At 42.6% G+C, this 72,089-nt stretch overlaps 1 protein-coding gene across 2 annotated transcripts; it reads right to left on the bottom strand.

Moving 5' to 3' along the window:
• Positions 1-866: 866 nt before the first annotated feature.
• Positions 867-31,271, bottom strand: CASP8AP2 (caspase 8 associated protein 2). 2 transcript variants are annotated; one of them, XM_075268183.1, is made up of 10 exons: positions 31,156-31,271; positions 28,280-28,340; positions 21,521-21,589; positions 21,275-21,375; positions 20,606-20,680; positions 14,758-14,873; positions 12,573-14,527; positions 5,669-8,234; positions 3,441-3,540; positions 867-1,188 (listed from the first exon to the last, which is right to left on the bottom strand). In XM_075268183.1, exons 2-10 carry the CDS (start codon positions 28,338-28,340, stop codon positions 1,126-1,128), a joined length of 5,106 nt encoding a protein of 1,701 aa, XP_075124284.1. In that variant the 5' UTR covers positions 31,156-31,271; the 3' UTR covers positions 867-1,125. The 2 variants fall into 2 exon arrangements, with proteins under 2 accessions (XP_075124284.1, XP_075124285.1); XM_075268184.1 differs by having other exon boundaries at positions 868-1,188; positions 12,786-14,527.
• Positions 31,272-72,089: the final 40,818 nt, after the last annotated feature.

The following is a 72,089-nucleotide window of genomic DNA, read 5'->3' on the forward strand; positions in this document are numbered from 1 at the left end:
TTTTTTGTTTGTTTGTTTTTTTCACCTTCCTTCCCTAGATTCGTCATAGAAAACTGTATATCCTGGACAACCCCTTTAAGATCCAGTAAATTTAGTTTGTAATCTTAGGGTCAGTTCACAGAGTTTTTTGGCGAGCATTTTGACGCTGAATCCGCCTCAAAAAAAAGTCTGCCAATAGAATTCTATTGAGAGTTTTTTTGTTTTGGAGGCTGATTCAGCGTCAAAATACTCGCCAAAAAACTGTGTGAACTGACCCTTAGGGTATATTCACACATCAGTATGCCATCAGTCCGTTTGAATTCAGTTTGAGACTTTAAAACGGACTGATGCACATAATGATGACATACTGACACCTTTTTATGCTGATAGCAAACACTGTCCTTCCAGTAGAGGACAAATAAGGGGATTAAAAGTAAAAATTGTAAACAAAGTAGAGATAAGGAGGACATAGGGACATGTATTATATCTCCTTATCTCTACTCTGTTTACAATTTCTACTTTTAATCCCCTTATCTGTCCTCTAGGGGAGGGACATCGTTTGCTATCAGTATAAAAATCAGTATGTGCATCAGTCCGTTTTTAGTCTCAAACTGAATTCAAACGGACTGATGGCATACTTATGTGTGAACATACCCTTAGTCTTGTGTGTTACCTTTACTGCAGTTGAATATTGGCTAGCCTCATGGTGGTACCAGTTTACCATAAAATGAAAAAACATATGTAATCAAAGATCGATTAGTAAAAGGTATCAAGTATCTAGAGTTTCTAAAGATGATCCAAATACAGAAACCTTTACAATTCAACATTGATTCCAAAAGTATGAAGAATACTGAATGCATGTAGGGCATTATAATAGTATCAGAGTATGATGAAGTAAAAATTAAGTTAACCAATTTTTAGTTCGATATACTGTCACTTAAATAAAGCCAGTGACTAACAGGTACTCATCTACATATAAATGCAAGTGGAACAATGTAAATGCTGGAAGTTAAGGAAAATAGATTCAAGTACAAATAATGGCACATGCATTGATTATATGTGATATTTGTACAGATTGTCGTCATCCAGCATTTATTTTCTCTTTGCAAGACACAAGAAATGTATGTTACATAAAAAAAGCATTTTTCAGCAGCTGGAATTTCTGCTTTTCTTGAATAACTTCATTAACTGCCGGAACCGCTCTTCCACCTGAAGACATTAAAGATAGCAGTTTTAGTTTAGCTTTTTCGTTTTGTTTAGTGCATATTGGTTAATGAAATAGTCTGGAACTATGTGACGCTAGGTTCACACCTGCGTTCATCTGTCCGTTCTGAGCTTTCCGTCTTCTGCATGCCAGAAGTCGGAAAGCTCAGACCGGGTCCGGCCGTGAGCGTTTTAGGCTCTCTGCCGCGAAACCGGATTTTTTTTAATCCGGACACAGAGTAGTGCATGTCTGACTCTGTGTCCGGATTATAAAACCCAGTTTCGCGGCGGAGAGCCTAAAACGTTCACCGCCGCTCACGGCTGGACAGCTTTCTCACCCATTCATTTGAATGGGTGAGAAAGCCTCCTGCAGGTTTCCGTCTCCTGCCTCTGTTTTAGGCAGGAAACGGAAACCTGAACTATGGAGTGCCGGCGCAGATGTGAACGAGCCCTGAGTGCCATATATATTATGTGAAGCACTGTGTAGTTCAGTAGTATAAGCCAAGTAAAGCATTGAAATTCACAAGGGCTTTAATATTACAATGCAAGTAAGTGACTTTAACCCCTAGATCGCACTAATCTGGCTATTTACATCGCTTTATCTGATGCCCCATGCCAATTAAAGTCAAATAGCTGTGATTTACAACTAACTCCTGTAGGAGTGGTAAGTGCCCACATCTCCATGCTGAAGTTACTGTCCTGCAGTTACACTGATCGGGGATTTATCATCACTTAACAAAATGTAACCCTTTACAGTGATCATAGTAAAGTCAAACTGCCTTCCCATTCACATTGTGCTAGCCAAACTTGTTCCCCTGCCCCCACTATCACCTACTTCCTGGATGTTTGCTCTGTCTCAGAAGGGAGCCTAGCTAGAGAGAACACAAGCAGTTTACCACCCTCTACTATACTAAACTACTGGGCAATTTACAAATGGACCAGGGGGACCTGAAAATAACCCATGCTGGATATAAAACCTAATGTTTTTGTTGAAAACTATATAAATATCTTTATATGCAATAGTATATATAAAAACTATAAAACTATAAAAACTATTTCTTTTTTTTGCACTCATTTTATAAAATTCTTATACTTCTAGCATAAAAAAAAATAAATAAAAAATTAGACTTCGTTAACAAATATTACTACTTATTTTACGCCTTATTTGTCCTAAACAAAACCATGGTAAATATAGTTGAGATATGCAAAGCCCTTAAAAAAGATAGTGGTGTACAGCAACGTATACCAAAGTGCTAAGATTGGCCTGAGCATTGGGCCCTCAAAGACACTTGGTCCTGAAAGGGTTAAAGAATCATTTGTGCCTGGACACATTTTAGTTTTATTTTAAACTGCCTGTGTGCCACAGGTACAACTGTCTCCAATGGACCTCAAAATAGGAGTGATCATAAACAGGACCCAATTCTTGACATCATTCAGTGCTTGCAGAAATAAATGTGCTTTGCACAAACAGATTAAACAGTTGTAGAAATTTCTGAATTAGTTGTATTTTGCATGACTACACCATTACTGTACACTGTTCCTGCACACTACACAGAATACACTATGATGCTCAAGGAAATAATAGGTCGCACAATATACTGTATGTAGAATAAAGTTTGTTTTAGAGCTTTTCATTTAAATTTGCTCAAACAGTGAGTAATCACTCAGGGCTCGTTCACATCTGCAACCCAGTCTCCGTTTTACAGATTTTTGTTTCCTGCCCGAAACTGGAAAGGAGACGGAAACCAGCAGTCATTTTTCAAACCTATTCATTTGATTGGGTTTGGAAACTGTCCAGCCGTGAGCGCCGATGAGCGTTTTATGCTCTCCGCAGCGAGACTTTTTTTTTTTTTTTTAACCAGACACAAAGTCAGATATGCAGTACTCTGTGTCCGGTTAAAAAAACCCGGTTTTGCCGCGGAGAGCACAAAACGCTCACCAGCGCTCACGGCCGGATGCGGTCTGCCAGGTTTCAGTCTTCTGTCGGCAGAAGAGTGAAACCTGAAAACGGAGATCGAACGCTGGTGTGAACCCAGTGTCAGTAGTGAAAATCAGTGTGATAAACAATTATAATACAGTACATAGGATTATACCCAAGATAAATATTGGTAAGGAATCTCAATTAATCAATTCAGAAAGAAAAGCCCAACAGCCCAATGACCACACTAAGACACATACAATAGTTACATGCAGTGTAATGTCTTTAAAATACCAAAAAGTATGCTTTAACAAGAGGTCAGTTTCAAGTTAATACATACCTGATGTGGATATTTATTCATAGTTGAAGATAAAAAGACAAATGTCTTTTTAGTTGGACCATGCTTTTGACATTTTAGAAGAATTGCACGGTCTTCATCCCTGTAATAAATAAATACATACATGAAGTACAGCTACATATTTAAAGTACATGCACAAACAAGGCTAGAACCAAACAACAACCTCTGTTGCTCCAGTCCAGTCTCTTAGTTTTCATGCAATTTTGAATTCACTTTGAAGAGGATCAAAATGAAGACTGGAATCACATACAGTGACTTGCGACAGTGTTCATATCCCTTGAACTTTTTCATATTTTGTCACCTCACAACCACAAACTTGCCTAAATGTATTTCATTGAGATTTTAAGTGATAGACCAACACAAACTAACAAATAATTATGAAGTGGAACAAAAATGGTTTTCAAAATTTTAATCAAACAAAATTCGCAAGTGTGTGATGTGCAAAAGTATTCAGCTCCCCTATATAAATACTTTCTAGAGCCACCATTTGCTGTAATTACAGTAGAAAGTCTTTTGGGGTAAGTCTCTACCAGCTTGGCACATCTAGAGATTGAGATTTTGCATCTTTGGAAAATAGCTCAAGCCCAGCCAGATTGGATGGAGAGCGACTGTGAACTGCAATTTTCATTTCTTGCCCCAGATAATCAATAGAATTTAGGTCTGCACTGGATCATTCTAACACATGAATATTCTTTGATATAAACTATACCACTGAAGCTCTGGTTTTATGCTTAAAGAGAACCTTTCACCTACTGGGGCACATGTGGTTTTCTATACCGCTAGAAAGCCGACAGTCCACTGAATTCAGCGCACTGACTGCTTTCCCGTTCTGTGTCCCCGGTGAAGAGTTATCGGTGCCAGTACCGTCAGAAGGGCATTTCTGATGGTCATTCAGGAACACTGTTCTTCATAGTAGCATCTATTGCACTGTACAGTACTGTGAGAGGGGGCGTTCCTTACCACCCAGCGACAAGTACTATCAGGAGGGGAGGCGTTCCTCACCACTCTCACAGTACAGCGCAATAGATGCTACTGTGAGGAAAAAAAGGTCTGTTAGTGTTATTAATGGGTTAAAAGTGCACCCATATACTGTTAGCAGTGTCTTGAGTGATTTCTAGGCATATGTGGTATGTTCTGTATTTGTTTACATGTGTAGCTTTCCAATGTACCCGTTACGCTACCTCCCTGTCATTGATCCCTTCCTCCTCTCTCACTCTGTTAAACCCCCTCCTCGTCTCCCTAGCTAAAGTACACTAAGTTATCCTGCCCACTATTAGCCACCCCCCCACTCGCTATGCTGAGCTAGGCTATCCTGCCCACTGATAGCCAGCCTATATTGTTGTGCCTGACTTGTATCAGAGACCCACACTCCAAAAGCTGTTGTGCCCAAGATCCCCACTTAACAGTTTTTGGAGTGTGCGTCTCTGCTGACACAAGTTGGGTACAACATATTGGGCACTGAGATAGCATATCTATGGAATCATTGCAATTTTCACTTTTTATTATCAGATGTGCATTAATTTCTGGAAATCAAATTAATGCAACACTCAATAGTTAAAAATGTGCACTACCCCACTTGATATTTCCCTCCATCTTCTTCAGGAACGGACTCTTCAAGTGTCTTCTTCCGGCACTGGCGGTCAAACTTCTAGGCCTTGGGCAGAGCCGACTGCACATGCCAACAGACCACAAGAAAATGGTCGCTTATTTACTGTGTAAGCAGGCATTTTTCTTGTGACCATGAGCATGCGCAGTCAGTTGCCCGAGGCCTAGAAGTTTGAACGCCTGCGCTGGAAGAAGACGCGTGAAGAGGCCGTTCCTAAAGATGGACGTGTCCCTGGAGAGTTCTCTCGCAGCATTGGGGATGCCCCAAGTGCTGTTTGAGCGCTGGGGTACGCCCTCAGTTCTGTGAGAGAACTCATTTGCATACCGACGAAAACCGGGATTATACTGAATGGCGGCACAGAGAAGACATCTAAAGGTAGGAAAAGAATAGCTTTCCTTAAGGCTATTCCTACGTGTCAATGAGAAAAAATTAGATTTTAATGGTAGAATCCCTTTAAGGCCCAAACTTTCCCGTGTCATTAAGGGGTTAATTAGGAGTTTCTTTGAATTGAAATGTACTCAAAAAATGTTCATGGTTATTCAAAAAAATAAACACAAAATGCCACAAATAAAATCCATGTACAAATAAAGTAAGGAAAATTTACCTTGTCCAAGAAATGACGACTTCTCCTTTCTTTTTTATAACATTTTTTGCAGACAAACTAGTTGGAGAGATTTGGAAGGAACGGAAGTTTGTAGTCTCATCACTAACAGCACTTTTGTGTTTCTTTTTATTGGATGTCTCCTGTTGTAAATCCTCTGATTCATTAGGCTTGATACCTTTATCCTTATCAGGAAATAACATTTTTTGACGCTTAGTTGATGGCTCCTCCGCTAATGATTCTTTTCTCTTTTTATTTAAGTTTAAGTCCACAGTGTTGGTATCAGAAATTTTCATGGGTAATATGTCAGCAGTCACATTACTGCAAGTTTCTTCAATGCAGTTTGTAACTTTCTTTTCACAATCTATTTCAAAATGTTCTACAATATCATTAGGAGTTAGTTTAGTTTCAGCTTGGATTTCTAAAGGTTGGTTTCTGCTAGGAGGCAATTTAAAGTCAGATTCGTTTTCTTTACTTAAGAGTGGGATTTCCACTGCGCTCTCTGCATCAATTGTATTATTCTCTGTGACATTTGCCAAATCAAAGTTAACTGCATGGGGCAGTATGCCGCCCATGTGTGCTTCTGACGGCATGTCCAGCCTAGTTTCCATTTCAACTTTACTACTATCCACAGTTTGTAAAGATTCAGGGGCAGCAATGTCAGCCCCTTCTGATGGGCACTCACAAACTGGAGAACTAGAAGACACAGCACGCCTTATTTTAACAATGAAGTGGTCATTCGATTTTTCCATTATAACTGCCTGCATGGGTTCACTTGGATGGTACTGGAAGCTGCCTAATTCACCTGGGTCCTCTAAAGAACCATTACTTGAGTTATCAGAATCTAAAGTTAAATGTAAGTCTTGTACAATTGCATCTTCTTCATCCAAAACTGACCTTTCACTGCATTTTATATCAACTTCTGATACAGGCTCTGTATCACATAAAGGTCTAAGAAAACTTAGATCTGAATCCGATTTCAAAGGTGAAGGAAACGTTAAAGACACTGCAAGATCTTCCATAAGAACTGAAGAAGAATAGCATTTAGGGCGATCCTCTGAGCCATTTAAGGTCTTGCTGGAAGAGACACTAGTAGGAATCTCTAGCAAGCAACTTTCATCAAAGACATCAGGGTTTAATACAGTCTCAAGCATAGGGAAAGCTGGTACGTGTTGAGGAGAGAGAGCGCACCAGGAAAATCCTGCTTTTGTTGGACTTTTATTTTCAGATCGTGAATTCACATTGTCAAGTTTCTGACTAGATGAGACTGTTTTATCTGGAGTGTCTAATATCCACATGCTTTCTGGTAACAGGTCAGGTGGCAAACTATCAGCATTGTGAAGCAAGCTCTTAAAAACTTCCCCCATATGATCATCACTCACCAAATTAAAGGATAAACCTGAAGAATTTAGTTGACTTTCAGGACATAATTTGTCAGACGTAGATGTCTTGGCAGGTGACAGATGGGGAAGTTTTGATGCTAAATTGCCATTACTAGAAGAAATATCAACATTCTTAGATTTCAAATCAATTCTTGCTAACGCCTTTACTTCATCTTTTCGCATAGCACTGCCATTATCGTTTTGAGTCTTAGGATTTGATAGTCTCGCTTGACTGTGCAACTCAAGCTGCTTTACACAGGGCACAGATCCTGATGAAGATAGACATACTTTGTCTGCAAGTTTGATTCTCTTATTTGATGGACTTTTTACAGGATCAAATTTCTGGATATTTTCACAACGTTCTAGGTTATTTTTCATTTCAGCCTTGTCACAAAGTTTTAAAATCACTGATTTAAGGATATCAAATAAAGAATCAAATTCTTCCTCTACAAATTTCCACAGTCTTTTCTTCATATCAGTGAGATGTTGTTCAAAAATTCCGTCTACAATCTCATTCTTTTTCAACTTTTTCAGTGTGCTGTCAATGTGTTTACAAAGTTTTCTTTGCAGTCTTTCAGATGAGGAACATAAGTTAGACCAGTCTAGACTTTTAACCAGAGTAAGAAAATATAATGTTCCCACTTCAATTACCCTTTGGAATTGTGTAAGCGAAAACTGAACCTTAAATTTCATATATTTTTTTCTTATGTGTTTCCTTATAGTTCGTAACATCTGAAGAACGTCTTGTATACTTGATGGGGTGACAATTTTTAAAATTCCATCCAAGCAAGATTCTGCATTTAGCTTCTTTCGTTTTTTAGTTGGAAATTCTGACAATTTTGGTTGTATGTCAATTTTACCTTTATGTTTAATAGCTGATTTCTCTGGGATAATTAATGTGTCCGTCTTGGACAAAGGAACTATGTCATTACCATGACCAGAATGGCTTTTAGTCACACTCATCACTTGTTCAGGAGCCACCTGGCTAGGACTATTTACAGTCCAGACTTTTTGTTGACAGGTTTGTTCATCTTCACTTAAAATCTCCCCTTCTTCCAAATCATCAGAAGTCAGAGCAAGATTTTTACTGCTCAAGTCTGACTTGTTATCTGGCTGACAATTTTCCTTGTTTAATTCTCCCGATACTGACAAATTGGTAGATTTGGAGTTTGTCTCTGGTAGTAACTCTAAAATAAAAAAGGTAAAACTATTAATATATTGTAATCAACACCAAACAAAAAAAAATCATTTACAATAGGCACATAAGTCTCCACAACTACACTCCTATAAAAGATAGACTGAATAAAAAAACAAAAAAAACAAAACCCACCACTGAATTGCCCCCCTCCCCCTATATGTTTTGATGATGGAAAATCTTTTTCTCACATTCCTGAAAAACATGAATATTAAGGAGGTTGTCCAGGAAATGGACAAACACCTGTGGATGCTGGGGAGGTGTAAAATAAAAATTTATAAAATCAATAGACAGTTTGATCGTCTACTCCAGTGGTGTAACTACTGGGGTAGCGGCTGCCACTGGGCCTGGGACATTAGGGGCCCGGTGACTGCCGCTACCCCTGCGTTTTCTTTCTTTTCTTAATGGGTCGTTAACAGACCCCATTTACTTACCGATCCTGGCAGGGGCCCAGGATCGGTAATTGACGCCGCAGGCTCCACAAACACTATTATTATACTTGAGTATAATGATCGGAGGTCCCGGAAAGGTAAAGGAACATAATAAATGTGTTACTTACCTTTCCACACTCCTAGCAGGCTTCAGGCCTAGTTGTGCGAGGTCCCTGACGTCACATGACTCAGGCCTGCATCCCAGGTCATGTGACGTCAGTACATCATTAAAGAAGTGTGTTTTTATGTTTGTATCCCCCCAGGTCTCCGATTATTATACTCTGGGGTCTGAAAAGACCCCAAAGTAAAATAAATGTTCATAGTTGTCCACAGTGAGCAAAATACTGTGTGCAGGGGCCACAATGGGGCATAACAGTATGTGCAGGGGCCATTATGGGACATAATACTGTGTGCAGGGGCCTCTATGGGGCATAACAGAGCGCGCAGGAATGGGGGGGGGGGTTTGTTCAGTCGAGGTCTTTGGTGTCGGTCAGGAAGGGGGGGGGGGAGGCTTGTCAAAAGTTTGCCAAGGGGCCCCACCATTCCTAGTTACCCCTTCTCCCCCCTTCCCTGCATGGTTACCTTCTTTAAGATCATATCCTGTTACCTATATATTTTACCTATATATCCCCACACCTATATATTTTCTTAAAGTAGACACCTGCAGCATTGTCTCAATGCCACTTAGTACTGTATACGAACAGGCACCTTCATGCAGTTTTGATTTAAAGTGAATGTTTTATGAAAAAATGCAAAAATGTATATTAGTTGTTAAAAGTGGAAACCACACAAATAATATTCACAAAACCTCCTAAAAATAAGAATTCAACATGTGCAGAGCTCATTCATATCACTATGGCCTACACCCGCATGCACGTGTCTTCAGAAAATCACCAGAACTGGAAGGAACAAAAATCTACTTTGAAGCTGGAAATGTTAAAAAAGTATCACTTTAAAATGTAGTGATTACACACCGTGAAAAGTAAGTGAACCCCCTAAACCCTATATATTTTTTGAAAGTAGACAACCTGAAGATTACATAGGTCTCAATGGGTCATCAATAGCCACATCCACCTTCATGCAACTTAGTGACAAACACAAAACATTAATAAAAAAAATGCACTAAGACACATATTTGTACCTAAAACTCATGTTCAATCTCAGATTCATATACAAAATACATTTAAAATAGCAGTTTATGGTGTACACAATGTGTATATACACTATATGTACCGCAAACATGAACTACAACAAGAGCTCGGACTCCCAAAAACACTAATACAGAAGACAGACAGGATTTTGCTGTTACTCACTAATATGTTAAAAATCTATACTGCACCTACCAAACTGTGACATCAAAATCTAACTTTTTTGAGATTGCACAGCATACCGTATATAAAAACACAATTTAATAATTCATATATACAACCACCTTCATGCAACATTGTGGCAAACAGAGATTGCTAGCAAAAATTGCACAAAAATTCAAATTTGCCACGAAAGTGCGACTCAAGCAATCCCTTTATGCCAGGGGTGCTCACACTTTGTCAGCATGTGAGCTACTTCTTAACATGACCAAGCCCTAAGATCTACTACCCACTTCTTGTGGGTGGTACTGACCCGTGGGTGGGCGGGGAGTGTCTGTGGGCGGGGCTGTGCATGTGAGCATGGCCGGGCGGATCGTGAGAGGTGGCCGCCCAGGCATCCTCGCTGTCTGCTTCTTCACAGCGCAGGCAGAGTTAACTCTGAACACTGGCAGGCTGGCTGCATCCCGCGATCGTTCCCATACGTCCATCGCAATCGACCGGTAGATCGCGATCGGCGTATTGGGCACCCCTGCTTTATGCAAACAAAATGTACTTTCTAAAAAACTGCAACATGTGAGGAGTTCATACATACCACATATGTATATATTTACAGGGGCGGGTGTTAAAGGAACGCCAAAATCGCAAAAATGTGCCAACCCATTTTGAGCATGCAAATTAAATAGGACCTTACATAAAAATATTATTTTCCATCCCCTATAAAAATTTTAGCAATACATATGTTCATCTCTAGTGATAATCGTTACTACTATTTATTTTAGCGTGTAACGGATATCGCTAGAGGCGTAGTTTAATCTAGAAAGCTCAGGTATAGACAGGACAGGAATTGGGTGAAATGTAAACTTTATTCATGACTTTGTGTATGTGTTGTGTAAGTGTTTGGTGCTGCGACCTGGACAATGGTAAATGTCTGAGTCACAGCGCCAATAAACTTCCTGGTTATGTTCAGGGGGTTTAACAAAAGAATACCCCACTAGTAAAGCTCAGGGGGAAATTACATTATACCTGTATGTGACAGAGAACAAAAGTACAGTGTGCTCTCTAATTGACAGGAGGGGTGAAAATAGGGACTGAATCCCTTCTCCCCTCCTCCTGGGGTCACATACAGGTTGTGCACAGAGAAAATGCTTCTCTGTCTCTGTGCACGCTCCTTCTCCTCCCCTTTCCTGTTTCACTAATGCTTCCAGAGACAGGCGGTGGGGGGGGGGGGATTTTAAAGTCCTGTATCTCAGGACTCGTTTGTCCTATGAAGATAATTTTAGATTCATTTTGAAGATGATAATCTCATCTTTAAAATACCAAGATTTATAATAGCACTTGCAGATTTTTATCGAATTGCTGTTAAAAACGCTGTCAGGAATTGAGATCTTGAATCAGATCTCAATCCCCAATAGCGTTTTCAACAGTGAATCGCTTTGGCACAGTACGGGTTAACATGAAGAACTTGGTATCACTTTAAAGATGAGATTCTCATCTTTAAAATGAATCTAAAATTATCTCCATAGCCCAAACGAGACCAGAGATATGGCCATTAGAAGTAAGGACGTAGCAGCTACATCCTCTGCTAGGCAAGTGACACCCTGGGAGGACATACAGCTATGTCCTTCACAGTGAAAGGGTTAAAGGGTGTTTTGCAAGTGTTTTTTGCTTGATAAAAGAATGAAAGTAACACTACGTTCACACCTGAGTTTGGGTTTCCGTTCTTCAGGTCCGCTTGGGGACCCCCCGAACAGATACCTAATCTGCTTAAAACAGTGGTTACCCGTGGACCTCATAGACTATTAATGGAGTCCGACGAGTTTCCACCCGACAAGGGCGAAAATTGCGGAAAGAAAAGTGCTGCCTGCAGGACTGGAATGGAGAAAGGAATCCCCGAGGGGAGACTGGGCACAGGTGTGAACCCAGGCTAAGTTGCAAATTACGAGTTTCCCATTTACAAAGATGGTTATTAAAATGTTGCATGCCTTAACAGCAGAACATTCTGTGAGGCTACATAGTAGTGCGTTTCCTTACCATATAACCATTACCAAGGCTTCCTTACCAGGAAACAAGACCTTAGTAAACAAATCAAAGTATATACTTTAGAGCAACGTTAAAGGAACACTAAACCCCATTGAATGCAAAACAACAATAAAATACATCAATACTTTCAATCTTCATCTCTTACTTTCCTTTGATCCTATTTTGTATCATAATTAAAACTGAGACACATAAATTATCTTTGTGTATCAAACGTGAACCACAATGTTTCCCCTTCCTTTTTACACTGTCCTGTGTCTGGTTATAGGACAACTGGTTGGAGAATCAGTCTCCCCTCTGCCAATTTCTTAAACCCTCCCCTCTCTAATCAACCACCGGCAGAAGATGGAGCAAATTAACCTCTATGCTTTCTTGCAAAATTTCAATAAGACTGTCAGAAAATGCTGCAAATATTAAGGGCAATTACATTTCTTGTTTGTTTATGCCACTCATAGATTTAGTGTTCCTTTGACATAAAAGGCATGCATACGTGCAAAACTACAGCCATTTCTACAAAAAAAAAAAAAAAAAAAAAACTACTACAAATGTGAATACCTTTATATGAATTGCTCGCTACTGCAGACTTAGCTTTGCGGTCAAGTGTATGTAGAGTTTTAGAACGAACTGGGCTTTTCAGTGGGCTGAGGACTTCTGGAATATGTCTTAGTAAGCTTAAGTCAATAGACACTTCATCATGGAAACAATGCTTATTCTCAATTTCTTTTGTGCATATATTTACAAAGTCAGTATCTGGTAATTCATATATACCTTTTGGGGTTTCAGCAGCATTTGAAGTCAGTTCAATTATTTTGTTGCCTTTCTCTTCACATTTCTCCAAGATAGAGCCATTATCTTGAATTTGTTCAGCAGGCTCAGACACATCTGGTGCCTCAGAATTAGGACTACCACTGCATCTGTCAAGTTCTATAAATGAATCAAGATCAATAAGATGTGAACAATCGCCAACAGTGTGCGTGTCCATCTCTCTCGAGCTTACTTCACTCAAAACTGTAAGTTCAACCGGTTTATCTTCTATAGTTAATTTTGCCAATAACATACGGTTTTCATCAACTGCTGAATTTGGTGGCTGTTCATTTAAACACATAGGTCCAGAATAAGACTCTAGTTTAGATTCTTCTACATTAAAAACCTTGTTTGTGTGGTTATCCATCAAAAGTTCACTGGGTCTCAAGTCAGTCTCTTGAGAATGAAGAGATTCAGCATGGTTTTCACTTCCACATCGAGGGGAAGAGTCTTTAGCCAATTTTCCCTCCACCTCACATTCTTCACATTCTGTACTGGGGGCACTGGACAACACTTGTGTATCGGGCAATGTTTTTTTAGCTGGAGAAAGTGTTAAATTAAGAGTCTCCATAAATGACAGTTTAAAGTCTTTTTGGCTGCTGTTCACTTCATTGGCTTTTTCACTAGGTTCATTTTTCTCACTTACTGAAGAATGTAGAGTTTTATCTTTGCTTGATGACAGATGCACACCTTTCTCTTTCTTTTGGTGTACTTTATCCTTTTGGTCATGTCTAACCCTATCTTGTTCATCTCTAGATCTTTTCTTTTCAGTTTTCCTATCATGATCTGATCGCTCAGATTTATTTTCCCGATTAGGTTTACTCATTGTTGAATGTTCAGACTTGTTTGGCTTTAAGTCTTTATTTCCAATTTTAGACTCCCTGTACTCTGAAGAGTGCCTATCCTTTCTTTCTACATCACTGCTTCTTCTTTTGCTATCGCTTAATTCCGATATCTTGTGGGAACCATCATCTTTCGGGGAGGAAAAATGTGTTCTTTTTGACCTTCGTGGTTCCTCATTTTTCTCAGCAGCTCTATGCTTAGATTCTGTGTTTTTTTCTTTATCATATGCCCTGGACTCCCTTCTGTGTGGAGAGCTTTCATATCTTTTAACTTTTTCTTTACAGTAATCTGGATCTTTTAGCTGTTTTTTTCCTTTAGTGGAACTTGAATGGTATTTAGGATTTTCCTTCTCACAGCCGACCTCAGATTTTGAATTTTTGTTCTCTTGAAAGGATTCATTTTTCCCAGATTTTGCAGGCAATTGATGTGTCTTTTCTTTTACATCAACACCTTCTTTTACTGAAATGGCAATGCTAGATTTGGGTCTTTTTCTCAGAGTTCTCTCAGTTTCCTTATCGCGGCTACCCAAGCACATTTCATTTCTATTCTTATCTTTAACTTCTAAGCGTAGTGGCTCCAAAGTTTGTTCTTGTGACTGGTCTACAGGCCTATCCTTGCAATGCTTGTCAACATGGTTTATTGTTGAACATAGCTGTTTATTTTCCGTACAAGTCTTCCTCTTATCACAAAGATTTTTAGAATAGCGACTTGCTATATCTATAGTTTGGCTAAACGTTAAGGCTTTTTTTGGCAAGTTTTCTGTGTTTAAGTTCTTTGAGAGGTTATCATCACTAGGCTTCGATTTATTTATATTCAGCAATGGTGGTGGATGAAAACTGTGGTTCTTCCCTGAAGCACCCAGCCTGTTAAACGATAAACATATTAAAATGCTTTTGCAACTTCCTTCTTTGCTTTTTAATTTGTCATTTCAGTTTCCCACCCCCACCTTTGAAGGGCTGGAGATTGCGTTTTAAATGTACAACAACTTACTTTTTGCAGGCCAAGTAGTTATTATGATGGCATCATTCAATCATACAATACAGTAACAAAATATTTGGGGGGGGGGATGAAATGGAAACGCATTAGAAATTACCTCCGATTAAGTGCGTTTATCTCTTCCTCTTTACGTGTAATTTCTACCCTTGCCGTTTTAATAAGGGCAGAAATATTCTTTTTTAAGCACTGATTTTCATTTTGCAAACTGGAATTCTACAAAAAAGCATAGAGAGAACAAAGATATAAATGACAAAGTTATACTAAATCTTTACCCACAAAACTAAATACTATGAACTTAGTTCCTCCTGCTCTAGAATAGGTTAAAGGAGTTCTTCGGTCAAATTTTAAAGGTCTTTAGTGCTATTATTGGGTTAATAAATGCGCCCATATAATTTAAACAGTGTTTTGAGTGATTTCTGGGTGTGTCTGGTAACTGGGTAGCTCCTGCGTTTACTAGGTTCAGCTTCCTGCTATGCAACTTCCACACTAGCTACCTCTCACCTCACTCCCCCCCCCCCCCCATCTCCCATACACCCCTCCCTGTCTCTCTAGCTATTCCACCCACTACTAGCCCTTCCCACCTAATCAGCTCAACCACTGACCCAATTATAGTTATGTCTTGTCCTTCCAGGCTTCCTCCTTCGGGATGGCCCATCCTTGTTTTCTGATTCTTCTGGTGCGCACACTAGACCCAGAGCTGCTCCTGCAGCAGACAATCCACCTCCACTGCACAGGCATGGGAGCTGCTCGCAAGCCTGCGCAGTAGAGGTGGATCGTTGAATTCAGAGCACAGAGCAGCACTGAGACTATAGCCCGCACCAGCAATCAATTTAAATTATAATATATATAAATTATAATTATGATAAATTATGGTATTTAGAAAGTAGGCTGGGGAGGTGTTTAGATTAGTGTAGGAATCAGTTTTTATCCCGGACAACACCTTTAACTGCAGATTGCGCTACTTTTCTATATGATGTGTTACCTTCAAATGGATAGTAATACATAGTGCCAAAATCATTCAAACCACTGCCAAGCAAGATTTTAAAATGCTCCTGCCCACGGTGTATAAAAAGTGCCGACTGCTCAGGAGCAGTGTCAGATGACTGGAAGCTTCCACAGCCACACCCATGAAAACTATCTGATGACAGGGGTAGGGGGCAGCTTTACTCAGATAATATTTGCCTTTAACCCTATAGAGACACAGCTCAAAAGTGACTTGAGGACCAGGCCTCTTTTTTCAAAACTGACATGTGTCACTTTAAATGGCAATAACTTTGAGACGCTTTAACTTACACAAGTGATTCTGAGATTGTTTTTTCGTAACACATTGTACTTCATGTCAGTAGTAAATTTTTGTCAATATGTTTTGTCTTTCATTATGAAAAAATAGGAAATTTGGTGAAAATTTTGAAAAAAATGCAGTTTTCAAACTTTGAAATTGCAAGCCTTTCAAATAGAAATCCATACTACCCAAATTTTTTCTTAAATATAATTAACCATGTCTCTGATTTATGTAGCAATCAAATTTTAATCACCCTTTCATTTTTTTCAGATATTATAAGGCTTACAAGTCAAGCAGTAATTTTCCAAATTTTCAAGAAAATTTCCAAAACACATTTTTCAAGGGACCAGTTCAGTTCTGAAGGGTACTTGAAAGGCCTCTCTAATAAAACCCCCCGAAAATCACTCCATTCTAAAAACTGCACTCTTGAAAGAATCCACAACAGCAGTTAGAAAGTTTCTTAACCCTTTCAGCATTTCACAACAATTACAACAAAATGGAGGTCAAATTTACATTTTTCAATTTCTGTCACTAATATATTCATTTAGCCCTAGAATTTACACATTTACTAAGGGTTAAAGGAGAAACTGCACCCCACATTTTGTTACACAATTTCTCCCGAACACGATAATACCCCATATGTGCTGGTACCCTAATGTACGGGCACACGATCGCTCTCAGAACGGATGGAGCGCTAATTGGATTTTGTAGGCCAGATTTTGCTACAATACTTTTCAGGCGCCATGTCCCGTTTGCAAAGCCCCCAAGGTGCCAAAACAGTGGAAACCCCCAAAATGTCACCCCATTTTGGAAACTAGACCCCTCAAGGAATTTATCAAGGGGTATAGTGAGCCCTTGGACCCTACAGGTGTTTCACAGATTTTTTTACCATTGAGATGTGAAAATGAAAAATTACTTTTTTTTATAATAAAATGTCACTGTAGCCCCAAATTTTTCATCTTCACAAGGGGTTAAAGGAAAAATTGCACCCCACATTTTGTTACAAAATTTCTCCCGAACACGACAATACCCAATATGTGCTGGTACCCTAATGTACGGGCACACGGTCGCTCTCAGAGCGGATGGAGCGCTAATTGGATTTCGTAGGCCAGATTTTGGAACAATACTTTTCAGGCACCATGTCCCGTTTGCAGAGCTCCCAAGGTGCCAAAACAGTGGAAACCCCCAAATGTGACCCCATTTTGGAAACTATACCCCTCAAAGAATTTACTAAGGGGTATAGTGAGCACTTTGACCCTACAGGAGTGTAACAGAATTGGCCCAACAAAAGGAAAAGTGACATTTTTTGCTATAAAATGTTGCTTTAACCCCAAATTTTGCATTTCCACAAGGGGTTAAAAGAGAAAATGCACCCCAAAAATTGTCAAGCATTTTCTCCCAACTACAGAAATGCCCCTTATGTGGATGTAAAGTGATGTATGGGCACACTGTAAGGTCCAGAGCTGAAGGATCGCTATTGGGATTTTAGAGGGCAAATTTAGCTGAAATCTGTTTCAGGCACCATGTTGCATTTGGAGAGCCCCTGAAGTGCTAGAACAGTGGAAACCCCCTCCCCAAATGACCCCATTTTGAAAACTAGACCCCTCAAGGAATTTATCAAGGGGTTTAGTGAGCACTTGGACCCTACAGGTGTTTCACAGATTTTTTTTTACCATTGAGATGTGAAAATGAAAAATTACTTTTTTCCAATAAATCGTCCATTTAGCGCCATATTTTTAATTTTTACAAGTAGTTAGAGAATTAAAAGCCCCCCAGTTTGTCACACAATGTCTCCTGAACACGGCAATACCCCATATGTGGCCATAATCTGCTGTATGGGAACATGGCGGGGCTCAGAATGGAAAGAGGGCTATTTGGCTTTTGAGGGCAGTTTTCTGGTGCCATGTCGCATTTGCAGAGCCCCTAAAGTACCAATACAATGGAAACCCCTGAAAAGTGACCCCATTTTAGAAACTACACCTGTCAAGGAATGAATAAAGGGGTATTATCATTTTGAGCCTAAAAATGCTTCCCAAAAATTAATGTACAAAATGAAAATTTAAATTTTTAAAGAAATCTGCCATTTCGGTGCCCAATACGTTGCACCCACTTCGTGTTGTCAGAGACCTGCACTCCTAAAACTATTAAGTGGGCCATCCTGAGGGGCAAAAAATTATATATGTAGGTATAAACTGCTGCTTGGGCACACAGCAGGGCTCAGAAGGGAAGGAGCACTGCGCTTTTTAGCTTTTGGGGTACAGATTTAGAGGGACTTTCTGGGTGCCATGATGTTTTTGCAGAGCCCTGGAGGTGCCAGTGAACTGGAATTCCCCAAGAAGTGACCCCATTCTGTAAGGGCAATTTTAGGGTCTCTGCAAAAGTGTCATGGCATCCAAAAAAAAACAAACCGTCTAAGTCTGTGCTACAAAAACCCAATAACCCTTCTTCCCTTCTGTGTCTGGCTGTGCCCTAATATCAATTTATACCCACATATGACATTACGTGCATTATCCGGGGTACACCAGTATCATACATGTGTCATATATGTGGCATAAAATGCAGTTTGGGCACACAGCAGGGCGCAGAAGGGAAGGAGCGCGATGCGGCTTTTGGAGCGCAGATTCAGATGTTTGGTATCTGGACGCCATGTCATGTTTGTAGAGCCTGTAGGGTACCAGAAAAGTGGATTCCCCAAAGGTGTGACCCCAGTTTGAAAACTGCACCCCTCAAAGAATTTATCAGGGGGTGTAGTGAGTATTAGTATCCCAGACGTGACTGCACAGCGGATGGCGAAGAGTGAATATATAAGCTGTGCGGAGGACATTGCAAACACCGAATTTCCTACTAGGTCCCAGTAGCTCCTATAATTGGGGGAGTCACTCTGGGGGTCACTTCTGGTATATTTTCCCTCGTAAGCTCTAAATCTGGGGTGTCCCCTGATATTCGCTCGCACAGCTTATATATTCCCTTCCTGACGCCGCCAGTTGTATTCTAATGATTTGGCGATTTTTGCGGGTTTTTATTCTTGCATTACTAGATGCTATATTTTCTTTACTTTTCTGGTAACGCAGCCATATAAGGGCTTGTTGTTTGCGGGATGAGATGTATTTTGTAATGACACCATTTTTGGGTGCCTACAACTTACTGAATACATTTTATTAACTCTTTTTTTGCTGGATTTAAATAAAAAAAATCAATTCCGGTATTGCGTTTTACCTTGTAAATTTTTCGCCATGCAGCGTACAGTATAAGTAACATATTATCTTTATTCTGTGGGTCGGTACGGTTACGGCGATACCTCATTTATATTATTTTTTTATGCGTAACTAATTCTGCAGAACAAAAACACATTTGGAGACATAAATCAATGTTTTTTGCATCGCCATCTTCTGAGAGGCGTAACATTTTTATTTTTTGGTTGACAGTGTTGGTTGGGGGCTTATTTTTTGCGGGACAATGTGTGCTTTTTATTGGTACTGTTGTGAGGTGCATTTGACTTTTTGATCACTTTTTATAGCACATTCTGTAAGGTGAGATGGCGAAAAATCACTACTTCCGGCGGGTTTTTTCTGGTTTTTTTCCCCGTCATTCACCGTGTACATTAAATATTGTTTCAGTTTTATTGTACAGATTGTTACGGACACGGCGATACCAAATATGTATTGTTTTTATTAATTTTTAGTTTTTTTTTTTTTTATAATTCATTTTCTATAGAAAAAAAGGGTTTTTGGGGCTTGATAACTGTATTAATTGTTTCAAAACACTTTTTTTTTCCACTTTTTTTTTTTTTTTTTTAACTTTTTCATGTGTCCCTATGGGACACTTGCATGAGTGAAGCTTGCATCACTGATCCTGTTTACAGAGTGAGTCACAGGCTTCAGTAAGAGCCTGCACGTTATCACTCTGTAAACAGGAAGTGAGGCTCGGCTCGTGCAGACGGATGGGACAGCTTATCTTCAGGAGATCCCGCACAGGATAAGAAAGGTAAGTGGGACTCAGGACTGCCAGGGGTGACTAATCAGACCCCTGGCTACATGGTAGGGATACCAGCACCCCCCGATCTCGCAGCGGGGGGTGCCGGGGATCCCTACAAGATCGGGCAACCCGTTGTTTGCCGTGATCATGTTTGATCTGCAGACGGATGGGACAGCTTATCTTCAGGAGATCCCGCACAGGATAAGAAAGGTAAGTGGGACTCAGGACTGCCAGGGGTGACTAATCAGACCCCTGGCTACATGGTAGGGATACCAGCACCCCCCGATCTCGCAGCGGGGGGTGCCGGGGATCCCTACAAGATCGGGCAACCCGTTGTTTGCCGTGATCATGTTTGATCACGGCAATCAACGGGTTAAAACCCAAAATCAGCACTCATGTCTGATGGAGGGGGATGGAGCAGGATGTTAGGTGTCAGATACAACTAACACCTGCTCCAAGAACACCCGCACTGCGCTGCGGGGATTGTTTACATCCATGTGGTACTATTACCACATCGGTCGTGAAGCACTAGACATCCATGTGGTAATAGTACCACATGGGTCGGGAAGGGGTTAATACTAAGTTTATCAAGTGAATATATGAAACGTGTTATCAAGGCACAAGTTATGTTGAAACATTTATTTTAAAATGAAAAACCAGACTAAAGAGAATAATAATAAAACATTACCAAGGACTGTGTTTGCTTCAGCTTTATTACCAGCTGTTTTATCTGTCTCTGACACTTCTCATATTCATCACTTAGCTGTTGAAGAAAAAAGTTCACAAGATGTAACAATTAGGTACTGCAGTCAAGGATAATTGCAAATTTGAAGCAAAAAAAAAAAAAAAATCCTGACAGTTTTTTTTTATTTTTTACACAATTGTTTAAGCAGATCTGTTCAACAGATGCAAATTCAAATTCACACGCAAATGGATGCCCATCCTTTTACACAGAAATCAACGTAAGAAAACGGTTTGTCATTTTTTTTTGGATGGATAAAAAAAAAAGGCTCTCTTTACATTGATCTTTATATAAACTGATAGGCAAACATTTGCATTCATTCAATTTTTTACACTATATAGGTGTAAAAAAAAATAAAGATGATGTGAATTCACCCTAAATTGTTATTTAGTACAATTATTCTTTCCAGTCTCCTATTCCCCATTTCACATAATTGACACACACTTAGATCCAGAGTTCAGACAATTGTAGAGAGTGTGGTAGCTTACAATCAGAAGATACAATATCACTTAGTTTGGAAACAAAAAGAATGCATTTGTTAAATACAGTGGATACATAGAACGCTGTCAATTTTATACGCCGTCAAGGTTAAAAAAATGTTTTAGTAATTCATACTTCACTGAATGAAGCTTCTTTAGCAGTTCCTTCCTCTGTTAATATCTCCTCATAGAGATCTAAGCAGTTTTTTGAAGGATTGCTTTTCTCAGGTGCTTGCTCTGAAAGAAGAAAAAATAAAATTGGAAGAGATGAAAATCTTTATGATGTTTTTTCCATATATATTTTACACTCACAGATTTGGTTTACAACAATAATGCATAATTCTGGCATAATACATATCTAGCAGTAAAATAAAATGATTACCTGGTGAATTTGCCATGTCCAGTCCATCATATATATCAACTGAACTCCCATCGCTTTTTGCAGGAGAAGCTGTAATAATAAATTACAGTTAAATAAGTACGAGACAAGAAGCAGACTAAGGGGCTGTTTTATATAGAGTAATTTAATAACAAATATCAGGCCGAAAACTCTTGCTTCACAAATTCGAAATAGATTTTGGAACCTAATTTTGATGCCAATTCCGAAAAATCTGCTTAAAATTCCTCCGTGAACATAGCCTAACACTATTTTGTCAAACTGTTTTAAGGGTATTAACCATTTGAAGACATCTGTTAATCTCAATTGAAGCATAAATGATACTTATACATTCCCAAATTTAACCATTTCAAGACAAAGCCCCTTCATGACCAGGCCTCATTTTTCAAAACTGGCATGTGTCACTTTATATGGAAATAACTTTGAGTTGCTTCAACTTACACAAGTCATTTTGAGACAGTTTTTTCGTGACACATTGTACTTCATAAAGGAATATATACCGAGAAACCACAGATGATACACTTAAATTAATTGTGCACAAGGTACAAGAGAGATTCACAGCAGCAGTGGTTTCATCCAAAACCCCTTGGGGAACGACAGATGCACAAAGATGACCGATGGATGTGAAGAGAACTGCGCTACGGAATAAAGTGCGTGTGTTGTCAATTCCAAGAGAGTAGCACAGTTCTCTTCACATCCATCGGTCATCTTTGTACATTGTACTTCGTGTTACTGGTAAACATTGATCAATATTTTTGTATTTATTTATAAGAAAAAAAAAATTGATGGAAATTTGAAAAAAAACAAACAAACAAAAGTCGTATCACACAAATATAAATATTAAAGAGGACCTTTCATCAAATTGGGCACAGACAGTTCCATATATTGCTGAAAAGCTGACAGTGCGCTGAATTCAGCGCACTATCGGCTTTCCCGATCTGTGCCATGGGTAAAGAGCTATCGGTCCCGGTACTGTAGAGCTTTACAGTCAGAAGGGCGTTCCTGACACGCTTGTCAGGAACGTCCTTCTGCCCAGCAGCACCCATCGCGCTGTACAGTGTGAGCGGGAAGGAACGCCCCCTCCCCTCCTGATAATACTCGTCTATGGACGAGTACTGTGAGCAGAGGGAGGGGGCGTTCCTCCCAGCTCACACTGTGCAGCGTGATAGGCGCTGCTGGGCAGAAGGACGTTCCTGACAAGAGTGTCAGGAACGCCCTTCTGACTGTAAAGCGCTACGGTACCGATAGCGCTTTACCCAGGGCACAGATTGGGAAAGCCGATAGTGCGCTGAATTCAGCGCACTGTCAGCTTTCCAGCAGTATATAGAACTGCCTGTGCCCAATCTGATGAAAGGTCCTCTATAACTTCCATGTCCTTGCTTTATATTGGCATCAACTTTTAATTGTCAATTTATTTTGGACATCATAAAGCTTACAAGTTTAACAGCGATTTTACAGATTTTTTTTTTTTTTTTTTAAATGTAGATTGTGAGCCCCACATAGAGCTCACAATGTACATTTTTTCCTATCAGTATGTCTTTTTTTGGAATATGGGATGGAAATCCATGCAAACACGTGGAGAACATACAAACTCCTTGCAGATGGTTTTATGCCCTTGGCGGGATTTGAACACCAGGACTCCAGCACTGCAAGGCTGCAGTGCTAACCTCTGAGCCACCGTGTGGCCCCTGATTTTACGGATTTACAAGAAAATTTCTCAAACTAATTTTTTTTTTTTTAGGGATCACTTCCATTCTGAAAGGGATTATAAAGGCATACATATTAGAAACCCACATAAATCACCCAATTTTTTTTTTTAACTGCACCCCTCCCACAGCATTTGGGAAGTGTATTAACCCATTGAGCATTTCACAAAAATTAAAATAAGGAGGTGAAATTTAGACATTTCATTTTTTTCCATAATACCTTCATTTAGCTCTAAAATTAACACACTCACAAAAGGGTTCAAGGAGAAAATGCATCTCAGGTGGTTATTCAATTTCTTCCGAGCATAGAAATACCCTACATGTTGGTGTAAACGGATGTTTGGGCACATGGCAGTGCACGGAAGGGAAGGAGGAAGGATTTTATCAAGGGGTATAGTGAGTATTTTGACCCAACAGCCTTTTCACAGATTTTATTAACATTGGGTTGCACAAATGAAAAATTAATAAAATGGTCACTATCACCAAAGTTTTCATTTTCATAAGGGGTTAAAGGAGAAAAAAAAAACAACCCCAGAGTTTGTTAAATAATAATAATAATAAATTTTATTTATATAGCGCCAACATATTCCGCAGCGCTGTACAATTTGTAGGGTTCAAATACAGAAAGATACACAGAGAAAGTCATTTCACACAATGGGACCGAGGGCCCTGCTCGCAAGAGCTTACAATCTATGAGGTAGAGGGGGTGACAAGAGGTAGCAGGGGCGGCATTGCTTATGCAGAGGTCAGATACTTTTGTAATAGAGGCGACTGTCATTACATAAACATAAGACTTTATGAGTCGTCAACAGTCGTGTCCTTTAACATGTGGATGGAGCTTGGACCTATAAAGTTAGCATGAGATGACATAATATGTGGGGAAATGTGGGAGCGGGGACAGAGGAGGGTTAAGGGTTTACGTTAGAAATTGTGATAGGCTTGTCTGAAAAGATGCGTCTTTAGTTTGCATTTGAAGCTGTAGAAATTGGGAGTTAATCTGATTGTCCGGGGTAGAGCATTCCAGAGGACTGGTGCAGCTCGGGAGAAGTCTTGTATACGAGCGTGGGAGGTTCTGATAATAGAGGATTTAAGTGTTAGGTCATTGAGTGAACGGAGAACACGGGTTGGGCGGTAGACAGAGATGAGGGAGGAAATGTATGGAGGTGCGGCATTATGGAGAGCCTTGTGGATGAGAGTGATAACTTTATATTTTGTTCTATATTGAATAGGCAGCCAATGTAACGACTGGCACAGACCAGAGGCATCGCTGTAGTGTCTAGCCTGATAGTTGAGGCTGGCCGCTGCATTCAGAATAGATTGTAGAGGGGAGAGTTTAGTAAGGGGAAGACCTATTAGTAAGGAGTTACAGTAATCAAGGCGAGAATGAATCAGAGAGACAATAAGTGTCTTTAGTGTATCTCTGGTGAGGAAAGGGCATATTCTAGAGATATTTTTGAGGTGGAGGTGACATGAACGTGCGAGTGATTCAACATGAGGGGTGAAGGAAAGGTCTGCGTCAAACATGACCCCGAGGCAGCGGGCCTGCTGCCTAGGCGTTATAGTAAGGCCTGAGACTACAATGGATATATCAGGGACAGATCTGTTAGATGGTGGAAACAGTAGTAGTTCAGTCTTGGAGATATTTAGTTTCAGATAGAGTGAGGCCATGATATTTGAGACAGCAGAGAGACAGTTGCTGGTGTTCTGTATGAGTGCAGGGGTGATGTCATGGGAAGATGTGTATAATTGGGTGTCATCAGCATAAAGATAGTACCTGAAGCCAAATCTGGCAATGGTTTGTCCAATGGGAGCTGTGTAGAGAGAAAAGAGCAGGAGGTCTAGGACCGAGCCCTGAGGAACCCCAACAGCAAGGGAAAGAGGGGAGGAAACAGAGCATGCGAATGATACACTGAAAGTGCGGTCTGAGAGATAAGAGGAGAACCAGGAGAGCGCAGTGTCATTGAGGCCGACTGAGCGGAGCATAGTGAGGTGGAGTTGATGGTCAACAGTGTCAAAAGCTGCAGAGAGGTCCAGAAGAATAAGAAGAGAGAAGTCACCATTGGATTTAACCATTAGGAGATCATTGGAGACTTTTGTGAGAGCCATTTCAGTAGAGTGCAGAGCGCGGAAACCAGATTGTAAGGGGTCAAGCAGAGAGTTAGCAGAGAGATAGCGGATTAAACGAGAATAGACCAGGCGTTCCTAAAGACGCATCTTTAACGTAAACCCTTAACCCACCTCTGTCCCCGCTCCCACATTTCCCCACATGATATGATGTCATCTCAGGATAACTTTATAGGTCCAAGCTCCATCCAAATGTTACAGGACACGACTGGTGACGGCTCAAAGTCTTATGTCTGTGTAATGACAGTCACCTCTATTACAAAAGTGTCTGACATCTGCATAAGCAATATCGCCCCTGCTACCTCTTGTGTCACCCCCTCTACCTCATAGATTGTAAGCTCTTGCGAGCAGGGCCCTCAGTCCCATTGTGTGAAATGATTTTCTTTGTAATGTATCTTTCTGTCTGTATTTGAACCCTACAAATTGTACAGCGCTGCGGAAAATGTTGGCGCTATAGAAATAAAATTTATTATTATTATTATTACACGTGTGGCAGAAGAAGAACATTGTGAAAGACCAAAAGAAGTGGGTAATTAGAGAAACTGAGGCAGCTGGGAAGTGAGGGGTGTCAATAGGGATGTTAAAGTCACCCATGATGAGGGTAGGAATGTCACTGGATAAAAAGTGGGGAAGCCAAGAAGCAAAGTGGTCCAAAAAATGGTAGGGTGAGCCAGGTGGACGGTAGATCACAGCTACCCGTAAGGAGAGTGGGCGAAAAAGTCTGATAGCAAGGACTTCAAATGAGGAGAATGTGAGTGAGAGTACAGGTGGAATGGTCTGAAAAATGCACTGTGGTGACAGAAGTAAGCCTACCCCACCACCTTGCCTGTTGTCAGGCCTAGAGGTGTGTGAGAATTGTAGGCCACCATGAGACAGAGCAGCAGGGGATGCCTTATTTGCCTGCTGGATCCAAGTTTCAGTAAGGGCGAGCAGGCTGAGGGATTTACTAAGGAATAAGTCAAATCAAATCAAATCAAAAAAGCTTTATTGGCACGTCCGAATAGAGTTTTTTATGAAGATGAGCCTCAGTGTGGGCGAGTGCCCTTCCATTTTTTCCATACTTTTTCCATTGCTGAATAGATATTTGGCATTGCCAAAGCTAGTAAAGTGGGGGTGGGGTGGGGGGGGGGGGAGTTGGACTCGGGTGGGTGAGTGGTGGGTATGGTGGGGGTGGGGTGGGTGGTTTGGGGTATAACAGTCCGTGGAGTCTCATCTTCCTCTTCGTTGGTGACTGCTATATGGGGAGGTGGGGGTGGAGTGGGGCGGGTGTATTGGGATAAATATAATAGTCCGTGGAGTCTCATCTTCCTCTTATTTGTCATTAATATATTCTAGTTTGTTGCACACTGAGAGGGCGTTCCAAAGAGAGCAGTTAAAAGAGACAGGGGAGAGGTGAGGGGAAGGAACACGGTAAATATTGATGAGGTTTGTAGGCCTTCTATGTGTGCAGGAAGAAGAGTTAGTGAAGGAAGGAGGGCCGGGGTTAGGAGAGATGTCCCCAGCAGCTAGGAGGAGTAAAATGGACAGAGACAGAAGGTGGTTCAGTGATTTATGTGGGCGCTTATGTTTGGTTTCACTGCTAAAAGAAGTAAAGGGATGATTAAAGAGACTGAAAAGTGTGTGAGAGCTGTACATGGGAGAAGGAAGAAGAGAGGGACTGATATGGATGGAGTGTACTGGTGGTAGAGATGGAGGAGAGGTCTGCAGGAAGACAATGGCTAAGATAGTAAGAGACAGTGTAGCTATAGGATACCATGTGGTAAAACTTTTTGCTCATGAACACGGCAATACCCCATATGTGGTCATAATCTGCTGTATGGACACATGGTGGGGCTTGGAATGGAAAGAGCTCTGTTTGTTTTTTTGGAGGGCAGATTTTGCTGCATCAGACCCCAAAATGGTATCTGCTCTAGACCATAGTGTGTAGTGCCTATGATCCATCTATGGGATCCAGAAGTAACAGACTATTTTAGGGTTAGTGGTAAAAGTTGAAATTGAAAGATTATGGATTTTTTTAAACAAATGTTTAACATGAAAGCATGTTTAAACAATATGTAATATCCTGGGGACACAATCCTATGAAAGCCTTTTAAGAATGCCAGTACCAAATGTATCTAGTTAAAGGTCAATATAATCTGTCAGGGTTCACTATTATCCATTTAAAACAGAGCCAGAGCTATCACGGCTCTGTTATAAATAGAAGACGTGAGACTTGAATGAATAAAGTCTTTAAGGGGTTGTCCCATCTCAAGGACCCCATCTATACTGGTAGCTTACGTAAATTGAAGACTTTTCCTAAATATATTGCTTTAGAAATGCTGCTTTGTTTGTCTGCTATGTGAACTTATCCCTCCCATTGTTTACACAGCGTTGCTAAAACCAAGGACCTGAGAGATAAGACAAGTGATGTCACTCACTGCTCTTGCTGGCAGGACAATCTGTTCAGCTAATAGCTTTATCACCAAAATTGCAGTCGGTTATCTCTCTAAGTAAACACAAAGATCTGCATTTTATCTGATCTGTATAAGTGTTATGAAAATTCTCAGGCAATTCAGCAAGACAGAGGCGGGAGAAGAGAAATACAGGAAGTGAGAAGAAAAGACTGGAGGCAGACTGCTGAAACACTGAGATGGGAAAACCCCTTTAAACAGCTCTGAAAAATATCACTTAGTTCTGTCTGTGATTCCTTTTTTCACTGTATACTGGAATATTTCTCAAAGTCCTCTGCAGGATGACAGATATTTACCATGCAATTAGAACTAGGAATTACTGTTGGGAAAGATGATCAGTAGACCCAAATCTACTCACTTGTATCATCCCTACTAACATACAATAGTAATTGTTCTGGTTTGGGGTAAGTTTTCTTCTGTATTCTGTTAGTATGTGAACCATCCATCCTACCTGGACTACTTACCAAGTCCTTGAAAATGCATCATGTCCTCATCACCGAATCCTACTTTTATTTGTCCATCCATCTGCAGAAGGAAAGAAAAGATTAACATATAAATAAAGACACCAGTCCAGCTGCTCCAGATGGTCTGTACTATGTTTCCTATTACTATTATTTTCGATTAGTAAATATATATATTTGTGTGTGTATTAAAAGTACACATCCTGAGAACTACATGCTGCTTACCAGGTCTGCTACTTGTCATTGTAGGTTAACCCTTTCACTGCCAGGAATGTCTGGATATTTGCACATCTGGTAGCCAGAGCAATTTCCACAGTTTTGAGATTGACAAATAAAACCTAAATTGCAATGTAACAAGCATCATACTTATCCCCCCATACCCATATATTTTCGGAAAGTAGACACCAGCAGCATAGTCAAAATGTCACTTGGTACTGTATACGAAAAGGCACCCTCATGCTATTTTGATGTCAAGTGTATGTTTTATACAAAAATAAATAAATTAATAAAATGCTAATTGGATTGCTAAAAATAGAAACCAAACAAAACTATATGTATCAAATCTTCTAAAAATAACAGTTCAACATCTGCAAAGCTAGCCTACACCTGCATGCACATATCTTCATAAAATCAAACGAACTGGGAGGAATAAAAATCTGCCTTGAAGCTGGAAATGTTAAAGTATCTTCCTATAAAATCTAGGGATTATGCACCGTGAAAAGCAAGTGCACTCCTAAACTATACATATTAAAAGTAGACATCATCCTGAAGACTACATGGATCTCAATGGGTTATCAATAGCCACAACCACCTTCATTTAACTGTGACAAACCATGTATTTGAAAAAAAATATACTAAAACATGTATTTGCACTTAAGACTCCTATTCAATCGTATTTATTCACACACAAAACACATGAAATAGATCAAAGTGTACACAATTTGTATACACTGCAAACATCAACTACAATAGCTCGTACTTTGAAAAACACTGATACAGACCAGCAATATTTTGCTATTATTCAATAATATGTTAAAGGGGTTGTCCAGGCAAAAATGGACAACCGTTGTATAATTTAAATAAGCTGGGGGCAGTAAAAAAAAAAAAAAAAAAAAAAAAAAAAAAGTAAGTATACTCACCTGTCTCCGTAGCTCCGATGTCCTCCCGCGCCTCCCATGTCATCTATTACAGCTATGTCTTCCGGCGTTGTGCTGAAGCCGCTGATTGGCCTCAGTGGTCACGTGACACCTGAGGCCAAACAGTGGCTTCAGCACAACACCAGAAGAGACCAGGGAGAGCAAAAGAACCGGGAGGCGCAAGACGACAATGGAGAAACTGGGACAGGAGAGTATGTTTTTTTTTTTTTCTCCCCCCCAGCAGATTTACACTTCTAAATCTATAAAAATCTATACTGCCCCATTTATCCCTAGGTGGTTTTTGTGGGTTATAACTATTGTATATATTGTGCCATGATTAGGCTGACTACATATACACATTACCAACAGCCTATTGGCTTCTGTGACAGGTGAGCCATTATGCTCTTACTAATGGTTATATTTGCCTCATCTATCTTTATGCATTCTTGTGAGTCATAACTATTGCACGTATTGCAGCAGGATTGCTGATTACATATGTAATATATATAAGTGTAAGAGGCTATGTACTATACATGCCCTTTTTTTTTTTGCAATGTTTGGGCCCATGCACACGATGTAACGCGGCGCTGATTCTGACACGTAAACTTGTGTCAGTCAGCTCTTCGAAACAGAATCCCATTGATTTCAATAGGTTCCGTACTACGCACCCTACACATTGAAATCAATGGGAGGCTTTTTAACCCATTGATTTCAATGTGTAGCGCACGTAGTATGGAACCCATTGAAGTCAATGGGATTCTGTTTTGAAGTGCTGACTCTGACGAATTTACGTGTCAGAATCAGCACCGCGTTACATTGTGTGCATGGGCCCTTTAGGACATTTGTTAAGGGGTTAAAATGTAAATAAAACTATGTAAATGTCATATCCCCAGGATCGTACAATGACATAGAATACAGGTGACATCATTTTGGTGATGCAATTGTCATGTAAAAAATAAAAAAAAAAAACATGACAAACACAGACAGCACACACAGTTGTGTGAATAAGTCCTTACTGTTTCACAACTACACACAGGTCTCCCTAATTCAGGATCACAGGGAAACCCAAACGGTTGGCCCACTAAAACAAAAGCTACCCACAGACCATAATGGGGTTTCTGACATTTTTATACTGAAACCGGCAGAGCGTTCAGTCCTCCATACAGGACTTTTCTCCCTACTGAGTTCTGGAGCGGACTATCCAATGCAGAGGTGAACCTAGCCTTACACTGCAAACCTATGAGACTGCATTGTAAGATAGATCTTTCCATGCTGAGCTATGGTAAAAAATCCTGGATGGGAGATGCAGTCTTACCACAGATGACTAGCCAAAAACTAAAGAACATACATGTACATACACACACTGGGTGTGAGGGACAAACACTACTTTTGCACATGAAGTGACAGAAATAAAGTTGACGCTCTTCCTAGTACATGACATTACCGCAACACAACAGTCACTAATGCAAAACAATCCCCTAGCAGTTGTCCCCAGTGACCAATCACTGTGCAGTTTGTAAACGATAGTCTGAAAGCTGCACTATGATTGGCTGTTTAGCATAATTCATGATAAAGCTTACAGCTCCTAGTTCATGAAGGGAAACATGATAGTAACATTTCATTTATTAAGCGGCCTGCTAGACCGTACAGAGCCATACCGAGCGCTGGTACAGACACAGAGCTACATGCGCAGCCAGGTTTGTACACAATGCTCGTGGCCTATAAGATACCCAAATCACTTACCCTAATTCACGTCCCACCACCGGGCACAGCAGGTGGAAGTCCTATTCCGCCTCCCGTCATAGGTCAGCTGTCCACGGTGTCACCCACCCCCGTTCCGTGACTCGCTTACAGCAACTTCCCCCCCGGTACAACCGACGCCCCCCTCTCAACCACACACTCCGCCATCCAATCGGAGAGGACGTAACTACGTTTCCGAGCTACGCTCTTTAGCCACGCCCACTCTGTGCAATATCTTTGGCGGGAAGACTTGTCTACAATCACAAGGGATGAGATTATTGCGCGCTCTGTAGTACAGGCGGCTGTTTACCTCCATGTTATTCCAGGCGCCGGATGTACACAAGTATGAGAGTCCACTTCCACAGTGTATTGGATTTAGAAGACTTTAATGTGGAAGAATGCAACAAGGCAATATTTGTACCAGTTAAATAGACCCTGTTTGAACATTCCCTTACAGCTGACAGTAATGGAAGACTGTAGTACAAAAATTATTAAACTATGTGCACTGTCTGCTGCTGTAGCTTTAGTGTAGACCCTTAACGTCTTAAAGGGATTCTGTCATTAGAAACCATTTTTACAATAAAGGAATAGCCTTAAAGGGGCTCTGTCATTGGGAAAAGTCATTTTTAACTAACCACATCCTTGCATAGCCTTTAGAGAGGCTATTCCACACATACCTTTTGTATGTAAATCGCCTCAGTAGTTTTTGAATGAGCTCCCTTTTATTCATATGTTGATTAGCCTCCAGCGAGCACTGTCTGCTATTCTCTGCTATGTGTGTGAGAGCAGGGAGATGATCTATCAGCAGCAGCCTCTCATACACATAGCAGACGGTGATCACAGACACTTCTGGGGTGCACAGGGTAATTAGCATATGGATAAAAACGGGCTCATTCAAAAACTACTTAGGGGATTAACAAACAATAGGTATGTGTGGAATAGCCTTTCTAAAGGCTATACAAGTATGTGTTTAGTTAAAAATGAGTTTTCCCAATGATAGAGCACATATATATACACCCCACCCTGCACATATATATGCGCGCACATATATATGCGCGCACATATATGCGCACACATATATATGCGCGCACATATATATGCACCCCACCCTGCACATATATATGCGTGCACATGTATATGCGCGCACATATATATGCGCGCACATATATATGCTCCCCACCCTGCACATATATATGCGTGCATATATATGCGCGCACATATATATGCGCGCACATATATATGCACCCCACCCTGCACATATATATGCGTGCACATATATATGCGCGCACATATATGCGTGCACATGTATATGCGTGCACATGTATATGCGCGCACATATATATGCACCCCACCCTGCACATATATATGCGTGCACATATATATGCGTGCACATATATGGGTGCACATATATATGCGCGCACATATATATGCGCGCACATATATATGCGCGCACATATATATGCGCGCACATATATATGCGCGCACATATATATGCGCGCACATATATATGCGCGCACATATATATGCGCGCACATATATATATGCACCCCACCCTGCACATATATATGCGCGAACATATATATGCACCTGTTAAATATTATATATTTACAATATTCTCTAGCAGACATGGGGTTAACACTCTACTGACATCATAGTCTTATATCTGGGAACATGGGTGCGGTTAGAGTACACCATTTTAGAAATCTCCTTACATAGCTGTAACATGGAAGGTAACACCCCCTCTCATGAATATAAATGAGTAAGAAATACACATGTCTGGGTCTGTCTTTGGGAAGACCAGGGGAAGACCAGGAGGTCTGTCTTTGGGAACACCAGGGTGGGTGGTCCAGGCAGATGGACATCCATGGACGTCGTAACCAGCCCAAGTCCACCAACCAGATGACAAGCATGAACCAAGCTGTAACTACAAGATATCCAGATGATTTAACTTATCTGAAGATGCAAGCTATTGACATTGACTGATATTTCTGTTATTTGGACATTTTCCCTGTTCCTGTGTTTTCCTTCAAGAGATGTTTAATTAAACTCTACATTTTTATAACAAGCTGACTTCTTCCTATCGCGGATAAGGCCTACAACACGTGACACAAGTCTATCCCACAATTCAAGGATATTTAACAGTGGCGAGCCAAGCACGGTCGTTTTTTTCCTGTTTTTCTCGTTCCGTTCACTTGCAATTAAGGGGGAATAGAGGAGTATTTTGCAAGTTGTATGAATTGCAAGATTCAGGAAGACTTCGAAAAAGAACCTATATTGGTGAGATACAGACTGTTGCACGTGTGTTATATGATACGGAAGCCTGTGTGAGGAAAGCCTGTGAGGAAACACAGAAGGACCACAAGTGCCAGACGTACCGAGACGTTCTGATGACAGGGACCAACTGTTCCAAGGACAAGCTAAAAGTAAAGCTTTCTACAGTGGTGAGTAAAGATTTTACTTTTAAAGTATGGAAAAATTAGAGTCATTGTCTAAGAAATGTAACGTTGAGTTTAAAGTTTTGTCTAGTGACAGTATAGCGAGTATATGGCAAGATTTGAATGCACAATGTGAACAGGCAAATTCTAAGATTGGGAATAGAATTTGTGCTAAAAAAGAGAAGCAAATATTTAGGAATATAGCTTCTTTGGTAAAGATTTTTAATGACGTGGTAACAGAGAAGAAATTAAGTAATAGTATGCATAAATCTGTTCAAACAGATAATGAGAAATCTCAACAAATGGAGTCTGTAGCAGAGGTCATCAGTCCCAATAGTCAAGGTGACCATCAAAGCACAGACATAGATATGTCAGCAAATGAAAAGCAGTTACAGATACAAGAAACTAAATTGAAATTAAAATCTCAGGAATATTTGATCAGTCTGAGTAAAGCCATTCCCACATGTCACGGGATGGTTAGAGTCTATACTATAGGCAATGTGTAATATATATTTCATGTGGAATGTATTCTCTAACCTGTTGTAAACATCAGTGTGTAGTTGGCTGATTAGGGTCTAGTGTGTTAGCACATTGTATGCAAATACCTCTAACTAGTGAGGACCAGTGAGGACAATGGGTGGAGATGATCTGATCCGTGTCTCCAAGAAGATGTTGGACTGTGCATTGTTCAAAAGAGACAGGGAGTCTGCTCTCCTTGGCATAGGTGAGGGGGGAAGGATCTGTGACTCAGCCCTTCCCACCCCCAGGTATAGGAAGTAACAGTTTTAGTATATAGTTGTAGCTAGCAGTTAGTATGTGTTAGCCGGCCTGTGGACAGCTCTGTAGAGAGACAGGATTTAGTTACAGGACCAAGGAGCCAAAGCTATCATTGGATTGTGACTTCTGTGGACTTATTGTTATTACGGTTGATGTGACCGCCGCCGGCTACTAACTTTGTGGATTACAATAAATTGCTGTTGTCTCCCGACCTCTTGCGTCCGTGTTGATTCAAAAGACCATCCGGAGGAAGACGTATACCGTTGCTCCGTGACAACTGGTGGCAGCAGTGGGATCAACAGCGGACAGCGAGATGGACTACAGCAGCCCAGCGATTAATGGAGCCACAACCTCAGAATACAGGAACTGGACTATGGCAAGTCTAAAATTAAGGGCCCGGGAACTAAACCTGAGTTACCAGGGAAGAACGAAAGAGCAACTGATCGAGGCACTGGAGGAGATGACCCTGCAAAGCGACCATGAGGAGGGCTGCCCCCAGGAGACTGGAGAGATACAGGAGTGGCAGGTACAGACCCAAAAGAGCAGATGGGTTGTTTTGTATGAGGAGGAATTGGCAGTGCTGGGGCTAGAAGCAACTGCAGAGCAAAGGAGTAGAGCATTACAGAGGGCTCAGGAAACGGAGAAGGAGGAACAGAGAATGGCGCATGAAAAGGAAAGAATGGCGCATGAAATGCGAATGGCTGAGATAACTATGAGGAATTATAATCAAACGTCGACCCCCAGCCCAACAGTGAGAGAACCACCATATGTCTCCCATAAACACTTCAAGACCTTTGAGGAAGCGGCTGGGGATGTTGATGGATATTTTCAGGACTTCGAACACCAGTGCCGCCTGATGGAAGTCCCAGAGAAGGATTGGGTCCGGTATCTGGTGGGGCACCTACGAGATGGGGCTGCGGAAGCTCTCAGAGCCATGGACCCTAGTGATCAGCGGGACTATGAGGCCATTAAAAGAGCGGTGCAGAAGTATTATGCAGTCACTCCAGAGACCTACCGAGTTCAGTTCCGCTCTTTGTCTTACAATGGGGGAAGCTCCTTCCACATGTTCGCCCACAAGTTGAAGCAAGCATGCAAGCGCTGGCTAGAAGGAGAGGAGGCTGTCACAGTCAATAAGATCCTCCAAGTCATACTTAAGGAACAGTTCTTTTCCCAGTGCCCCGCTGAGATCCGTGAGTGGGTGCTGGAAAGGAACCCAGCCACAGTTGAGCAAGCTGCTTCTCTTGCAGATGAGGGCCTGACCATCAAGCCGCAGTGGAAGAGGTTGTTTGCAGAGGAGCGGAAAACTACCACAGTCCGCCAGACACCCTTCAGCCAGCCACCCACCTTTCGTGTCCGGCCTCAGGATTACAATTCCCCCTCTACCCCTGCCCCAGCCCATCGGCCTCCAGCTATGAACAACCCTGTCCCTAGACAACGACCCACTGGAAGAATGCTAGAGCGCAGATGTTTTGGGTGCGGGCGGCCTGGACATTTGCAAGCTAGTTGCCCTGCTAACATGGGGGCACGGGCCACCGTGGCATCCCGGCCTATTCACTACCTGGGAACCACTCCTAGGACAGAAAGTTTGGCCCCATTTCCAGATGACTCCATGAATGACACATCTGTTCCACCTCCAGGGGTCTATAGGATTCAGCCTTCCGCCACACATCCCGCAAACCTTCAGAGGAAGCACTTGCAGGAGGTCCTACTGGATGGCCGAACAGTTGTTGGATTCCGGGACTCGGGAGCTTTCCTAACGGTAGCGGACCCCCGAGTTGTGCGACCCGAGGCCCTAGAGGAGGGCCCTGGCATTTCTATCAAGTTGGCAGGGGGTACTCAAAGACGTATTCCTAAAGCTACCGTGGAACTCGACTATGGTTATGGACCAAAACGATGCACAATTGGTGTGATGAGCGGGCTGCCGGCCGATGTTCTGTTAGGCAACGATGTTGGAAATCTACAGTGCCACTTTGTGGGAGCAGTGACCCGAAGCCAAGCTCAGGGAGAAGCCAACATGGATCCACCGGATTTTCTGACAGATGCCAGCCCTTCAACCCTACAACTTTACCATTCAGTACCGCCGAGGGAACCAACACCAGAACACAGATGGGTTATCCCGGCAGGAGGAAATATGAGCTATAGAGACTGATGTGCATTCCCCAATTTACCTGTGTAGGCCAATTGTGTCATGCACATGTTTTGAGAGGGGGAGGGGTTGTCACGGGATGGTTAGAGTCTATACTATAGGCAATGTGTAATATATATTTCATGTGGAATGTATTCTCTAACCTGTTGTAAACATCAGTGTGTAGTTGGCTGATTAGGGTCTAGTGTGTTAGCACATTGTATGCAAATACCTCTAACTAGTGAGGACCAGTGAGGACAATGGGTGGAGATGATCTGATCCGTGTCTCCAAGAAGATGTTGGACTGTGCATTGTTCAAAAGAGACAGGGAGTCTGCTCTCCTTGGCATAGGTGAGGGGGGAAGGATCTATGACTCATCCCTTCCCACCCCCAGGTATAGGAAGTAACAGTTTTAGTATATAGTTGTAGCTAGCAGTTAGTATGTGTTAGCCGGCCTGTGGACAGCTCTGTAGAGAGACAGGATTTAGTTACAGGACCAAGGAGCCAAAGCTATCATTGGATTGTGACTTCTGTGGACTTATTGTTATTACGGTTGATGTGACCGCCGCCGGCTACTAACTTTGTGGATTACAATAAATTGCTGTTGTCTCCCGACCTCTTGCGTCCGTGTTGATTCAAAAGACCATCCGGAGGAAGACGTATACCTTTGCTCCGTGACACCACATATGATGTAAAGATCCATGTGTGTAGAAACTCAGAAATTTTTGAAAGCCATGCAGAGAAATTTGATCTAAATATTGAACAGAGAAATAAATTGTTCAAAATATGGCTTCCTATTGATTTTACAGAGCGTTTGTCTGCAAAAATGTCTTATGATAATGAGTCAAATGAATGGTTAAAAGACAGTGATGTGGAGAGATTAAAGAAACTAATCTGGTGCACTAGAGGTGACAGCATGCCAACATCTGACATACTGAATGAGATAAAGATTGGCAGAAAAGAATGTACATATGCATTCATGTCTAAATTTGAGAGAACATACAAAACTGTCATTCAAAAGGTGAACTCTTCATCTATGGTGAAAAGTTTTGTTAAAAAGTTCACATTTTTGGATGCAGTCACCCTTGCCAGTGCCTCAGATAAGAAGACTTTATTTGAAGCTGCTAGTTTATTGGACATGGCCAGAACACATGAGAGACAAATGGCAAAAGCAAACCAAGTATGTCCAAAGCAAAAAGCAAAGCCTATGAAAAGACATCTGTCAAATCAGGTTAGAGTGTCCCCTATTTATAGGAGGCAAAGTGACAAAATCTATGAGAAACGTAGGAAATTACATGTTGTATATAAACCATATGCCATGCAAGAAAATCCACAAATTAGAATTCCATTATCAATTGGAAATACAGAGAAATTGGTTCAGCCAGCCAAACCTATTGCTATTGAAAGGAATGTACCAGCTGTCTCCAAAATGTCAGATCTTCCCAGTAACCAAGTGGAATTTGAACTGCCTTTTATTATTAGCAAAAAAGAGAACTTGGCATTCTCTAATGACCTGGTGGCGTTATTGTGGGATGTGATTGACAGGAAGGTCAGGGGTCGAGTTTAAAAGTATCTCTGAAGGAATGACTGTCTATTGAGTATTTACTTATGTATTATTTGACTATGTAAAGAGAAATCCCATTTATATGAGGAGAAGTCCAATGATCAGGTATAACCCACATGATTATGTGATGATGTTTATAAATAATCATAATTATGCTATTGTGAATAATACTATGGATCATAAGCATAATATATATATATATTTACACACAGGAGGAGAGCCTGATGTGTGGTGATGGTTTTTGTCATAGTCCACTCTCTGGATGAGAGAGGAGGAACATGTTATATACAATATATGAATATGACCAAATAGTATTAGGAGTCCCTAAAGTTATTAACTTTTCCATTGGTTAAAATCATTATTGTATTAATTTGTTTTTTGCTAAAGTTTATCTATTTTTCTCTTCAGATAAGTCATATATGAGAAAAATGCAGCAGTTCAATCAGCGATATCCATTCATTCATCATTCATTCATCATTCTTTCCTTATAGATAAAAGAATGCATGGAGTGTCTAACTATTAATGAGTAAACAAATTAACATGGTGTGACTAATAACAATGCATGATAAAGTGATAGAAGTTATAACTTACCTTAAGCATGTTTTTCAATAGTTTCATGTAAAGTCCATGTTTTTAGGATTTTCAAGTTATAATCCATTGTGTATGAAGGCATGCAACTAGGCATGGAGCTCTTACTTATTGTGAATCAATGTCCGTTCATGTGGTCAGTTGATTGACAGTAACACATTGTGATCTGTGACCCTGATGGGCTGGTCAGTATAAGTGCCAAGTGTTAAGTGTCGACTGGTGTATACAACAGATCTGTGACATCACAAATAGGCCTAAGAAAATCAGGATGCATCCAACAAGGAAAAAAGGAAAATATATCCAACAAAGAGACGTCTATCTTTCTACTGTCTATTTTTTTTTTTTCTATTTCTTTCTATTTTCTATTTTTTATCTTATATGATCCTCTATATTGAATTGGGAAATTAGCAAATATATTTGAAATCCATTGAAAGGAACCTCATATGTTTATACCTACAGTAAAACCAAGTGTTTAAGTCACATGAGCCGAGGAAAGGTGACAGATGCACTAGGGTGAAGGTTATTTTAGTTTGTGAATATTTTGTTGCAAAAGAAGAAGCTTTTGGCTAAGATATAGATAGCTCTTCAATATATTTGTACAAACCTAACAAATAATAAAGGTTTATTGAGGTAATTGGATCATGGCATAATAAATATATTAGGTATGATGGAAAATCTAGTTAGCTATAGTTATTGTTTTATTGTATTATTATTGATTATTCATTATGTATTCTTACATGTACGCACACACTTGCATACACTTACACACATCAACATCTACAAACATTGGGAAAACAAACATTGGGAAAACATAAGTGTCTTATATGCAAATGAGATAAGCTAATCATCTTCATGAAAGGAGAAGTATAATATCATCAAAGGATATGGGATATCAAGAGAGATAGTCTCTGGTTTATTCTTCAAACTTCTGATTATAGGATGCGACATATTTTGAAATGTTTATGATTTATATACTTATTTCATATATATGGTGTTCACATACAGCCAGTAAACAAGAATATATACAGTTAAGACAGAGTCAAGTGAGTTAAGTCTTGTCTCTAGTCTTGGTATTGGAGGTATCTGAAAGGTTAGGAAACTTTAGTCACATAAGTTTTTATGAATAAAGGATAATATTGTGTCTGAGATAAAGAACACAATGATAATTAATAAAGTAATGTTCAAAATAAAATTATTTCTTATTAAATAGGATAATAAAGTGATTAAACTTTAGAAAATGTATGATAAGTATGATAAACACATTCATTAGGAACATACTGTATGTTTAGTATAATTGGTGAAAAGTTCTAACTACAGAATAAATATTGTGATTGTCTATAGAATGGTAATTAATAATGAAATCACATTGTATTTCAGTCATGTTGCAATTTGTCATAACAAGTAAAGTACACACATATAATCATACATATAGATATAAAGATATATATGTTGATGTATGATGTTTATATAGATTATTGTATCCAAAGTACTATTATCTGATAGTTTGACAAAAATATTGATACAATATAAAGAGAAGTATGATATATAAATGAATGGTATGGTACATTGTGATATTATAGATTAGTTAATTGCCTAATTTGGCTTAGTTATTAGGGAAAGAAAACTTATCTTCAATCAAGTCCAAGATTATGATAAAGTTTGATATCAAATGTTAATAAAAAGACTTTAACAGTTACAAGAAGAAGATGTACGGGAAAAGACAAAATCTGAAGGTATGATGCTATATGCTTAAGTTTATGCCAAGGACTGTGTTTAAAAATTATTACTGAAGTTTGGAACCTTTGATCAGCGGATGATTGGACAGATATAAAGACGTCCTCATCAATGTTTGGTGGAATCCTCTCTATTTCAAGACTTCAAGTTGTTTGGTGAGCAAAAGGGTTATGAGTGATAAAACCCGAACACAGATATTGTGTATCCAAGAGACTGAGATTCCAGGACTGAACCTTACTGACAAGCAGCAGGGATGATGTCAGAATTCACACTTGCCTTGCTTTTGCAGTATTGCTCCAGAAGTGTCACATTGTTGTTCTACAGTGACAGGTGGTCAAGGTAATTGCCAAAGGAAACTCCTCTACAGTCTTAGACTTTGTTGTTATATCAATATCTTCATAATATGAACTTTAATGGACAATGTTATAATATCTGCACAACATGGAGGAAATCTATAAAGGACTTTAAGTCAAGAACTACATTTGTGATAAGCCTTCTATTATGACGGAAGAAGAGATGACCAGAAGACCAGACAATGAAAGAAGAGCCTTCATCAGGTGTAGGTTAGATAGTGTATCAAATTTTTTTCATCTTTGATCACAGTTTACCATAACATATCATAACATTTATTAATGACAAAATTTATTGCAAATTGATGAAATTATTGTTATATGGACAATTAATGAAAATTAAGTTCCAGTATTCAGCAAAGAAGAAAGAAGATATAATCTAATTGTATGAATATTGTCGTATGGTATATCTTGAGAGTTCAAACAGATATTTCACTCTCAAAAGGGGGAAATGTAAAATATTATATATTTACAATATTCTCTAGCAGACATGGGGTTAACACTCTACTGACATCATAGTCTTATATCTGGGAACATGGGTGCGGTTAGAGTACACCATTTTAGAAATCTCCTTACATAGCTGTAACATGGAAGGTAACACCCCCTCTCATGAATATAAATGAGTAAGAAATACACATGTCTGGGTCTGTCTTTGGGAAGACCAGGGGAAGACCAGGAGGTCTGTCTTTGGGAACACCAGGGTGGGTGGTCCAGGCAGATGGACATCCATGGACGTCGTAACCAGCCCAAGTCCACCAACCAGATGACAAGCATGAACCAAGCTGTAACTACAAGATATCCAGATGATTTAACTTATCTGAAGATGCAAGCTATTGACATTGACTGATATTTCTGTTATTTGGACATTTTCCCTGTTCCTGTGTTTTCCTTCAAGAGATGTTTAATTAAACTCTACATTTTTATAACAAGCTGACTTCTTCCTATCACGGATAAGGCCTACAACACGTGACACAAGTCTATCCCACAATTCAAGGATATTTAACAGCACCCCACCCTGCACATATATATGGGCGCACCTATATATGCGCCCCACCCTGCACATATATATGGGCGCACATATATATGCGTCCCACCCTGCAAATATATATGCGCACACATATATATGCACCCCACCCTGCACATATATATGCGCGCACATATATATGCGTGCACATACATATGCGCGCACATATATATGCACCCCACCCTGCACATATATATGGGCGCACATGTATATGCGCCCCACCCTGACCATATATATGCGCGCACATATATATGCACCCCACCCTGCACATATATATGCGTGCACATATATATGCGCGCACATATATATGCACCCCACCCTGCACATATATCTGCGCGCACATATATATGCACCCCACCCTGCACATATATATGCGTGCACATATATATTCGCGCACATACATATGCACCCCACCCTGCACATATATCTGCGCGCACATATATATGCACCCCACCCTGCACATATATATGCGTGCACATATATATGCGTGCACATATATATGCGTGCACATATATATGCGCGCACATATATAAGCGCGCACATATATATTCGCGCACATACATATGCACCCCACCCTGCACATATATCTGCGCGCACATATATATGCACCCCACCCTGCACATATATATGCGCGCACATATATATACGCGCACATTTATATGTGCGCACATGTATATGTATGCACATGTATATGCGCGCACATGTATATGTATGCACATGTATATGCGCGCACATGTATATGCATCCCACCCTGCATATATATATGCGTGCACATATAAATGCGCGCACATATATATGCGCGCCCATATATATGGGCGCACATATATATGCGCCCCACCCTGAACATATATATGCGCGCACATATATGTGCACCCCACCCTGCACGTATATATGCACGCACATATTTATGCGTGCTCATATATATGCGCGCACATATATATATGCGCGCACATATATATATGCGCGCACATATATATATGCGCGCACATATATATATGCGCGCACATATATATGCGCGCACATATATATATGCGCGCACATATATATATGCGCGCACACATATATATGCGCGCACATATATATGCACCCCACCCTGCACATATATATGCGTGCACATATATATGCGTGCACATGTATATGCGTGCACAAGTATATGCACCCCACCCTGCACATGTATATGCGCGCACCTATATATGCGCCCCACCCTGCACATATATATGGGCGCACATATATATGCGTACCACCCTGCAAATATATATGCGCGCACATATATATGCACCCCACCCTGCACATATATATGCGCGCACATCTATATGCACGCACATATATATACGCGCACATTTATATGTGCGCACATGTATATGTATGCACATGTATATGCGCGTACATATATATGCATCCCACCCTGCACATATATATGCGCGCACATATAAATGCGCGCACATATATATATGCGCGCACATATATATGCGCGCACAAATATATGGGCGCACATATATATGCGCCCCACCCTGAACATATATGTGCACCCCACCCTGCACGTATATATGCACGCACATATTTATGTGCGCTCATATATATGCGCGTACATATATATGCACCCCACCCTGCACATATATATGCGTGCACATATATGCGTGCACATATATGCGTGCACATGTATATGCGGGCACATGTATATGCGCGCACATGTATATGCGCGCACATATATATGCACCCCACCCTGCACATATATATACGTGCACATATATATGCGCGCACATATATGGGTGCACATGTATATGCGCGCACATATATATGCGCGCACATATATATGCGCGCACATATATATGCGCGCACATATATATGCGCGCACATATATATGCACCCCACCCTGCACATATATATGCGCGAACATATATATGCACCTGTTAAATATTATGTATTTACAATATTCTCTAGCAGACATGGGGTTAACCCTCTACTGACATCATAGTCTTATCTTGGAACATGGGTGCGGTTAGAGTACACCATTTTAGAAATCTCCTTACATAGCTGTAACATGGAAGGTAACACCCCCTCTCATGAATATAAATGAGTAAGAAATACACATGTCTGGGTCTGTCTTTGGGAAGACCAGGGGAAGACCAGGAGGTCTGTCTTTGGGAACACCAGGGTGGGTGGTCCAGGCAGATGGACATCCATGGACGTCGTAACCAGCCCAAGTCCACCAACCAGATGACAAGCATGAACCAAGCTGTACCTACAAGATATCCAGATGATTTAACTTATCTGAAGATGCAAGCTATTGACATTGACTGATATTTCTGTTATTTGGACATTTTCCCTGTTCCTGTGTTTTCCTTCAAGAGATGTTTAATTAAACTCTACATTTTTATAACAAGCTGACTTCTTCCTATCGCGGATAAGGCCTACAACACGTGACACAAGTCTATCCCACAATTCAAGGATATTTAACAGCACCCCACCTTGCACATATATATGGGCGCACATATATATGCGTCCCACCCTGCAAATATATATGCGCTCACATATATATGCACCCCACCCTGCACATATATATGCGCGCACATATATATGCGCGCACATACATATGCGTGCACATACATATGCGCGCACATATATATGCACCCCACCCTGCACATATATATGGGCGCACATGTATATGCGCCCCACCCTGCCCATATATATACGCGCACATATATATGCACCCCACCCTGCACATATATATGCGTGCACATATATATGCGTGCACATATATATTCGCGCACATACATATGCACCCCACCCTGCACATATATCTGCGCGCACATATATATGCACCCCACCCTGCACATGTATATGCGTGCACATATATATGCGTGCACATATATATGCGTGCACATATATATGCGCGCACATATATATGCGCGCACATATATATATGCGCGCACATATATATATGCGCGCACATATATATGCGCGCACATATATATGCGCGCACATATATATGCGCGCACATATATATGCACCCCACCCTGCACATATATATGCGTGCACATATATATGCGCGCACATATATGCGTGCACATGTATATGCGTGCACATGTATATGCACCCCACCCTGCACATGTATATGCGCGCACCTATATATGCGCCCCACCCTGCACATATATATGGGCGCACATATATATGCGTACCACCCTGCAAATATATATGCGCGCACATATATATGCACCCCACCCTGCACATATATATGCACGCACATATATATGCGCGCACATCTATATGCGCGCACATATATATACGCGCACATTTATATGTGCGCACATGTATATGTATGCACATGTATATGCGCGTACATATATATGCATCCCACCCTGCACATATATATGCGCGCACATATAAATGCGCGCACATATATATGCGCGCACATATATATATGCGCGCACATATATATGCGCGCACAAATATATGGGCGCACATATATATGCGCCCCACCCTGAACATATATATGCGCGCACATATATGTGCACCCCACCCTGCACGTATATATGCACGCACATATTTATGCGCGCTCATATATATGCGCGTACATATATATGCACCCCACCCTGCACATATATATGCGTGCACATATATATGCGCGCACATATATGTGTGCACATGTATATGCGTGCACATGTATATGCGCGCACATATATATGCGCGCACATATATATGCGCGCACATATATATGCGCGCACATAAATATGCACCCAACCTGCACTTATATATGCGCGAACATATATATGCGCGCACATATATATGCACCCCACCCTGCACATATATATGGGCGCACATATATATGCGTCCCACCCTGCAAATATATATGCGCGCACATATATATGCACCCCACCCTGCACATATATATGCGCGCACATATATATGCGCGCACATATATATGCGCGCACATATATATGCGCGCACATATATATGCGCGCACATATATATGCGCCCTACCCTGCACATATATATGCACCACACTCTGCACATATATATGCGCGCACATATATGCGTGCACATATATGTGCGCACACATATATAAGCGCGCACATATATATGCATCCCACCCTGCACATATATATACATCCCACCCTGCACATTTATATGCGTGCACATATATATGCGCGCACAAAGATGCCACCTATCAAGAAAAAGCCAACCAGAGCAACCCAGAGCACCAACATAGAGACAATAAAGAGAATAGAGCATGCGGTCACTACAATGGCCACAACAGCAATGCACATAAACCAATACCTGGCCACACTGCAACCAACCAAGAACCCAGCCCGTCCTCTGCAGGACAGCTCATTACAAGGTTTACACACCGAAGATGAAATCACTAACTATCAGTAGTTGGAACATACAAGGGCTGAACGCCTCAGCCTTTGGATCTAAATCAAAAGATCCAGACTTCATAGACAGACTAAAAAACATAGACATTCAAATCCTCCTAGAGACATGGACCCGGGCAGATGACGAGTCCCTAACACCCATGGGCTACAAGGAACTCTCAGTGCCCGCCCAGAAAAATAAGACCACCAAACATGGCCGCCACTCAGGAGGCATACTAATATGGTACAAGGAGGAGCTCAAAGAACACGTAAAAGCTACCAAACGTGGAACTAATCACATATGGATAAAAATAAGCAGCTCCACCCTCAGCGGCCAGCAGGACATCTATCTCTGTGCAGTATATATGCCCCCACCAGGGTCCCCCTACCACGACCCCGACACTTACGAGGTCCTACAAAGGGAAGCTGTCCACTTCCAACCCAAAGGCAGAGTACTAATATGCGGAGACCTGAATGCAAGGACAGGCACAGAGTTAGACTACCTGCCTCCTGACGACAACCCACATACGCACGGTAGTGAGATCCACCACCCAGAACCCACACAGACAAGAAGAAACAGCCAAGACAGAATTGTCAACAAGAGTGGGAGACAACTGCTGAACATGTGCCGAAGCCTAGGACTGTACATAATAAACGGACGTACCACAGGCGATCCCAGAGGACGCTTCACACTAAACTCTCAAGTGGGCAACAGCGTGGTGGACTATGCCATTACAGACGCAGACCTGTCAGACATTGAAGACTTCACAATCGCACCTGACTCCCATCTATCAGACCACAACCAGATCCTACTATACATGAGAACCAGGAACAAAACACCCATACATGAGCCCCAACAGTCCGGCCTCTACAACCTACCAAGACATTTCAAATGGGCCAACCACCAGGCCATAGAATATAGCAACGCAACCAACCGACCCGAAATCAAGACACTGCTCACAAACTTCCATACAAACAACTATCAGCCAGACCAACAGGGAGTCACCAGAGCTGTGAAGGATCTCAAGTACATCCTACAGACCACAGCAGAACTAGCAGGCCTGAAACGAACCAAACCCATAAGCCAAACCAACAAACAGTCCCACAAATGGTTCGACAGCGACTGCAAAGCACTACGCCATACCCTAAGAACAGCCTCCAACCAAAAACACAGGGACCCCAACAACAAGGAGGTGAGGGAAGCCTACAGCAATCTATGCAAGCAATACAAGGGCACCCTCAGAGAGAAGAAACAGAGATACCTCTCCCACAAAATTGAGCAACTAGAGGACTCCCTCCAGGACAGCTCATTCTGGGAGACCTGGCACCACATGGGCACAAAGCCCAAGAAAAACTCTCTCCACATCCAAAATGGCAATATCTGGCTCAACTACTTCAGAGGTCTCTACAAAAACATCCCAGAAGAAGAACTAACTCCAGAACAGCAACAGATAATCACCAAACTGAGGGACATGGAGAAAGTCATCAAAGACTTCCAGAACCCTCTGGACTCGCCAATCACCATAAAAGATATACAGGAAAGAATTGCCGTGCTGAAAGGCAAAAAGGCCAGTGGCCCTGACGGCATCCTACCAGAGATGATCAAATACAGCTCTCCAGCAATACACGCGGCACTGGCAAAGCTATTCACCCTCGTGCTCAATGCTGGACACTTCCCCGAAGACTGGAACAAAGGGCTCATAACCCCCATCTACAAGAATGGGGACCAATATGACCCCAACAACTACAGAGGGATCTGCGTCAGCAGCACGCTAGGGAAACTGTTCAACAGCATCATCAACAACAGAATCCTCACCTTCCTCACACAACACGGGGTCCTCAGCAAGAGCCAAGCAGGGTTCATGCCAAACCACCGCACCACAGACCATATCTACACCCTGCACAGCCTCATCAAGACGCACGTCCACAACACCAGAAGAGGCAAGATATTCGCCTGCTTCGTGGACTTTAAGAAGGCGTTTGATTCATTATGGCACCCAGGCCTACTTCTAAAACTCCTAGAGAGTGGAATAGGAGGAAGAACGTACGACGTCATCAAGAGCTCCTACACCGGAAACCAGTGCAGTGTGAAGGTGAATGGGAAAAGGACCGCATACTTCCAACAGGCCCGAGGGGTCAGACAAGGCAGTAGCCTGAGCCCAACGCTCTTCAACATCTATATCAATGAAATGGCTACAGCCCTGGAGGCCTCACCAACCCCAGGCCTCACCCTGAACAATCGAGAGGTGAAGTTCCTGCTATACGCCGACGACCTCCTACTCCTGGCCCCCACCGAGAAAGACCTCCAAGAAAGCCTGTCAGTGCTGGAAAAATTCAGCACCACATGGGCCCTACCCATCAACCAGAAGAAGACCAAAGTCATGGTATTCCAGAAGAAGGGCCACAATAAAGCCTCCACCACCTCACAATTCACACTGAACGGCTCCACACTGGAGAAAACCAACAGCTACACCTACCTGGGGCTGGAGCTTAGCCAATCAGGAAGCTTCAAAGCAGCAATAGAAACCCTGAAAGCAAAAGCCTGCAGAACCTTCTACGCCATCAGAAGACAACTGTACCACCTCAAACCACCGGTGAGGGTCTGGATGAAGATATTTGACGCTGTCATCTCCCCGATCCTTCTCTATGGCAGTGAGGTTTGGGGCCCAGCCACCTACCCAGACCAGTCAAGGTGGGACTCCAGCCCAACAGAGAACTTCCACCTGGAGTTCTGCAAATACCTGCTACATGTCCATCGCAACACCACCAACATAGCCTGCAGGGCAGAGCTAGGCAGACTCCCCCTATGGCTCACCATACAGAAGAGGGCGCTAGCTTTCCAGGCACACATCCAGGGGAGCAAGCCTGACTCCTACCACCACCAAGCATGGCTAAGCCACCTGAGCAAACCAGACATTCAACAACCAAACAGCAGCCAACCACCAAACCAAAAACTCCAACAGATGATAACCAAGGCCGAAATAAAGGCGACCACAGAGGCAAACAGAGAGCGGTACATTGAAGAATGGAGAAACGAAATAAATAACTCCAAGAAACTCACCGTGTACCAATCCCTACAAAGGGACTACACCATGGCCACCTACCTGGAGAGAATACGCCACCCCAAGCACAGACAGACCCTGAGCCGATACAGACTGAGCGCCCACAACCTAGAGATAGAGACGGGGCGATACAGACAGACGTACAAGCCACGGGAGAAGAGACTGTGCCAGCACTGTGACCAGGGGGTCCTAGAAGACGAGACCCACTTCCTGCTACACTGCACCAAATACTCAGATATGAGGGCCGTCTACTACCAAAGACTCTCTGCCCACATTCCAGACTTCATATCTGCAGACGAGAAGAGGAAACTCTACATCCTACTGGGAGAAGAAGAGGCCACTGTGGAGATCGCTGCCCAATACGTGTCCAGCTGTCACCAAACCAGAGGAAGATGAGACTCCATGGACTGTTATATTTATCCCAATACACCCGCCCCACCCACCCCCACCCACCCCCACCCCCACCTCCCCATATAGCAGTCACCAACGAAGAGGAAGATGAGACTCCATGGACTGTTATAACCGAACCCCCCCCCATACCCACCACCCACCCACCACCCACCCAACCCAACTCCCCCCCCCACCCACCCACTTTACTAGCTTTGGCAATGCCAAATACCTATTCGGACGTGCCAATAAAGCATTTTTTGATTTGATTTGATTTGATTATATGCGCGCACATATATATGCGCGCACATATATATGCACCCCACCCTGCACATATATATGCGCACACATATATATGCGCGCACATATATATGCACCCCACCCTGCACATATATATGGGCGCACATGTATATGCGCCCCACCCTGCACATAAAAATGCGCGCACATATATGTGCACCCCACCCTGCACATATTTATGCACGCACATATTTATGCACGCACATATATAAGCGTGCACATATATATACACCCCACCCTGCAAATATATATGCGCGCCCATATATTTCCACGCACATATATATGCGTGCACATATATATTCGCTCACATATATATGCTCCCCACCCTTCACATATATATGCGCGCACATATATGCGTGCACATATATATGCGTGCACATATATGCGTGCACATATATATGAAGGCACATATATATGCACGCACATATATATGTACCCCACCCTGCACATATATATGCGTGCACATATATATATGCGCGCACATATATATGCACCCCACTCTGCACATATATATGGGTGCACATATATATGCGCCCCACCCTGCACATATATATGCGCGCACATATATGTGCACCCCACCCTGCACATATACATGCACGCACATATTTATGCGCGCACATATTTATGCGCGCACATATACATGCGCGCACATATATATGCACCCCACCCTGCACATATATGTTAGCGCTTATATATGCGCGCACATATATATGCGCGCATATATATATGCGCGCACATATATGCGCGCACATATATATGCATGCACATATATATGTGCGCACATATATACAGTATGCGCGCACACATATATACGTGCACATATATATGCGCGCACATATATATGCACCCCACCCTGCACATATATATATGCGCGCACATATATATGCGCGCACATATATATGCGCGCACATATATATGCGCGCACATATATATGCGCGCACATATATATGCGCGCACATATATATGCACCCCACCCTGCACATATATATGCGCGCACATATATATGCACCCCAACCTGCACATATATATGCGTGCACATATATATGCGCGCACATATATATTCGCGCACATATATATGCACCCCACCCTGCACATATATATGCGTGCACATATATATGCGTGCACATATATATGCGTGCACATATATATGCGCGCACATATATAAGCGCGCACATATATATTCGCGCACATACATATGCACCCCACCCTGTACATATATCTGCGCGCACATATATATGCATCCCACCCTGCACATATATATGCGCGCACATATATATACGCGCATATTTATATGTGCGCACATGTATATGTATGCACATGTATATGCGCGCACATGTATATGCATCCCACCCTGCACATATATATGCGCGCACATATAAATGCGCGCACATATATATGCGCGCCCATAAATATGGGCGCACATATATATGCGCCCCACCCTGAACATATATATGCGCGCACATATATGTGCACCCCACCCTGCACGTATATATGCACGCACATATTTATGCGTGCTCATATGTATGCGCGTACATATATATGCACCCCACCCTGCACATATATATGCGGGCACATATATATGCGCGCACATATATATGCATGCACATATATATGTGCGCACATATATACAGTATGCGCGCACATATATATGCATGCACATATATATGCGCGCACATATATATGCACCCCACCCTGCACATATATATATGCGCGCACATATATATGCGCGCACATATATATGCGCGCACATATATGCGCGCACATATATATGCGCGCACATATATATGCGCGCACTTATATATGCGCGCACATATATATGCACCCCACCCTGCACATATATATGCGCGCACATATATATGCACCCCAACCTGCACATATATATGCGTGCACATATATATGCGCGCACATATATATGCGCGCACATATATATGCGCGCACATATATATATGCGCGCACACATATATATGCGCGCACATATATATGCGCGCACATATATATGCGCGCACATATATAAGCGCGCACATATATATTCGCGCACATACATATGCACCCCACCCTGTACATATATCTGCGCGCACATACATATGCACCCCACCCTGCACATATATATGCGCGCACATATATGTGCACCCCACCCTGCACGTATATATGCACGCACATATTTATGCGTGCTCATATATATGCGCGTACATATATATGCACCCCACCCTGCACATATATATGCGCGCACATATATATGCGCGCACATATATATGCATGCACATATATATGTGCGCACATATATACAGTATGCGCGCACATATATATGCGTGCACATATATATGCGCGCACATATATATGCACCCCACCTTGCACATATATATATATGCGCGCATATATATATGCACCCCAACCTGCACATATATATGCGCGCACATATATATGCACCCCAACCTGCACATATATATGCGTGCACATATATATGCGCGCACATATATATGCGCGCACATATATATATATGCGCGCACATATATATATGCGCGCACACATATATATGCGCGCACATATATATGCGCGCACATATATATGCGCGCACATATATATGCGCGCACATATATATGCACCCCACCCTGCACATATATATGCGTGCACATATATATGCGCGCACATATATGCGTGCACATGTATATGCGTGCACATGTATATGCACCCCACCCTGCACATATATATGCGCGCACCTATATATGCGCCCCACCCTGCACATATATATGGGCGCACATATATATGCGTACCACCCTGCAAATATATATGCGCGCACATATATATGCACCCCACCCTGCACATATATATGCACGCACATATATATGCGCGCACATCTATATGCGCGCACATATATATACGCGCACATTTATATGTGCGCACATGTATATGTATGCACATGTATATGCGCGCACATATATATGCATCCCACCCTGCACATATATATGCGCGCACATATAAATGCGCGCACATATATATGCGCGCACATATATATGCGTGCACAAATATATGGGTGCACATATATATGCGCCCCACCCTGAACATATATATGCGCGCACATATATGTGCACCCCACCCTGCACGTATATATGCACGCACATATTTATGCGCGCTCATATATATGCGCGTACATATATATGCACCCCACCCTGCACATATATATGCGTGCACATATATATGCGCGCACATATATGCGTGCACATGTATATGCGTGCACATGTATATGCGCGCACATATATATGCGCGCACATATATATGCGCGCACATATATATGCACCCCACCCTGCACTTATATATGCGCGAACATATACAGTCCTATGAAAAAGTTTGGGCACCCCTATTAATCTTAATCATTTTTTGTTCTAAATATTTTGGTGTTTGCAACAGCCATTTCAGTTTGATATATCTAATAACTGATGGACACAGTAATATTTCAGGATTGAAATGAGGTTTATTGTACTAACAGAAAATGTGCAATATGCATTAAACCAAAATTTGACCGGTGCAAAAGTATGGGCACCCTTATCATTTTATTGATTTGAATTCCCCTAACTACTTTTTACTGACTTACTGAAGCACAAAATTGGTTTTGTAACCTCAGTGAGCTTTGACCTTCATAGCCAGATGTATCTAATCATAAGAAAAGGTATTTAAGGTGGCCAATTGCAAGTTGTTCTCCTATTTGAATCTCCTCTGAAGAGTGGCATCATGGGCTACTCAAAACAACTCTCAAATTATCTGAAAACAAAGATTGTTCAACATAGTTGTTCAGGGGAAGGATACAAAACGTTGTCTCAGAGATTTAACCTGTCAGTTTCCACTGTGAGGAACATAGTAAGGAAATGGAAGACCACAGGGACAGTTCTTGTTAAGCCCAGAAGTGGCAGGCCAAGAAAAATATCAGAAAGACAGAGAAGAAGAATGGTGAGAACAGTCAAGGACAATCCACAGACCACCTCCAAAGAGCTGCAGCATCATCTTGCTGCAGATGGTGTCACTCTGCATCGGTCAACTATACAGCGCACTTTGCACAAATAGAAGCTGTATGGGAGAGTGATGAGAAAGAAGCCGTTTCTGCACGTACGCCACAAATAGAGTTGCCTGAGGTATGAAAAAGCACATTTGGACAAGGCAGCTTCATTTTGGAAACAAAAATTGAGTTGTTTGGTTATAAAAAAAGGCGTTATGCATGGCGTCCAAAAAGAAACAGCATTCCAAGAAAAAGAATCTTGTTAAAGTTGAGGGTCGCATGGATTCCACTCAGTATCAGCAGATTCTTGAGAATAATGTTCAAGAATCAGTGACGAAGTTGAAGTTACGCCGGGGATGGATATTTCAGCAAGACAATGATCCAAAACACCGCTCCAAATCCTCAGGCATTCATGCAGAGGAACAATTACAATGTTCTGGAATGGCCATCCCAGTCCCCAGACCTGAATATCATTGAACATCTGTGGGATGATTTGAAGCGGGCTGTCCATGCTCGTCGACCATCTAACTTAACTGAACTTGAATTGTTTGTCCAAAATACCTTTATCCAGGATCCAGGAACTGATTAAAATCTACAGGAAGCGACTAGAGGCTGTTATCTTTGCAAAAGGAGGATCTACTAAATATTAATGTCACTTTTCTGTTGAGGTGCCCATACTTTTGCACCGGTCAAATTTTGGTTTAATGCATATTGCACATTTTCTGTTAGTACAATAAACCTCATTTCAATCCTGAAATATTACTGTGTCCATCAGTTATTAGATATATCAAACTAAAATGGCTGTTGCAAATACCAAAATATTTAGAACTAAAAATGATTAAGATTAACAGGGGTGCCCAAACTTTTTCATAGGACTGTATATGCGCGCACATATATATGCACCCCACCCTGCACATATATATGGGCGCACCTATATATGCGCCCCACCCTGCACATATATATGGGGGCACATATATATGCGTCCCACCCTGCAAATATATATGCGCGCACATATATATGCACCCCACCCTGCACATATATATGCGCGCACATATATATGCGCGCACATATATATGCGTGCACATATATGCGCGCACATATATATGCGCGCACATATATATGCGTGCACATATATGCGCGCACATATATATGCGAACACATATATATGCGCCCTACCCTGCACATATATATGCACCACACTCTGCACATATATATGCGCGCACATATATGCGTGCACATATATGTGCGCACACATATATAAGCGCGCACATATATATGCATCCCACCCTGCACATTTATATGCGTGCACATATATATGTGCACACATATATATGCGCGCACATATATATGCACCCCACCCTGCACATATATATGCGCACACATATATATGCGCGCACATATATATGCACCCCACCATGCACATATATATGGGCGCACATGTATATGTGCCCCACCCTGCACATATAAATGCGCGCACATATATGTGCACCCCACCCTGCACATATTTATGTACGCACATATTTATGCACGCACATATATAAGCGCGCACATATATATACACCCCACCCTGCACATATATATGCGCGCCCATATATTTCCACGCACATATATATGCGTGCACATATATATGCGCTCACATATATATGCTCCCCACCCTTCACATATATATGCGCGCATATATATGCGCGCACATATATGCGTGCACATATATATGCGTGCACATATATGCGTGCACATATATGCGTGCACATATATATGAAGGCACATATATATGCACGCACATATATATGTACCCCACCCTGCACATATATATGCGTGCACATATATATGCGCGCACATATATATGCACCCCACTCTGCACATATATATGGGCGCACATATATATGCGACCCACCCTGCACATATATATGCGCGCACATATATGTGCACCCCACCCTGCACATATACATGCACGCACATATTTATGCGCGCACATATTTATGCGCGCACATATACATGCGCGCACATATATATGCACCCCACCCTGCACATATATGTTAGCGCTTATATATGCGCGCACATATATATGCGCGCATATATATATGCGCGCACATATATGCGCGCACATAAATATGCATGCACATATATATGTGCGCACATATATACAGTATGCGCGCACATATATATGCGTGCACATATATATGCGCGCACATATATATGCACCCCACCCTGCACATATATATATGCGTGCACATATATATATGCGCGCACATATATATGCGCGCACATATATATGCGCGCACATATATATGCGCGCACATATATATATGCGCGCACATATATATGTGCACCCTACCTTGCACATATATATGCGCGCACATATATATGTGCGCATATATATATTCGCAGACATATATATGCACCCCACCCTGCACATATATATGCACGCACATATATATGCGCGCACATATATATGCACCCCACGCTGCACATATATATGCGCGCACATATATATGCGCCCCACCCTGCACATATATATGCGCGCACAAATATGTGCACCCCACCCTGCACATATATATGAATGCAGATATATATGCGCGCACATACATATGCACCCCAGTCTGCACATATATATGGGCGCACATATATATGCGCCCCACCCTGCAAATATATTTGCGCGCACATATATGTGCACCCCACCCTGCACATATACATGCACGCACATATTTATGCACCCCACCCTGCACATATATATGCGCACTTATATATGCGCGCACATATATATACAGTATGCGCGCACATATATATGCGTGCACATATATATGCGTGCACAAATATGTGCACCCCTCCCTGCACATATATATGCGCGCACATATATATGCGTGCACATATATGTTCACCCCACCCTGCACATATATATGCGCGCAAATATATATGCACCCCACCCTGCACATATATATGCACGCACATATATATGCACCCCACCCTGCACATATATATGCGTGCACATATAAATGCGCGCACATATATATGCACCCCACTCTGCACATATATATGGGCGCACATATATATGCGCCCCACCCTGCACATATATATGCGCGCACATATATGTGCACCCCACCCTGCACATATACATGCACGCACATATTTATGCGCGCACATATATATTCGCGCACATATATATGCACCCCACGCTGCACATATATATTAGCGCTTATATATGCGCGCACATATATATGCATGCACATATATATGTGCGCACATATATACAGTATGCGCGCACATATATATGGGTGCGCATATATATATGCGCGCACATATATATGCACCCCACCCTGCACATATATATATGCGCGCACATATATATGCGCGCACATATATATGCACCCCACCCTGCACATATTTATGCGCGCACATATATATGCACCCCACCCTGCACATATATATGCGTGCACATATATATGGGCGCACATATATATGCGCTCACATATATATTCGCGCACATATATATGCACCCCACCCTGCACATATATATGCACGCACATATATATGCGCGCACATATATATGCACCCCACCCTGCACATATATATGCGCGCACAAATATGTGCACCCCACCCTGCACATATATATGCATGCAGATATATATGCGCGCACATACATATGCACCCCAGTCTGCACATATATATGGGCGCACATATATATGCGCCCCACCCTGCACATATATTTGCGCGCACATATATGTGCACCCCACCCTGCACATATACTTGCACGCACATATTTATGCACCCCACCCTGCACATATATATGCGCACTTATATATGCGCGCACATATATATACAGTATGCGCGCACATATATATGCGTGCACATATATATGCGCGCACAAATATATGCACCCCTCCCTGCACATATATATGCGCGCACATATATATGCGCGCACATATACATGCGTGCACATATATATGCGCGCACATATATATGCGCGCACATATATATGCACCCCACCCTGCACATATATATGCGCACACATATATATGCGCGCACATATATATGCACCCCACCCTGCACATATTTGGGCGCACATGTATATGCGCCCCACCCTGCACATATAAATGCGCGCACATATATGTGCACCCCACCCTGCACATATTTATGCACGCACATATTTATGCACGCACATATATAAGCGCGCACATATATATACACCCCACCCTGCACATATATATATGCGCGCCCATATATTTCCACGCACATATATATGCGCGCACATATATATGCGCTCACATATATATGCTCCCCACCCTTCACATATATATGCGCGCATATATATGCGCGCACATATATGCGTGCACATATATATGCGTGCACATATATGCGTGCACATATATGCGTGCACATATATATGAAGGCACATATATATGCGCGCACATATATGTTCACCCCACCCTGCACATATATATGCGTGCACATATATATGCGCGCACATATATATGCACCCCACTCTGCACATATATATGGGCGCACATATATATGCGCCCCACCCTGCACATATATATGCACGCACATATATGTGCACCCCACCCTGCACATATACATGAACGCACATATTTATGCGCGCACATATATATTCGCGCACATATATATGCACCCCACGCTGCACATATATATTAGCGCTTATATATGCGCGCACATATATATGCATGCACATATATATGTGCGCACATATATACAGTATGTGCGTACATATATATGCGTGCGCATATATATATGCGCGCACATATATATGCACCCCACCCTGCACATATATATATGCGCGCACATATATATGCGCGCACATATATATGCACCCTACCCTGCACATATTTATGCGTGCACATATATATGCAACCCACCCTGCACATATATATGCGTGCACATATATATGGGCGCACATATATATGCGCGCACATATATATTCGCGCACATATATATGCACCCCACCCTGCACATATATATGCACACACATATATATGCGCCAACATATATATGCACCCCACCCTGCACATATATATGCGCGTACATATATGTGCACCCCACCCTGCACATATATATGCATGCACATATTTATGCGCGCACATACATATGCACCCCAGTCTGCACATATATATGGGCGCACATATATATGCGCCCCACCCTTCACATATATATGCGCGCACATATATGTGCACCCCACCCTGCACATATATATGCGTGCACATATATATATATGCGCGCACATATATATGCACCCCACTCTGCACATATATATGGGCGCACATATATATGCGCCCCACCCTGCACATATATATGCACGCACATATATGTGCACCCCACCCTGCACATATACATGAACGCACATATTTATGCGCGCACATATATATTCGCGCACATATATATGCACCCCACGCTGCACATATATATTAGCGCTTATATATGTGCGCACATATATATGCATGCACATATATATGTGCGCACATATATACAGTATGCGCGTGCATATATATGCGTGCGCATATATATATGCGCGCACATATATATGCACCCCACCCTGCACATATATATATGCGCGCACATATATATGCGCGCACATATATATGCGCGCACATATATATGCACCCTACCCTGCACATATTTATGCGTGCACATATATATGCACCCCACCCTGCACATATATATGCACGCACATATATATGCGCCAACATATATATGCACCCCACCCTGCACATATATATGCGCGTACATATATATGCGCGCACATATATATGCGCCCCACCCTGCACATATATATGCGCGCACATATATGTGCACCCCACCCTGCACATATATATGCATGCACATATTTATGCGCGCACATACATATGCACCCCAGTCTGCACATATATATGGGCGCACATATATATGCGCCCCACCCTTCACATATATATGCACGCACATATATGTGCACCCCACCCTGCACATATACATGCACGCACATATATATGCATCCCACCCTGCACATATATATGCGCACTTATATATGCGCGCACATATATGCGCGCACATATATATGCGTGTACATATATGCGCGCACATATATATGCATGCACATATATATGTGCGCACATATATATACAGCATGCGCGCACATATATATGCGTGCACATATATATGCGCGCACAAATATATGCACCCCACCCTGCACATATATATGCGCGCACATATTTATGCGTGCACATATATATGCGCGCACATATATGCGTGCACATGTATGTGCGTGTACATGTATATGCGCGCACATATATATGCACTCCACTCTGCACATATATATGGGCGCACATATATATGCGCCCCACCCTGCACATATATATGCGCGCACATATATTTGCACCCCTCCCTGCACATATACATGCACGCACATATTTATGCGCGCACACATACATGCGCGCACATATATATGCATCCCACCCTGCACATATATATTAGCGCTTATATATGCGCGCACATATATATGCGCACATACATATATGCGTGCACATCTATGCGCGCACATATATATGCATGCACATATATATGTGCGCACATATATACAGTATGCGTGCACATATATATGCGCGCACATATATATGCACCCCACCCTGCACATATATATGCGTGCACATATATATGCGTGCACATATATATGCGCGCACATATATATATGCGCCCACATATATAAGCGCGCACATATATATCCGCGCACATATATATGCACCCACCCTGCACATATATATATGCGCGCACATATATATGCGCACACATATATATGCGCGCACATATATATGCACCCCACCCTGCACATATATGTGCGCGCACATATATATGCACCCCACCCTGCACATATATATGCGTGCACATATATATGCGCGCACATATATAAGCGCTCACTTATATATTCGCACACATATATATGCACCCCACCCTGCACATATATATACACGCGCAAATATATATGCGCCCCACACTGCACATATATATGCGCGCACATATATGTGCACCCCACCCTGCACATATATATGCGCGCACATATATATGCGCGCACATATATATGCACCCCACCCTGCACATATATATGCGTGCACATATATATGCGCGCACATATATAAGCGCTCACATATATATTCGCGCACATATATATGCACCCCACCCTGCACATATATGCGCACACATATATATGCGCGCACATATATAAGCGCGCACATATATATTTGCGCACATATATATGCACCCCACCCTGCACATATATATGCACGCACATATATATGCGCTCACATATATATGCACCCCACCCTGCACATATATATGCGCGCACATATATATGCGCGCACATATATATGCGCCCCACCCTGCACATATATATGCACGCACATATATGTGCACCCCACCCTGCACATATACATGCACGCACATATTTATGCACCCCACCCTGCACATATATATGCGCACTTATATATTCGCACTTATATATGCGCGCACATATATATTCATGCACATATATATGTGCGCACATATATATGCACCCCACCCTGCAAATATATATGCGCGCACATATATATGCATGCACATATATATGCGCGCACATATATGCGTGCACATGTATATGCGTGCACATGTATATGCGCGCACATGTATATGCGCGCACATATACACTCACCGGCCACTTTATTAGGTACACCTGTCCAACTGCTCGTTAACACTTAATTTCTAATCAGCCAATCACATGGCGGCAACTCAGTGCATTTAGGCATGTAGACATGGTCAAGACAATCTCCTGCAGTTCAAACCGAGCATCAGTATAAGGAAGAAAGGTGATTTGAGTGCCTTTGAACGTGGCATGGTTGTTGGTGCCAGAAGGGCTGGTCTGAGTATTTCAGAAACTGCTTATCTACACGCACAACCATCTCTAGGGTTTACAGAGAATGGTTCGAAAAAGAAAAAACATCCAGTGAGCGGCAGTTCTGTGGGCGGAAATGCGTTGTTGATGCCAGAGGTCAGAGGAAAATGGCCAGACTGGTTCGAGCTGATAGAAAGGCAACATTGACTCAAATAGCCACCCGTTACAACCAAGGTAGCCAGAAGAGCATCTCTGAACGCACAGTACGTCGAACTTTGAGGCAGATGGGCTACAGTAGCAGAAGACCACACCGGGTGCCACTCCTTTCAGCTAAGAACAGGAAACTGAGGCTACAATTTGCACAAGCTCATCGAAATTGGACAATTGAAGATTGGAAAAATGTTGTCTGGTCTTATGAGTCTCGATTTCTGCTGCGCATTCGGATGGTAGGGTCAGAATTTGGCTTCAACAACATGAAAGCATGGATCCATCCTGCCTTGTATCAACGGTTCAGGCTGGTGGTGGTGGTGTTATGGTGTGGGGAATATTTTCTTGGCACTCTTTGGGCCCCTTGGTACCAATTGAGCATTGTTGCAACGCCAAAGCCTACCTGAGTATTGTTGCTGACCATGTCCATCCCTTTATGACCACAATGTACCCAACATCTGATGGCTACTTTCAGCAGGATAATGCGCCATGTCATAAAGCTGGAATCATCTCAGACTGGTTTCTTGAACATGACAATGAGTTCACTGTACTCCAATGGCCTCCACAGTCACCAGATCTCAATCCAATAGAGCATCTTTCGGATGTGGTGGAACGAGAGATTCGCATCATGGATGTGCAGCCGACAAATCTGCGGCAACTGTGTGATGCCATCATGTCAATATGGACCAAAATCTCTGAGGAATGCTTCCAGCACCTTGTTGAATCTATGCCACGAAGAATTTAGGCAGTTCTGAAGGCAAAAGGGGGTCCAACCCGATACTAGCATGGTGTACCTAATAAAGTGGCCGGTGACTGTATGTGCGCGCATTTATATGTGCATGCATATATATGTGCAGGGTGGGGTGCATATATATGTGCGCGCATATATATGTGCAGGGTGGGGTGCATATATATGTGCGCGCATATATACGTGCACGCATATATATGTGCGCGCATACTGTATATATATGTGCGCACATATATATGTGCATGCATATATATGTGCATGCATATATATGCGCCCGCATATATGTGTGCGCATATATATGTGCGCGCATATATAAGTGCGCATATGTATGTGCAGGGTGGGGTGCATAAATATGTGCGTGCATGTATATGTGCAGGGTGGGGTGCACATATATGTGCGCGCATATATATGTGCAGGGTGGGGCGCATTTATATGTGCGCCCATATATATGTGCAGACTGGGGTGCATATGTATGTGCGCGCATATATATGTGCATGCATATATATGTGCAGTGTGGGGTGCACATATATGTGCACGCATACATATGTGCAGGGTGGGGCGCATATATATGTGCGCGTATATATATGTGTGCGCATATATATGTGCGTGCATATATATGTGCAGGGTGGGGAGCATATATATGTGCGCGCTAATATATGTGCGCGCTTATATATGTGCGCGCATATATATGTGCACGCATATATATGTGCACGCATATATATGTGCAGGGTGGGGTGCATATATATGTGCGCAAATATATATGTGCGCGCTTATATATGTGCGCGCATATATATTTGTGCGCATATATATATGTGCACGCATATATATGTGCAGGGTGGGGTGCATATATATGTGCGCGCATATATATGTGCAGGGTGGGGTGCATATATATGTGCGCGCATATATGTGCAGGGTGGGGTGCATATATATGTGAGCGCATATATATGTGCACGCATACTGTATATATGTGCGCACATATATATGTGCATGCATATATATGTGCGCGCATATATATATGCGCGCATATATATGTGCGCGCATATATAAGCGCTAATATATATATGCAGGGTGGGGTGCATATATATGTGCGCGCATGTATATGTGCGCGCCTGTATATGTGCGCGCATAAATATGTGCGTGCATATATATGTGCAGGGTGGGGTGCATATACAGTATGATGACAAACACCTCAATAGACATGGCGTCAGCCTCCTAGCGAAGGAATTCAAAGATTTAGTGCTCAACAGAGCCCCCGGGCCTAGACACCAAACAAGACAAAGAGTCATGGAAATAATACCCGACAACCGCCAATATCCAAGACAAAGCCCCCCAAAGATGCCACCTATCAAGAAAAAGCCAACCAGAGCAACCCAGAGCACCGACATAGAGACAATAAAGAGAATAGAGCATGCGGTCACTACAATGGCCACAACAGCAATGCACATAAACCAATACCTGGCCACACTGCAACCAACCAAGAACCCAGCCCGTCCTCTGCAGGACAGCTCATTACAAGGTTTACCCACTGAAGATGAAATCACTAACTATTAGTAGTTGGAACATACAAGGGCTGAACGCCTCAGCCTTTGGATCTAAACCAAAAGATCCAGACTTCATAGACAGACTAAAAAACATAGACATTCAAATCCTCCTAGAGACATGGACCCGGGCAGATGACGAGTCCCTAACACCCATGGGCTACAAGGAATTCTCAGTGCCCGCCCAGAAAAATAAGACCACCAAACATGGCCGCCACTCAGGAGGCATACTAATATGGTACAAGGAGGAGCTCAAAGAACACGTAAAAGCTACCAAACGTGGAACCAATCACATATGGATAAAAATAAGCAGCTCCATCCTCAGCGGCCAGCAGGACATCTATCTCTGTGCAGTATATATGCCCCCACCAGGGTCCCCCTACCATGACCCCGACACTTACGAGGTCCTACAAAGGGAAGCCGTCCATTTCCAACCCAAAGGCAGAGTACTAATATGCGGAGACCTGAATGCAAGGACAGGCACAGAGATAGACTACCTGCCTCCTGACGACAACCCACATACGCACAGTAGTGAGATCCACCACCCAGAACCCACACAGACAAGAAGAAACAGCCAAGACAGAATTGTCAACAAGACTGGGAGACAACTGCTGAACATGTGCTGAAGCCTAGGACTGTACATAATAAACGGACGTACCACAGGCGATCCCAGAGGACGCTTCACACTAAACTCTCAAGTGGGCAACAGCGTGGTGGACTATGCCATTACAGACGCAGACCTGTCAGACATTGAAGACTTCACAATCGCACCTGACTCCCATCTATCAGACCACAACCAGATCCTACTATACATGAGAACCATGAACAAAACACCCACACATGAGCCCCAACAGTCCGGCCTCTACAACCTACTAAGACATTTCAAATGGGCCAACCACCAGGCCATAGAATATACCAACGCAACCAACCGACCCGAAATCAAGACACTGCTCACAAACTTCCATACAAACACCTATCAGCCAGACCAACAGGGAGTCACCAGAGCTGTGAAGGATCTCAAGTACATCCTACAGACCACAGCAGAACTAGCAGGCCTGAAACCAACCAAACCAATAAGACAAACCAACAAACAGTCCCACAAATGGTTCGACAGCAACTGCAGAGCACTACGCCATACCCTAAGAACAGCCTCCAACCAAAAACACAGGGACCCCAACAACAAGGAGGTGAGGGAAGCCTACAAAAATCTATGCAAGCAATACAAGGGCACCCTCAGAGAGAAGAAACAGAGGTACCTCTCCCACAAAATAGAGCAACTAGAGGACTCCCTCCAGGACAGCTCATTCTGGGAGACCTGGCACCACATGGGCACAAAGCCCAAGAAAAACTCTCTCCACATCCAAAATGGCAATATCTGGCTCAACTACTTCAGAGGTCTCTACAAAAACATCCCAGAAGAAGAACTAACTCCAGAACAGCAACAGATAATCACCAAACTGAGGGACATGGAGAAAGTCATCAAAGACTTCCAGAACCCTCTGGACTCACCAATCACCATAAAAGATATACAGGAAAGAATTGCCCTGCTGAAAGGCAAAAAGGTCAGTGGCCCTGAGATGATCAAATACAGCCCTCCAGCAATACACGTGGCACTGGCAAAGCTATTCACCCTTGTGCTCAATGCTGGACACTTCCCCAAAGACTGGAACAAAGGGCTCATAACCCCCATCTACAAGAATGGGGACCAATATGACCCCAACAACTACAGAGGGATCTGCGTCAGCAGCACGCTGGGGAAACTGTTCAACAGCATTATTAATAACAGAATCCTCACCTTCCTCACACAACACGGGGTCCTCAGCAAGAGCCAAGCAGGGTTCATGCCAAACCACCGCACCACAGACCATATCTACACCCTGCACAGCCTCATCAAGACGCACGTCCACAACACCAGAAGAGGCAAGATATTTGCCTGCTTCGTAGACTTTAAGAAGGCATTCGACTCAGTATGGCACCCAGGCCTGCTCCTGAAACTCCTAGAGAGTGGAATAGGAGGAAGAACGTACGACGTCATCAAGAGCTCCTACACCGGAAACCAGTGCAGTGTGAAGGTGAATGGGAAAAGGACAGCATACTTCCAACAGGCCCGTGGGGTAAGACAAGGCTGTAGCCTGAGCCCAACGCTCTTCAACATCTATATCAATGAACTGGCTACAGCCCTGGAGGCCTCACCAACCCCAGGCCTCACCCTGAACAATGGAGAGGTGAAGTTCTTGCTATACGCCGACATATATGCCAACAACAGCCAACCACCAAACCAAAAACACCAACAGATGATAACCAAGGCCGAAATAAAGGCGACCACAGAGGCAAACAGAGAGCGGTACATTGAAGAATGGAGAAACGAAATAAATAACTCCAAGAAACTCACCGTGTACCAATCCCTACAAAGGGACTACACCATGGCCACCTACCTGGAGAGAATACGCCACCCCAAACACAGACAGACCTTGAGCCGGTACAGACTGAGCGCCCACAACCCAGAGATAGAGACGGGGCGATACAGGCAGACGTACAAGCCACGGGAGAACAGACTGTGCCAGCACTGTGACCAGGGGGCCCTAGAAGACGAGACCCACTTCCTGCTACACTGCACCAAATACTCAGCTGTGAGGACCGTCTACTACCAAAGACTCTCTGCCCACATCCCAGACTTTATATCTGCAGACGAGAAGAGGAAACTCTACATCCTACTGGGAGAAGAAGAGGCCACTGTGGAGATCGCTGCCCAATACGTGGCAAGCTGTCACCAAACAAGAGGAAGATGAGACTCCACAAACTGTTATATTTATCCCAATACACCCGCCCCACCCCACCCCCACCTCAAACCCCACCCCCCCATATAGCAGTCACCAATGAAGAGGAAGATGAGACTCCATGGACTGTTATATTTATCCCAATACACCCGCCCCACCCCACCCCCACCTTCAACCCCACCCCCCCATATAGCGGTCACCAACGAAGAGGAAGATGAGACTCCATGGACTGTTATAACCCAAACCACCCCCCCATACCCACCACCCACACAACCCAACTCCCCCCCCCACCGCCCACTTTACTAGCTTTGGCAATGCCAAATACCTATTCGGACGTGCCAATAAAGCATTTTTGACTTGATTTGATATATGCGCGCACAGTGGCGTAACTACCGTGGTAGCAGCAGTAGCAGCTGCCCCAAGGCCCGGGACATTAGGGGCCCGGTGGCAGCCGCTACCGCTGCGTTTTTTTTTTTTTTTTTAATAGGCCGTTACCGGCTGGAGTTACTCCAGCTGCTAACGGGCCCTATACACTTACCGATCCTGGCAGGGGCCGGGATCGTTAAGTGACACTGCAGGCCCCACAAGCACTATTATACTCGGGGGTCTTTTCGGACCCCCTAGTATAATGATCGGAAGTGCAGGAGAGGTAACTGAACATAAAAAACTGTGTTACTTACCTCTCCAGGCGTCCTTATGCATCGCGACGCAGGCTCCCGGTCACATGATGTCCCTGACGTCATTGAAGATGGCCACCAGCGGGGAGTCGGGAGACAGGTAAGTTACAGTTTTTTTTTTTTTTTATGTTGTTCTTCCCCCGGGTCTCCGATTACTCTGGGGTCTGAAAAGACCCCAGAGTATAATAATTGTTAATGGGTGTCCACAACGGGGCATAATAGTGGGTGAAGGGGCCACAATGGGGGATAATACTGTGTGTAGGGGCCACAATGGGGCATAATACTGTGTGCAGGGGCCACTATGGTGCATAATAGTGTGTGCAGGGGCCACTATGGGGTATAATACTGTGTGCAGGGGACACTATGGGGGATAATACTGTGTGTAGGGGCCACTATGGGGTATAATACTGTGTGCAGGGGCCACTAAGGGACATAATACTGTGTGTAGTGGCCACTATGGGGTATAATACTGTGTGCAGGGGCCACTATGGGGTATAATAATGTGTGCAGGGGCAACTATGGGATATAATAATGTGTGCAGGGGCCACTATGGGGTATAATACTGTGTGCAGGGGCCACTATGGGATATAATAATGTGTGCAGGGGCCACTATGGGGTATAATACTGTGTGCAGGGGCCACTATGGGATATAATAATGTGTGCAGGGGCCACTATGGGGTATAATACTGTGTGCAGGGGCCACTATGGGGTATAATAATGTGTGCAGGGGCCACTATAGGGTATAATACTGGGTGCAGGGGCCACTATGGGGTATAATACTGTGTGCAGAGGCCACTATGGGGTATAATAATGTGTGCAGGGGCCACTATGGGGTATAATAATGTGTGCAGGGGCAACTATGGGGTATAATACTGTGTGCAGGGGCCACTATGGGGTATAATACTGTGTGCAGGGGCCACTATGGGGTATAATAATGTGCAGGGGCCATTATGGGGTATAATAATGTGTGCAGGGGCCACTATGGGGTATAATAATGTGTGCAGGGGCCACTATGGAGCGTAATAGTGTGCATAGGAATGCGGGGGGTAGGGTCGTGCAGGGTTTTCGGCGTTGGTCGGGGTTTTCGATGTCAGCCGGTGGGGGGGGGACCATGTCAAAGGTTCGCCACGGGGCCCCGCCATTCCTAGTTACGCCACTGTGCGCGCACATATATATGCGCGCACATATATATGCGAGCACATATATATGCACCCCACCCTGCACATATATATGCGCAAACATATATATGCGTGCACATATATATGCACCCCACCCTGCACATATATATGGGGCACATATATATGCACGCCACCCTGCCCATATATTTGTGCGCACATATATATGCACCCCACCCTGCACATATATAAGCGTGCACATATATATGCGCGCACATATAAATGAGCCCCACCCTGCACATATATATGCACCACACTCTGCACATATATATGCGTGCACATATATATTCGCGCACATATATAAGCGCGCACATATATAGGCGCACACATATATAGGAGCGCACATATATATGCGCGCACATATATATGCGCGCACATATATATGCACCCCACCCTGCACATATATATGCACGCACATATATATGCACCCCACCCTGCACATATATATGCGCGCACATATATAATCGCGCACATATATAATGGCGCACATATTTATGCGTGCACATATATATGCACCCCACCCTGCACATATATATGCGCGCACATATATGTGCACCAGACCCTGCACATATATATGAAAGCACATATTTATGAGCGCACATATTTATGCGCGCACATATATATGCACCCCACCCTGCACATATATATGCCCGCACATATATATGCGCGCACATATATATGCGAGTACATATATATGCGAGCACATATATTTGCACCCCACCCTGCACATATATATGCGCGCACATATATATGCGCGCACATATTTATGCGCGCACATATATATGCGTGCATATATATATATATGCGCACATATATATGCGCACACATATATATACACCCCACCCTTCACATATATATGCGTGCACATATATATGCGTGCACATATATATGCGCGCACACATATATGCGCGCACACATATATGCGCGCACATATATATGCGCACACATATGTATGCACCCCACCCTGCACATATATATGCGCGAACATATATATGCGCGCACATATATATGCACCCAACCCTGCACATATATATGAGCGCACATATATATGCGCCCCACCCTGCACATATATATATGGGCGCACATATATATGCGCCCCACCCTGCACATATATATGCGTGCACATATATATGCGCCCCACCCTGCACATATATATGCACCACACTCTGCACATATATATGTGTGCACATATATGCGTGCACATATATATATGCGTGCACATATATATATGTGCGCACATATATAAGCGCGCACATATACATGTGCGCACATATACATGCGTGCACATATATGTGCTCCCCACCCTGCACATATATATGCGCATATATAGGTGTCATGGTGTGGGGAATATTTTCTTGGCACTCTTTGGGCCCCTTGGTACCAATTGAGCATCGTTGCAACGCCAAAGCCTACCTGAGTATTGTTGCTGACCATGTCCATCCCTTTATGACCACAATGTACCCAACATTTGATGGCTACTTTCAGCAGGATAATGCGCCATTTCATAAAGCTGGAATCATCTCAGACTGGTTTCTTGAACATGACAATGAGTTCACTATACTCCAATGGCCTCCACAGTCACCAGATCTCAATCCAATAGAGCATCTTTGGGATGTGGTGGAACGGGAGATTCGCATCATGGATGTGCAGCCGACAAATCTGCGGCAACTGTGTGATGCCATCATGTCAACATGGACCAAAATCTTGGAGGAATGCTTCCAGCACCTTGTTGAATCTATGCCACGAAGAATTGAGGAAGTTCTGAAGGCAAAAGGGGGTCCAACCCCTTACTAGCAAGGTGTACCTAATAAAGTGGCCGGTGAGTGTATATGCACGCACATATATATCCGCGCTCATATATATGCACCCCACCCTGCACATATATATGCGCGCACATATATATGCGCGCACATATTTATGCGCGCACATATTTATGCGCGCACATATTTATGCGCGCACATATTTATGCGCGCACATATTTATGCGCGCACATATATATGCACCCCACCCTGCACATATAGGTGCGCGCACTTCTATGTGCGCGCACATATAAATGCTCCCCACCCTGCACATATATATGCGCGCACATATGTATGCGCGCACATATGTATGCGCGCACATATGTATGCGAGCACATATATATGCGCGCACATATATATGCGCGCACATATATATACACCCCACCCTGCACAAATATATGCGTGCACATATATATGCGCGCACATATATGCGCGCACATATATATGCGCACACATATATATATGCGCACATGTATATGCAAGCACATGTATATGCGTGCACATATATATGCATCCACCCTGCACATATATATGCGTGCACATATATATGCGCTCACATATATTCGTGCACATATATGCGCGCACATATTTATGCGCGCACATATATATGCACCCCACCCTGCACATATATATGCGCGCACATATATATGCGTGCACATATATATGCGCGCACATATATATGCGCGCACATATATATGCGCGCACATATATATGCGCGCACATATATATGCGCGCACATATATATGCACCCCACCCTGCACATATATATGCGCGCACATATACATGCGCGCACATATACATGCGCGCACATATACATGCGCGCACATATATATGCGCGCACATATATATTCACCCCACCCTGCACAAATATATGCGTGCACATATATATGCGTGCACATATATATGCGAGCACATATATGCGCGCACATATATATGCGCACACATATATATATGCGCACATGTATATGCAAGCACATGTATATGCGTGCACATATATATGCATCCACCCTGCACATATATATGCGTGCACATATATATGCGCTCACATATATTCGTGCACATATATGCGCGCACATATATGCGCACACATATATACGCGCGCACATATATATGCACCCCACCCTGCACATGTATATGCGTGCACATATATATGCGCGCACATATATATGCACCCCACCCTGCACATATATATGGGCGCACATATATATGCGCCCCACCCTGCACATATATAGGCGCGCACATATATGTGCACCCCACCCTGCACATATATCTGCATGCACATATATATGTGCGCACATATACATGCGTGCACATATATATGCGTGCACATATATATGCGCGCACATATAAATGCACCCTACCCTGCACATATATATGCATGCACATATATATGTGCGCACATATATATGCGTGCACATATATATGCGTGCACATATATATGCGCCCCACCCTGCACATATATATGCGCGCACATATATGTGCAC

The sequence above is a fragment of the Leptodactylus fuscus genome, chromosome 3, assembly GCF_031893055.1.
Source record: "Leptodactylus fuscus isolate aLepFus1 chromosome 3, aLepFus1.hap2, whole genome shotgun sequence".
NCBI classification, from domain to species: Eukaryota; Metazoa; Chordata; class Amphibia; order Anura; family Leptodactylidae; genus Leptodactylus; species Leptodactylus fuscus.

Bases quoted from the DNA above. Each gene is read 5' to 3' on its own strand.
- CASP8AP2 (XM_075268183.1), bottom strand. From the start codon at position 28,340: ATGGATGGACAAATAAAAGTAGGATTCGGTGATGAGGACATGATGCAT. The intron at 20,681-21,274 runs GTATGAATTACT...TTTCTTCAACAG, and splicing joins AAGAAGCTTCATTCAGTGAA to CTAAGTGATGAATATGAGAA. The intron at 14,874-20,605 runs GTAATGTTTTAT...GCTTTTTTGTAG, and splicing joins TGAAGCAAACACAGTCCTTG to AATTCCAGTTTGCAAAATGA.